At 41.6% G+C, this 72,089-nt stretch overlaps 3 protein-coding genes and 1 long non-coding RNA gene across 7 annotated transcripts in view; all 4 read right to left on the reverse strand.

The window, feature by feature from the left end:
* Positions 1–8,010: 8,010 nt before the first annotated feature.
* On the reverse strand, positions 8,011–51,274 carry LOC115594009 (complement C1q-like protein 2). 3 transcript variants are annotated; one of them, XM_030437767.1, is made up of 6 exons: positions 50,968–51,274; positions 49,999–50,082; positions 31,000–31,083; positions 9,800–9,862; positions 8,393–8,521; positions 8,011–8,312 (listed from the first exon to the last, which is right to left on the reverse strand). In XM_030437767.1, exons 1-6 carry the CDS (start codon positions 51,215–51,217, stop codon positions 8,029–8,031), a joined length of 894 nt encoding a protein of 297 aa, XP_030293627.1. In that variant the 5' UTR covers positions 51,218–51,274; the 3' UTR covers positions 8,011–8,028. The 3 variants fall into 3 exon arrangements, with proteins under 3 accessions (XP_030293627.1, XP_030293626.1, XP_030293628.1); XM_030437766.1 differs by lacking the exons at positions 49,999–50,082; positions 50,968–51,274 and adding exons at positions 35,289–35,372; positions 35,536–35,831 and having other exon boundaries at positions 8,014–8,312; XM_030437768.1 differs by lacking the exons at positions 9,800–9,862; positions 49,999–50,082; positions 50,968–51,274 and adding exons at positions 35,289–35,372; positions 35,536–35,828 and having other exon boundaries at positions 8,014–8,312.
* On the reverse strand, positions 10,472–11,409 carry LOC115594031 (uncharacterized). Its single transcript, XR_003986410.1, has 3 exons — positions 11,360–11,409; positions 11,095–11,178; positions 10,472–10,498 (listed from the first exon to the last, which is right to left on the reverse strand). It is a non-coding gene; the product is annotated as an uncharacterized LOC115594031 (long non-coding RNA).
* Positions 36,665–37,608, reverse strand: LOC115594017 (methyltransferase-like protein 27). The gene is made up of 3 exons (XM_030437780.1): positions 37,515–37,608; positions 37,099–37,191; positions 36,665–36,968 (listed from the first exon to the last, which is right to left on the reverse strand). Exons 1-3 carry the CDS (start codon positions 37,597–37,599, stop codon positions 36,766–36,768), a joined length of 381 nt encoding a protein of 126 aa, XP_030293640.1. The 5' UTR covers positions 37,600–37,608; the 3' UTR covers positions 36,665–36,765.
* A 7,668-nt stretch (positions 51,275–58,942) lies between the features above and the next one.
* The window catches only part of LOC115594007 (complement C1q-like protein 2), a 113,563-nt gene continuing 100,416 nt past the window's right edge, over positions 58,943–72,089 (reverse strand). The window contains exons 2-7 of one of the 2 annotated variants that reach the window (XM_030437757.1): positions 65,604–65,687; positions 65,221–65,283; positions 60,131–60,214; positions 59,748–59,810; positions 59,524–59,652; positions 58,943–59,443 (exon numbers count right to left, since the gene is read on the reverse strand). In XM_030437757.1, the coding sequence (XP_030293617.1) occupies positions 59,163–59,443; positions 59,524–59,652; positions 59,748–59,810; positions 60,131–60,214; positions 65,221–65,283; positions 65,604–65,687 (704 nt within the window). In that variant the 3' untranslated portion in view covers positions 58,943–59,162. The remainder of the gene's footprint in view (positions 59,444–59,523; positions 59,653–59,747; positions 59,811–60,130; positions 60,215–65,220; positions 65,284–65,603; positions 65,688–72,089) is intronic. The other variant, XM_030437758.1, reaches the window with a different exon arrangement.

Consider the following 72,089-nt stretch of genomic DNA (forward strand, 5'->3'; position numbering starts at 1 on the left):
TCCATTCACTGGTTGATAACCCCTTGATAAAGATTTCATAACGCTTCTCTCTTGCTTTGGACGGTGGCACGGTTTTATGTCCGTATTAGGACATCTTCCCACCATCTCTCCGTTCAATGACTATTAGTCCCTTGATGACGGCTGACGATTTCATAATGATCCAACATGCCTCGGTCACGGTCTGTGCCTGTGCCCAAAGCGTGATCAGATTTCGACATATCCTTTTGGCCTCACGTTGACCTGACCAGTTCTTTAACACTTTCTCATGACCTCAGCTAAACACTGTTTCTTTACTGATTTTCATTAGATCTCTAAACTTCAATACATCATGTTCACACCTTACACCTCCTTTAACTTTGCAAAGTTAATACTAAGTCAAAAATGATCATCAGAGACAGAATGATGGACAGAGCCTTGAGTGTAACACTTCCTCTTTTTCACAGACACCCCGTGTTGCCCTTCCTCTTCATTTCCTATTTCAACACACCTTTAATGTAATGGTTTAACGCTTTCCAATGAATTTATGGCACACACATTCAGTGCGTTTACATGACACTCAAGAAAACCGAATTACTGCGTTAGTCTGACTATGAACGGATTTTTAAGATGCATGTATACACCTTTGTCTGACTAAAATCGGACCGGATCGGATTTCTCATAAATGAATTACACCACATGGATAATTAGATTGAAAGTCACATTACTCCTGCATGTATATGTTTCCAGAGGATCGGATCGGATTTTGCATTCTGCGCAGGCGCGAGATTTTCCCCCTGGGCCGTGAGCCGGAAGTAGACGGATGGCGACAGCGGCGGCTTTCCTCCGAAATCACCACAAGAAAGAGCGCCAGAGTGCACCTAGTTTGTGTAATTATCATGTACACCATATACGAAGTGTACAAAGATGTAGCTTCGTCTCGCTCTTTGTACGCCATCTTTCTTGAATGCCGAGGCAGCTGGTGACGTAAAGAGGTCAGTCGGAGGTGCGCTGTTAACACTAGTTGAAATGGGTACAGCGCCACCTAGCGTACCGGGGTATGACATGCTTTCGGCCAGTAATTCGATTTTCTCACCGGCATGTACACTCGGATAATTGCAGTTGTCTGATTGAGCAGCATAGTCAAACTATGGCTGTAATCTGACTAAGCTGTGCATGTAAACGCACTGAATGCAGCAAGCAAAGTTTTTTAGCAAAGACATATTGCAGAATCATTTCAGGACTAAGTATAATGTCCCTTACTTGTATTTGTGTCTGACAGGAGTGTATGACTCTCAACTTTCTTGACATTGTCTCTGTGTGTGTGTACATACTGGTATTCATGTTAGACAGGAGTAATTGGATCTCAACTATTTTGACACCCCCTTCTTGAGATCAGGCACTGCTGCCGTCTCCAGTGCTTCCTACATGAGCACAATAAAACCATCGACCTCACCTTCTAAGGTGAACGGTGAGTCTGTTCCAGTATTGGTGGCAGACCCAGGGCATCAATGATGATGATGGGCTCACCCGCTGAAGACGGCTCTGGCCCTCAGCACTGGCAGCTTGCTCCGGGTTGGCTCCGCGGTGGATACAGCTTGCTCCATCCAGCAAGGTGTTAAAACACAAAGTCTGATTGTAGATTAATATTGTGCAAAGCGTAAGCGTGCCTGTAGAGACCTGTACTTTCCAAGTCTCTATCTAGAAATTTGTTCAGGAGTGCCTCTGCCAAAGAGGCCAGCCCGGGGGGATCTCAGCATAACTGGGGGAGTGCCCCCTGAGCCGGCTGCAGTCTCTCTGAAGGGGAAGAAGGCAGCATAAATCATAAACGAAATGACTATGTGCTGAGCTTGATTAGCCAACACCTTTTTCTTCTTTCTTGCAATGCCTTCTTCCTCTTTCTTGCGGGAAGCAGCTTGCAAGAAGTGTGGATATGTGGATGGCCACACATATCTGAATACATTCATGTTGATGTCACTTGTCACTCGACATATTCCACAGATGTAGGCATTCATGACTTTTATAGGCTTGTAGTCCATACTTTTGAACTCTCCTCTGGCCCTGTTGGGCCTTGCAGGTTTTTCACGACCTGGTCTTTTCCATCGCACCGTCAATGTAGTAGGCTTCATGCATACTACACAACAGTTCTTTACTTCTCTACACTCCAATAACTCCTTCTCTTCTGACAGGAATCTCTTTGGCATAATCCAATTTCTTCAGGGCTCTGCCTGTCCATAGCCCCGAGGTAGTTCTTTCTCATGGTGACCACCCCATATACAGTGGCCAGTCTGATGTAGGGTGGCAGGTGCTGTGTGCTGCTGGCCATTTCTGGTTCCTGGTCTTCTTCTAGCTAGGAATGGGCTCAAGCTGCTCCCTGGATCCCTTTCTTCTTCAAAGATACTGTATTACCATCCAGTACCTGCTCCACTAGCACCAGGAGGTATTTCTCACCTTTCTTCCCTGTCAATCCCCGGTGACCAGCCACATCCATGCAGACTGATCCCCAGGGGACGGAGCTCTTCATGGTTAAGCCATCCACCTGTTGTCCTCGGCGCCCTGCGTTGTACTTTCCACATACTTTTAAAACACGGCGAAAATGGCTCCCCTGAATCCAGAGCTGCTGCTTTTCCAACTCCTTCCGTGTAGGTAGGGTGCACCCATGGCCTAGCGATGCAGGCACGGCCTGCACCACTCCCTGCACGGACACATTTGGGACCACCCTTCCCTTGGGTGATTCATCCCACTCCTCGAACACAACAAAAAGATTTTTCTCTGCTGAAAAATCTCCCAGGTGCTCACCTCCCCTCAGGATTACGCTGCAGGGGAGCCTGTGGTTTATAGCATTTTCAAAGTTGATTATTTCATTTTTTGGAATTTTATCATAGAATTGGTTTGTTTTGGTAGATTTTGCATATCGTTTTTTCATTAGTTTCCTTACCAGCAATGTGATATTATGGTCAGACAGACCAGTCAGCATATTGTGCGATGTAATTACCCTCTCAGGTCTGTTTGTAAATATCAGATCAATTTGTGTCTGAGAAGAGTTGGTTATTCTTGTTGGACCTTGTATCAGTTGGAAAAGATTAAACTTGTTTGTTATCTCTTTAAGTTTATTTCTCTCCATTTTTTTCCCCAGTTTATATTAAAGTCGCCCATTAGTATTAACTCTTTTTTATCATCGCATTGCTTAAGAATACCATGGAGATGTTCATAGAATATGTTATTGGATGATAGAGGTTGATATAGGTCAATTACAATGAAGGACATTTGATGAGACAGTGACATATTCAACCCAATATACTCCATATCTATTTCTTGTGACCATTCAATCATGTTATACCCAGGTATATCTAAGGCAGCCTCGGGCGGGCGTTCATTAAGCCATGTTAACCCTAACCCTATCAGCTCATAAAGAGATTTAATCTGAAGTCAGTGGTGCGCCTGAGCTTTATACTTCCGTCATTGTCCATGTCTACAGTGCCACCTACTGCCCAGAAGGTGTAATGTGTGACTGTTTTTTTAAACAAAATAAAACAAAGCAATTTACAGTATATCAAATACCTGCTGGCTTTTTAAATTCAGCACAACATACTCAAAGGAATTTAGGGAGTGTCTGTTTTTCTGAAACTACAATTACCTTAAGTTTTCAAACCTCTACACTTTCCCCTGCTTTAAGAGATGTCTCCTGACATTGGTAACCAAATTAACAAGACCAAAAACAAAAAGTAACCCTTCAGTAAATATGTCAATTGCAAGGTCTGGATCAGTCAGATCAGTTCAGGTAAGTGAAAAGTCTAGTAAGTCCAGACAACTTGTCTTGGATGTTAACAGGCTTCTGGGATCACTTGGCATGCCATTCCGTTACCTTGTATGACATATGGTTCATACTGAAACACTGCATTCGCTCCAGGTCTCCAGGGCTGATATGAAGGCCTACCCAGATGGTTGTAGGTGAACATCTCTCTTGGTCTTGCAGCATGGGCAGACTGCCTGACAGTCAGTTCTTCTCCACCAGGTTGGTCTGCGTCAGATTCATCCTCAACTTCTAAGAGCACCCTCTGATTTGTGTTTGTCACTTCAGGTTCTTCCCTGAACTCTTCACTGGACACGCCTCAGACTGTTGTGGATCCCGTACCGATTGTGATGTCACCACTGGTGCTTGTTCTACTGCTTCCCTTCTGATTGGTTGAAACTCCCTGGCTGAGACTCTCAGCTGGCACTGTTCCTCAGATTGAGCTGTTTCAGATCTGACTTGCCTCTTCTCATAGACAGGTATTGTCTGTAGCCTGTATGAGTGTTCTTCTTCATCAGAAGCATCAGACTCATTCTCAGCCATCTCACAGCTGTCTGCTTTCCTCTCTCTTTGCAGGTTTCTTTCCACAGGTTTAGTTTCTTTGTCATGTTCCAGAGGCAAGTCATTGACTGCAAACAGTAGGCTCCTGTGCAGCACCCTAATGGTTTTATCTCCTGCCTCAGCTTGGACTTTATATACAGGTCCCTCTCCCACTCGGTCAATAACGTGATGTACTCTTGCTTCCCAGTAGCTACGGAGTTTGCCGGGGACGCCTCTCTCTGAAAGGTTCCTAACAAGTACTCTGTCGCCTGACTGGAGAACGACACCTTTAATGCCTCTGTCGTAGTATTTCTTTCCTTTTGCTGATGACTTTTGACTGTTCTCTGAAGCTATTCTGTATGCCTCCTGCATTCTGTTGGCCCAGTTCTGGACAAAGACTTGTCTTGTTTGTGTTTCCTGTTCTGGTTTCAGGTCAAACGGAAGGTCAATCGGCAAGCGTGGAGCTCTTCCATAGAGTAGGAAAAGTTGTGAGTATCCCGTGGCTTCATGCCTCGTTCAATTGTATGCATGGACAATGTGTGGTAAAACGTCGTTCCATTCTGACTTCTTCTCCTCCTGCAAAGTACGAAGCATTTGTAGCAGAGTGCGGTTCAATCTCTTAACTGGGTTGCCCTGGGGATGGTATGGGGTGGTTCGAGAGTGAGAGATTCCAGCCAGTTGTTGGAGTCGCTGGAAGAGGTTATTTTCAAACTCCCGCCCCTGATCATGGTGCAGCTTCACAGGGTAACCAAATCGCGGAATAAAGTCTTGAAATATCTTTTCAGCTGCAGTTTTGCCAGATTTATTTTTTTGTGGGGTATGCCTGAGCAAAACGGGTGAAATGATCTATAAGAACGAGTATGTATTCGTACCCGCCTTTACTTGCTTCGAGGTGGAGGTAATCCACAGAGATAAGCTCAAATGGTGCACTGGTGGTGATTGAGCCCATGGGCGCTTTATCAGGGACACAGGGTCGCTTCTGCTTGATAAATGCACACTGCTTTATCACATAATCCTCAATCTCCTGCTGCATAAAGGGCCAATAGAACCACTCTCTGGCTAAATGAACCACTTTATCCGCTCCCACATGCCCCATATCATCGTGGAGGTTTTTCAGAACTACTGGTTTGAGTTTGCTTGGAAGAACAAACTGTTTTCTTTGACCAGCCTGTCTGTACAAAATTCCTTGGTCCAATTTGAGTTTGTTCCATTCATGAACTAGTCTCCTTGTTTCTCTCCCCATTTGTCTCTTGTCTTTTGTGTTTGGGTTCCAACCGCCTTTTTTTAGGCTCATCACTTCACTGATGGCAGCATCCTCCTTTTGAGCAGTGTGGATGTCCTCAGATGTGACCAACGGCATGCCCCCTGGTGGTAAAACATCATCTGGGAAGTTGAGTTGTAGTGCAGCCACCCACGGTACATCCTCTTCTTTCGCTGCTTTATGGCCCTGCCAGATAGCAGAGATGACATCTGGACCCATGGCTTCAGTATATTCGCTAATGTTGTCATGCAGCTTGACTGGATAGCGGGACAGCATGTCAGCATCGGCATTCATTTTCCCTGGTCTGTATTTAATGTCAAATTGAAAGTCAGCTAACTGATCTGGATCCATATGTTATGACCCATAGTTTACCGCCCTGCTGCTGGTAAAGCACTGCGCCAAGGCCTTCGTTGGATGCGTCAGTGTGAAGCACAAACGGTAGGTCCGGGTAAGCGAGAATGGGTCCACAAATCTGGAGACAATTGCAGAATTTTCGGGGGTCCACTGGGCTGGTGTTTTAGAGGGCAGTTATCCATTGTTTTTACCCTTTCACTTTGTTTTGGTGGGCTTAGGTGTGCTGGGTTTTGCACTGGCTATTACTGCGTTTTTTAGAAGCTCAAACAGAGGCCTCGCTAGCCTAGCAAAGTCCTGAATGTAGGAGCGGTAGTAACCTAAAAACCCTAACATTGCTCTGACCTCCCCATTGGTCTTGGGTTGTCTCTCTTTCAGCTGCAACACCACCTCCAGGTCTTTAGGATCCACCTGAACCCCTTCACCAGACACCAACCGACCAATGTACCTTACTTGGCGTTTGAAAAGTTCACATTTCCTTGGCCTAAGTTTAATACCATGTTCTTTTATCCGGCCCAAAACTCGCCTCAAGTCTTCTACATGCTCATTAAATGCTTTGGAATAACAAAGCACATTGTCTAAGTAGGGTGAACAACACTCATCACGCAGACCCTCAAGCACTCCTTCCATGCACCTTTGAAAAGCTGCCGGAGCATTAGTAAGACCAAAGGGAAGTTGTACCCACTCATACAAACCCCACGGTGTACTGAATGCTGTGGCATGCCTGGAGCTCTCGTCCACAAAACCTTGATGATAGGCGCTGCCTTGGTCAAGTATCGAGAACCAGGTACAGTCTCCCAGGTTGTCCAGTAGATCTTGTATTCGTGGGAGTGGGTGTCGGTCTGGAATGATCTTGCAATTTAGTTCTCTGAAGTCTACACACAGATGTAGAGTGCTGTCCTTTTTTCGCACACAAACCACAGGAGATGAGTACGGTGATGTTGACTTCTTTATCCAGCCATGGTCCAACAGGTTCAATACATAATCCTTTACTTCTTTATACAAAGGTTTAGGGATTGCATTATTATACTTCCGTCATTGTCCATTTCTACAGTGCCACCTACTGTCCAGAAGGTGTAATGTGTGACTGTTTTTTTAAACAAAATAACAAAAAGCAATTTACAGTATATCAAATACCCGCTAGCTTTTTAAATTCAGCACAATGTACTCAAAGAAATTTAGGGGGTGTCAGTTTTTCTGAAAATACAATTACCTTAAGTTTTCAAACCTCTACATAAACTGCCATAATCGTCGGATTCTCAGGATCAGCACCAAGTTTGGCAAGACTACGTCATAATCCGTGCAAACCTGGTGGCTGTTATCAAGCTGCTCTGCTCCTCAAGCTAGCGTGTAGCTAGTTAGCGCAAAATGGAGAGGTTTTTGACAACAAATAGACCGAAGGAGCAGACCAAGAGCTCTGCCGTGAAGGACTCCGCGGCAAAAAACCTAAGAATTTATGGTCAACTACAATCAGAAAATATGAGGCAGCATACATTAAGTATGGCTTTACAGCCATTCAGAAAAATGGCCATGATTGCCCGAAATGTGTCCTCTATGTGGAGATCCTCTTAAACGAGTGTTCAGATGTTCGCTAATAACTGAACATATTGTGCACTTGCATCTATTACGTTCATTGATGCAGTACAAGTCTTTCACCACCAGAGGGCGGTATTACTCTGATATACAGACAGAGTCAGCTGCAGTAAATCACACAGACTTTTTAGTAACTTCATGTTGTGTTGAAGTAAAAATGGAGGGTCATCTAATTTATTTTAATAAGGAGGCCTGAGATGCAAAAGGTCAGAATGAGACTCATGTAGTGAATCTATAAAACTCATCTCAGGCTTCATAGCCAACAGTCAATGATAACGAACAGAATCCAAACACTCGAATGCAACTTTGATTTATTTAAAATTGTTTCCATGTGATGACAGAAAAGTGAAGTCAGATTGAGAATCACATTATTTGATACATGCAGTGAATGTACAGAAAGTTGTCCTGGAGGCAGCAGTGCTGAGATATATCAGCATTTTATAAAGATTCACAGTTCAGCCAATAACAACAGGGTTTGTGACAAATCAGTCACACAGCAGCCTGAACAACATCCTCACAGTGTGAAGAGAAGGGAGCCACTGAAGGTGCTGAAATTACCATAGTCATCATAGATAGAACGGCCTGATGGGAGAACCAGACGAATTACATCTCCTGCTGTCAGCTCCAACACCAGAGACTTAGTGAAATACTCGTGAACCCCATCGTTGTCGACCCTCTCCAAATTATACATAATCCTTTGGTTGTTCTTGTATACATATACAGCTGTATAACCAGCAGAGTAACCAAACACAGTGAGCTGGAGATTGTAGACACCTTTGACTGGTGCTGTGAAGAAACCTACAGAGTGAGAGCAGAAAATGAAAAACAGGAACAACTGATGTATGTAAAATGTCCACATGTGAGCTGCAGTATGTTACCTGTAGATGGATTGTAAGCATTGCCAATGTTGGTGAAGACCTTGCTGTATTTCAGTGTGGTGTCTGTGTTGTATGGTCCAAGATTTCCTGCATCAGTCAGACCTGTGTAGAAGGCCACCTTTGGTTTCTCTGATGACACAAATAAGAACACCTGTATCATTAAACTTAACCTGGACTGTGTGTGTGTGTGTGTGTGCGTGCGCGCGCATATATACAACCCTCACCTGCATTTTCTCTCTCCAGCTGGTCAATCCTGGACTCACTGCTGCTCAGTCTGGTCTGCAGGTCTGGAGTTAATGTAATGACAGTGAATCACAGAACAGAGCAGACATCAAAATATCAAACTGTTAACATGCACAACACATTATTTACAGTATCTTGACCCATATCTTCTCTGTCCATCTGAACCAGTGCTAAAACTATTGTTTCATTCATGATCAGAACATATACTGACAAAATAAGTAATTTTCCATGCTGTCCAAAACAATACATGTGACTTTTACACAAATTATTCACAAAAATCATTTCTCATCCAACACCTGTGTAGTTAAGGTGTTCTTTAGGCAACATAAACTGTTCTTAATTTGAGGTGAAGGTTGTCAGTGTGATACCTGCATTCTCTTTTTCTAGGTCACTTGTTTTGCTCTCGGAGGACATCAGTCTGCTTTCCAAAGATACCAGTCCTGTGGCTTGGACCGAAAAACAGAAGAAGTTAGATTTTTGTTTCTGAATGCATAAATTAATTTCTTATAATACAAAAACACAAAACAATGTGCTCTGTTATATTTTTCATTTAGGGACACTTTCATCCTTTCCATGTTGATTTTTGAAGCTTTATTGTTGGAGCTCACAATAACTTTTTAGTGGACTGACACACTTCAGTCAAACTCTTCAAGGAAAACATGATCAACATCCATGTAAATTGTAATCAGTCTGATCATCTCTTGATGTTTCCAACAGCGGCATCATCAGGTCGACACTTTGGCTAATTATTAATTACCTGAATACTTTTAATAAGTTTTTATCTATTTTATCAACAAGACTAAATTGCATTCAATGGAACACTTGTAATTCTTATCAAAGTTTTCAATAATATCATATAACAAACCATGAAAGTTAAAATCTCTATGTTTGTCAGTCACAGACCTGCATTCTCTTTTTCTAGGTCACTTGTTTTGCTCTCGGTTGCCGTCAGTCTAGTTCCCAAAGATGTCAGTTCTGTGGCTTGGACTGAAAAACATGAGTTTGATGTATTTTCATGAATGGGTGAATACATTTCTAACAAGTTTGAAATACACAAGCTATGCTTTATTTATTTAATGTAGCATAATTATCTCATCCATACCACGTGAATTGTTACAGCTTTATTCTGGAGCTCACAATAAATTCATCGTTTCACTTTATCACCTGCATTTTCTCTCTCCAGCTGGTCAATCCTGGACTCACTGCTGCTCAGTCTGGTCTGCAGGTCTGGAGTTAATGTAATGACAGTGAATCACAGAACAGACCAACACATTGTTTACAGTAACTTTAACTCTCCTGCCTTCTGTTGAACCAGCGCTCACAAAGATGCGCAAAACTATTGTAAATTATTGTAAATGTCCATCACAAGGTTAAATCATAATGTGACTGAAAGAGACTGGAACAAAAATTGCATTCAATGAAACACATGTAATTCTTAACACAGTTTGCAATAATATCATAGACAATAACAAACCATGAAAGTTATAAAACCTTCATGTTTGTCAGTCACAGACCTGCATTCTCTTTTTCTAGGTCACTTGTTTTGCTCTCGGTTGCCGTCAGTCTAGTTCCCAAAGATGTCAGTTCTGTGGCCTCGTCTGAAAAACATGAGTTTGATTTATTTTTGTTAATGGTTGAATACATTTCTAACCAAGTTTAAAATAAACAATATATGTTTTATCATTGATTAAATGACGCGTAGTTATCTCATCCATACCAGGTGGATTGTTACAGCTTTATTCTGGAGCTCACAATAAATTCATCGTTTCACTTCATCACCTGCATTTTCTCTCTCCAGCTGGTCAATCCTGGACTTGCTGATGAGAAGTTCCCTCTCACTGCTGCTCAGTCTGGTCTGCAGGTCTGGAGTTAATGTAATGACAGTGAATCACAGAACAGAGCAGACATCAAAATATCAAACTGTTAACATGCACAACACATTTACAGTACAGACCCTCATCTTATCTCCAGAATGAAAACTTAAAAATGTTCACACAGTCCACCACTTTGGATTGTCATGAGTTTATGAACACACTTCATGTTCTCCAAAGGATGGATCCCACCGTGACGCCCTGATGTCTCTTCTCGCTCCACCAGGAGGCTGATTTTTTTTGTTTGTTTGTTTAGAAATTACCTCAATAGCTGTTGGATTGATTACCTTAAACATTGTTACACACACTCATGTTGCCCTCAGGATGAACTGTAATCAACTGTTGATCTCTTAACTTTTCATCTGGTTCCATCATCTGGTCAAAATGTTGTCAAGTCAAAGAGAGTTTGGTTTGTGAAGAAATTCCTAAATATTCTCATCACTGTTGAACAACTTGTAACTTTTCGAACTGAAACTTAAATGATGTTCAAAGATGTGCATAGTACACTGTTAACACAGATTAAAATAATATCATAGACAATAACAAACCATGAAAGTTATAAAACCTTCATGTTTGTCAGTCACAGACCTGCATTCTCTTTTTCTAGGTAACCTGTTTTGGTCTCGGTTGTCGTCAGTCTAGTTCCCAAAGATGTCAGTTCTGTGGCTTGGACTGAAAAACATGAGTTTGATGGATTTTTGTTAATGGTTGAATACATTTCTAACCAAGTTTAAAATACACAAACTATGTTTGATCATTGATTAAATGTAGCGTAATTATCTCATCCATACCACGTGGATTGTTACAGCTTTATACTGTAACTCACAATAAATTAATTGTTTCACTTCATCACCTGCATTTTCTCTCTCCAGCTGGTCAGTCCTTAACTTGCTGATGAGAAGTTCACTCTCACTGCTCCTCAGTCTGGTCTGCAGGTCTGGAGTTAATGTAATGACAGTGAATCACAGAAGAGAGCAGACATCAAAATATAACTGCATGTACAACAATCATGTAAAGTGTCACGTCTTATCTGCTCACCTCATCATACCGGATTTTAACAATTACAGCTAGAAGCCATTATTCATACAGTTAAACAGTCAATTCAAATTGACTCAAATGGATCAAATACAATTAAAATGGAATTTAAACAAATACAATTAATTAAAAGTATTCACAAATTAATAATTAATTAAACTCAAATTATTTGAATTGAATCATCTTAAGGGAAAAACCTACATTTACTTAACTGACTCAAATAAACTCAACTACAGGAAATTATCTCTAATCTAATATGTGTCTTCTACGATATCGATTAAATGTAAATGATAACACTGAAGCATACAATTATATAATAATTTAAAAACTAACATTAAATAAAAGATTAAACTTTATAGATATGTGGGGGAAATTCTCAACTGATCAAGCAGTCTATAAAGTAATTAAAAATAACTCCACCTTTATCAGCTGCAACAGAAGACTGACGCACATATAAATGCATCAGTAATGATGATTGAATAGTATAATATATATTATATTGATATGTGACATTCTTCGTAGTGAGAATTAAAATCATTGTATCGTATCATGTTTGTCAGTCACAGACCTGCATTTTCTTTTTCTAGGTCACTTGTTTTGCTCTTGGTGGTCGTCAGTCAAAATATTTTATAAGTGTTTGAAATACAAAAGAATCAAAACATATCACTGTTGTATTTGTCATTAAATGATGTTGAATTATCCATATCATATTGATGTTCCAATCTTTTTCTTGAGCTCACAGTAAGTACATCAGTACGCTGACACACTTCAGTGGAACATGATCATCACTGAACAGGAAAAGTAATCAGTCTGTACCTGAATTCTCTCTCTGCAGCAGCTCCACGTGAACATTGAGCTCCACCACCATGTCTCTCAGTGCCCTCAGCTCCGTCCAGATGTCAGAGGTGGTTTGCTCTGTGATCTGCTCGGTCGATTTCTCAGCTGCATCTTTTGGATCTGTGTTCTTGTTGATCTGAGCCACCTCACCGAGGCCTCCAGCCTCCCCCTGAGCCCCTGATCCACACAGACCGAGCAGCAACAACAGCAAACCAACAACAACCGTCATCGTCTCCACAAAGGTACAGTGGTAGAGTGGGTCTGTCTTATATCGTCTCCAAACTTCAGCTGGCTGAACGAATGGGAAAAACAACAAGTGTTTCTTGTTTGACAGTTTGATTCAAGGCCTCAGATTATTCAATATGTTCTCTGTGCTGGTGAGAAAATACAAGCTGCTACAGGCTGGAAGAACACTTTAACTGTGACACCCTCTCATGTAGTCACAACTGTGTCAACACTGTGTTTATTAATACACACACATAGACAAACACTCACAGACACAAACTGATCCGATTGTTGTGTGCGTAGCAGATTAAACTCAGTGAGTGAATAAAAAGACAAAAGTATTTAAAAACGTATCCACATCTTTGTTCTTATACAGTGTGAATATTTCCCATGAGCCTCTACACCACAACATCTGCCATCAAAAATTCATCACAAAATGCAGACTGTCATATATTGTTCATGCAGCTGTAGCAAACAACTGTAAAGTCCTTTAAAAAGTATTTTCACTCTTAATCTCTTTTATAGAATAAACAAACATCACAGCATGTATTATGAAATGCAGTGTCCATGTATGATAGACAGTCCAGTGGTATTTTCTGTTGTTGCTCAGTGTAATGACACATTGCCATTACGTCAGTAATGAGTCAGCTGATGGGATTCTGATTAATTGGAGACATGTGGGAATGTGTAGGTATGTGTGTATATACATATAGACATAGGAGGTGAAAGGAGACGCACACACAGCACATTTTAAATTGTTTACTGATATAGTGAGTTTTGGATCAGCTGTTTATTTTTGCCATCAAGGTTCACCTGTGAGTAGACAAAGCCAGTGATCAGCGAGGCGCTGTTGCAGTATGTGTGTAAGATCTTTTAGGCAAACTGATTGTGTATAATTATGTAAAGCATAAACTAACCACTGCTGCTTCTCTTCCTCCCAGGATGTGTCCAGACAAAAGAGTTCCTGGGAGTGCGGACACCTTTTATTAGTTCCACTCGGTTGGATGGGTCTCAGCCCAGAATAGACCCCATTTACTTTTGATGCCGATCCAGATAGAAATCCACTCACAGCATATTTAAACCTTTTTATTTGATATTGGATTAGACATGATTGAATTATAGGGGACTGTTGGACCTTGATGAAGATTTTTATTGATGGTACATCTGATGAGTCAGTAAGTCAATATCGGTCGGTATCTTGGCACCATCCTGGATTATAAAATGACTTTTGAGGGCAAAACTGACTCAATCTGCAAAAAGGTCAATCAGAGAATGTTTTATTTGAGATAGCTGAGGTGTTTCACTGTCAACAAATCGCTCTGAAAAAATGTTTTATTCATCTTTTATCGAGTCACTTTTAACTTTCACAATGATCTGTTGGTTTGGTTACTTCAGTATGGTGAACAGAAACAAGCTGTGACAGAAAAACTGGCATTCATTTGAATAATTTTGTCCTTGTTTATTGAAATAGATCCTCTCATAGGACTAAGGTCATTTTCGGCAGACCGTCATCATCCATCAGGGACGAGGTATACTCTTTCTTGGAGGGCCAAATCAATTAGATATTTAAGAGAATCATTTTGCTGTTTGGTTCCTAAACAAATTGTAGGGTCACAACTTTGTCAAATGAGGTGAGGACCCAAATGCAGACGGGAGGCAGGATTTAAGAAACTAAAGGTGCGTTTTATTCTAACCAAAGCTGAAACAAAGAGTCCACGTAAAACTGAGACATGAAGACAAAAGACAAAGTAGCAACAATAAAGGGCATCAATAAACAAAAGCACAAATACAACAAACCACAAGGAACGAAAAACAGACACATACCAGGGGCGAGACTCTCGGAGACACTGGAGAAGATACTGGAAATGACACGGCTGGGAGACACAGGAGAGACAGAACGAATTGACCAACACATGAGGGAGAACAAGGATTATATACAAACACTAACAGGTGCAGGTGGTGGAGTGAGGCGGGAAAAGGGCAGGTGAGAGAACGGAATGGAAAAACACTGGAAGGATGGAAAATCATGGAGAGGGAGCGAATGAAAAAATTGACATGTGACACACAAGGATACAATTTCAAAATAAAACAAGAAACACGAGAACAACAACAACCAGCATCAGGACAGTTTTCAAGCAAAAATGCCAGAAATTGTCTGTTTCCAGCCTCTCAAATAATTTAAAATGTGGGGATTTTTGAATTTTTGGTCATTAATTGAGAAGGTCGTTATCACTCTCTCCAGGAAATACACAGGACCACGGTTCTTAAGTTGCAGATGACTTTAACCTTAACCCTTTTCCTTCGTCATAAACCATCATAAGTCACCGCCGAACTGTTAAATACACAGCGTGCAATTTTCAGACATAATTTGTACGTGACAGAAATGCAGAATGTAAACACATACGCACAATACAACATAACAGAAATAAATGTACCTCGCTGGCTGCACACAACTGAGAGGGAATGAGTCCACTATAGAAATCTTCCAAAACAAAACATAAAATGTCCGCAAAACGTATCCTCAGATGAGCAGTAAAATATCTCGGCACAAACTTTTTTGCGGAGGCTTGCAAGCTTCTCCTGCTTCACAACTTTCTTATACACCTTTGCTGTATCCAAAATCACTTACTCATTCCCTACTCCCTAGTCACTACATAGGGAGTCCAACCTAGTGGACCATATCGGGAGCTCATCAGCAGAGAGAAAAGGCTCTTTCAGATACTACTCGGGCGCTGTTAATTACGTCACTGCTGTTGCACAGTTGAAACGTCAGCGCTCCCTTTTCCAAGACCACCATGCGTTTGTCCACCATTTTTCCCTCAGCGCAATGCATGATGGTAAACTTTGCTTGGTTATTGACCATCGGTTGTACACTACTTTTTGCAATGCATTGTGAGATACTTTGAGTCCACTATATAGGGTATAATAACTCCCACTAGACACGTGGACAGCTTGGGGCGGCTGCAGCTCAGTGGGTAGAGCTAGTGGACTAGTGGTTGGAAGATCGCTGCTTCAAATCCTGGCTCCCCGGAATGGGACTGGGCTACATGTCAAAGTATTCTTGAGCAAGATACTGAACCCCAAAGTTGCTCCTGATGTGCAGTTGGCACCTTGTGTGGCAACCACTGCCATCAGCAAGGGTCCTGCAATGAGCTGGTGATTCATCCAGGGTGTACCCTGGCCTTCGCCTATCAAGTAAACTGGATTTGGCCCAAGTAAGCCCTGCAACCCCTTAGGGGGAAAAAAGCAGCAACATCCTGCGACCCTCACAGATAAGTGGAAAGAGAACGGAACATTCAGACAGCACTACAAAATGGCATACTCACTATGTAGGGGGTAAGTGAGTGATTTCGGACACAGCCTTTTTTCTTCCTGAGTAACTTAACTTCCTACTCAGTTTTTTGAAAATACCCATGACATGGCAGCTGACAAAATTAATTCTTAGCCACGGCCATAGCTTGTAACTACCTGGTTAAATGACATTAAAACCAGGATGGCATACCTCCGCCGAGGCCCGACAGAACTTTGAAAAGTATGTCTTACACCTGAAATCTTTGTTTATGGCCTCTTGGGTGTAGTTGTAAGGGAATCCCACAAATCAGCTGTTGCATCCTATTCCAAAAATCTACTCCTCTAAGGAGTATCAAAAAGAAATAGGAAACCTTACAAATCAACTATGGAGAATCCACGCCTTCAAGCCAATCCAGGTGGAGGAACTCCTTTATAATTTACAGTTACCAATTACCATTTATCCTCTAATTGAATGACCATATGCCAATCGGCCATTGAACTCCAAAACTTTGATAAATTCTATTTTCAAATATTAATAAAAAGTATATATATTGCTATGTGATAGTATAAAGAGTAAACCTAATGTAACTATTATATTATTAAGATCATGCTCATTCCTTGGTTCATTAGCACTTATCACAGGATTACAACAAAACACAGCAATTTCCACATTATAATGTATAGATACACACATATAGGAGAACATAGACATTCATCTACTTCTACATAACATAACAAACATATCATCTTGCTGTGTCAACTGCACTCTCGCTCTTCAGCAGGATTGCCATCTGGTTTGGCATGTTGTCCGTGACCCTCTGAATCAGTGCACTCTCTCCCTTAGTCTTGTCCTGTCATCGGACAGGTTAATCTCTCCATTGTCATCCTGAGAAGAGAAAACCCCACTATCTTTGCAAACAAAAACATCAGATACCATATATCATGAATACAACATCTATCACTATTACTGTGCATTTTAGATCAGGCATGTCCAAAATCCAACTCCAGGATCAGAAACAGCTCTCAAATAATCTCCTCTTTATTTCTATTTTGCTTTGTATGGCATGTCATGTATGTCTGCTCTTAATACACCCCTTGTGTCATACTAATCTCCCAATGTACACTTAATAACAGCAGTGGCACACCATTTGCTTCAATATCATACATTTTCCAAATTTCAATTTTCCATTCAATCTACAATGTTGAATCTTATTTTCAACATTTTTGTATTTTTTATTACTTTTTCCATTCCCCCCTTTGTCCATTCTGATTCCCATTCAGAGTTTGGACACCTCTGCTCCAGGCAACGCTACTGCTTTCCTCTTGTTGTTGTCAATAACCACTCGTCTGTTATTTCATTTCATCAGCAAGTTGACTGACACACATCAAACAATATATTTTATTTGATACATTTTGCTTAAACTCCGTCTCAGGGAGTTCGTTATTGTGAATTGATGTCACCAAATCTTCCTTTTTGTTCATTGCCTGAGAGGACATTCCCAGCATCTTCCCCTGGTGCTCCAGTGCTTTCAACCTTTTGTCCCTGGTGAGGCAGATGTAAGAGCAGCTGCCTTTGTAGCTGCTCTGGGTCAGCAAAACCTGTATGAACTCCATATTTGCATATCACTATACAGACTCCTCCTTGAACCGGCACCTTATCGTGGTGGAGGGGTTTGAGCACCCGAATGATCTTAGGAGCTATGTTGTCCGGGGCTTAATGCCCCTGGTAGGGTCTCCCAAGGCAAACAGGTCCTAGGTGACGGGTCAGACTAAGATCGGTTCACTCGCCCCTAATGACAGAAAGAACAACAAGGACGTGCACGTCGCCCGGATCGGCGTCTCTGGGGCCCCACCCTGGAGCCAGGCCTGGGGTTGGGGCTTGCAGGCGAGCGCCTGGTGGCCAGGTCTTTGCCCACGGGACGAGCAACGTGGGCCCGCCCTCCCGTGGGCTCACCACTCGCGGGAGGGTTCAGAAGGGGCCGGTGCAGTGGGATATGGGTGGCAGTCGTGGGCGGGGGCCCCAGCGACCCAATCCCCGGATGGTGACTCTAGCCATGGGGACATGGAATGTCACCTCGCTGGGGGGGAAAGAGCCTGAGCTGGTGCGGGAGGTTGAGCGGTACCGGCTAGAAATAGTCGGGCTCACCTCCACGCACAGTCTGGGCTCTGGAACCCAACTCCTTGAGAGAGGCTGGACTCTCTTCTACTCTGGAGTTGCCTGCGGTGAGAGGCGGTGAGCTGGTGTGGGCTTGCTTATAGCCCCCCAACTCAGCCACCACGTGTTGGAGTTCTCCCCGGTGAACGAGAGGGTCGTTTCCCTGCGCCTTCGGGTCAGGGATAGGACTCTCACCGTTGTCTCGGCTTATGGGCCGAACAGCGGTGCAGAGTACCCAGCCTTCTTGGAGTCCCTGGGAGGGGTACTGGAGAGTACTCCAACCGGGGACTCCGTCGTTCCCCTGGGGGACTTCAATGCCCACGTGGGCGACGACAGTGTTACCTGGAGCGATGTGATTGGGAGGAACGGCCTCCCTGATCTGAACCCGAGTGGTGTTTTGTTACTGGACTTCTGTGCTAGTCACAGTTTGTCCATAACGAACACCATGTTCAAGCATAAGGGTGTCCATATGTGCACGTGGCACCAGGACACCCTAGGCCGGAGATCAATGATCGACTTTGTGGTCGTGTCATCTGACCTCCGGCCGTATGTCTTGGACACTCGGGTGAAGAGAGGGGCTGAGCTGTCAACTGATCACCACCTGGTGGTGAGTTGGATCCGCTGGCAGGGGAGGAAGCCAGACAGACCTGGCAGACCCAAACGTATCTTGAGGGTCTGCTGGGAATGTCTGGCAGAACCCTCTGCCAGGGAGATCTTTAACCCCCACCACCGGGAGAGCTTTGACCAGATCCCAAGGGATGCTGGGGACATTGACTCCGAATGGACCATGTACTCCACTTCCATTGTTGACGCGGCTGTCCGGAGCTGTGGCCGTAAGGTCTCCGGTGCCTGTCGCGGCAGCAGTCCCCGAACCCGGTGGTAGTAAGGGTTGCTGTCAAGCTGAAGAAGGAGTCCTACCGAGCCTGGCTGGCCCGGGGGACTCCTGAAGCAGCTGACGGGTACCGGCAGGCCAAGCGTGGGGCAGCACGGACAGTCTCGGAAGCAAAAACGGGTCTGGGAAGAGTTCGGGGAGGCCATGGAGGAGGACTACCGGTCGGCCTCGAAGAAATTCTGGCAAACCATCCAGTGCCTCAGGAGGGGGAAGCAGTCCTCCACCAACACTGTTTACAGTGGAGGTGGGGAGCTGTTGACCTCGACTGGGGACATCGTCGGGCGGTGGAAGGAATGCTTCGAGGATCTCCTCAATCCCACTGACACGCCTTCCATAGAGGAAGCAGAGACTGGGGACTCAGAGGTTGACCCATCCATCACCCAAGCCGAAGTCACTGAGGTAGTCCGGAAGCTCCTCGGTGGCAAAGCACCGGGGGTGGATGAGATCCGCCCTGAGTATCTCAAGTCTCTGGATGTTGTGGGGCTGTCTTGTTCTGACACGTCTCTGCAGCATCGCGTGGCAGTCGGGGACAGTGCCTCTGGACTGGCAGACCGGGGTGGTGGTCCCCCTATTTAAAAAGGGGGACCGGAGGGTGCGTTCCAACTATCGGGGGATCACACTCCTCAGCCTCCCTTGGAAAGTCTATTCCAGGGTACTGGAGGGGAGAATTCGGCCGATAGTCGAACCTCGGATTCAGGAGGAACAATGCGGTTTTCGTCCTGGCCGTGGAACACTGGACCAGCTTTATACCCTCCGCAGGGTGCTCGAGGGTTCATGGGAGTTTGCCCAACCAGTCCACATGTGTTTTGTGGACTTGGAGAAGGCATTTGACCGTGTCCCTCGTGGCATTCTGTGGGAGGTGCTCCAGGAGTACGGGGTCGGAGGCCCTCTGTTAAGGGCTGTATCCTTCCTGTACGACCGGAGCAGGAGCTTGGTTCGCATTGCCGGCAGTAAGTCAGACCTGTTCCCAGTGCATGTTGAACTGGGCTGCCCTTTGTCACCGGTTCTGTTCATTATTTTTATGGACAGAATTTCTAGGAGCAGCCACGGGCCGGAGGGGATCTGGTTCGGGAGCCACTGGATCTCATCTCTGCTTTTCGCGGATGATGTGGTCTTGTTGGCTCCTTCGAGCCAGGACCTCCAGCATGTCCTGGGGCGGTTTGCAGCCGAGTGTGAAGCGGCTGGGATGAGAATCAGCACCTCCAAATCCGAGGCCATGGTTCTCGACCGGAAAAAGGTGGCTTGCTCCCTCCAGGTGGGAGGAGAGTTCCTGCCTCAAGTGGAGGAGTTTAAGTATCTTGTGGTCTTGTTCACGAGTGAGGGAAGGATGGAGCGTGAGATTGACAGGCGGATCGGTGCAGCGGCCGCAGTAATGCGGTCATTGTATCGGTCTGTCGTGGTGAAGAGAGAGCTGAGCCGAAAGGCGAAGCTCTCGATTTACCAGTCAATCTACGTTCCGACCCTCACCTATGGCCATGAACTTTGGGTCATGACCGAAAGAATAAGATCCCGGATACAAGCGGCCGAAATGAGTTTCCTCCGCAGGGTGGCAGGGCGCTCCCTTAGAGATAGGGTGAAGAGCTCTGTCACCCGGGAGGGGCTCGGAGTAGAGCCGCTGCTCCTCCACATCGAGAGGAGCCAGCTGAGGTGGCTCGGGCATCTGTTTCGGATGCCCCCAGGACGCCTCCCTCAGGAGGTGTTCCTGGCATGTCCCGCCGGGAGGAGACCCAGAGGAAGACCCAGGACACGCTGGTGTGACTATGTCACTCAGCTGGCCTGGGAACGCCTTGGGATCCTCCCGGAAGAGCTGGAGGCAGTGTCCGGGGAGAGGGAAGTCTGGGTGTCCCTGCTCAGGCAGCTGCCCCCGCGACCCGGCCCCGGATAAGCGGACGAAAATGGATGGATGGATGGATATACAGACATCAAGAGGTTAATGATGCTTGAGTTTTAGTGTTAACTGCGACGTCTGTTCCTGTTCCTAGAAAGAAAAGCCCCAAGTTACTGCCACATTTTCAGCTGCCTAAGCAGACATGTTATTACATATTGCTTATGAGACATAAGGAGATCCATCGGTCAGAGGTTTCAAAGCAGAATCATCTAAACAAGAAGGTAGCATTAGGGTTAATGAGAGGTGTGTCAAATAATGCTTTGTTATTTTGACACAGAATCCGCCACTGCCAGACATGGATGTGGTTCTCCATCCTGAGCTGTAGGAAGCAAAACCGATGTGTTAAGGACTGTACATCATTCTAAGGCGGCATGCGACATTGTTAGTATCACCTGTGTTAGTTCCATACTCATGCTTTGATTAGGTGAGTAGTTATTCCAGGGAGCAGCATGCAAAACACAAACACAACAGTTAGATGATACACGGTTATATCAGCTATGGCCATAACTTTTTTGGAAAAGCAGCTATTACAGCCCTTTGACAATTTTACTATAGCCCTGTCTGTGGTGGAAAGTTGTTTCAATTACTGATCTATTATTCAATATTTGCCACTATGGGGTTAAGGGTTTCCAAATACACCATCACATTTCAGAAAGATTGAAGTGTATATCTATGGTTTTGAGAGGCCTAAACAAAAATGCATCAAGCTTGATCTAAGTCAGTAGATTTAAGTCAGTAGAGGTTATCTCTGCCTCACAAGTCAGTCATCGTCAGTCTAGGTCAAATTTTTCCCCCATGTGTGAAGTCATACATGGGTTGGGAGAACTCCACAAAATTATTAATCCATGGACAACAATAGCCTGTTAAATCCAATAAGGCAATATTTTGTTTTCTTTCACAGTTTTTGAACATCCATTATCCGGATGTAATCGGCAGGGGCGGTTCTAGGGGGGGGCCAGCAGGGGCCAGTGCCCCCGTAACTCTGAGTCTGGACCCCCCTGTGGCCCCCCTGACAGGGAGTCTGCATCAATAATACAATGACAGATTTCTTGCAATGATTTTGTTCTGAAGGGAAAGGCAGAAATAAAGTGTCTCAGCAGTTTACTACCCAATCACAATTGCTGAAATTGTAAACATTGCTTTGTCTGAATGAGGGATTTATCCTTTTTTCCGGGTTGTATGTGCCCCCTAACAAAAAAGCCGGCCCCAACCTGGCCCCCCTATTAAAACTGGTCTAGATCCGCCACTGGTAATCGGAACCCAATTCACGACCCTTCGGAGTACAATAGTGCCTTAAAAATTGTGAAATAAGTTGCAACTTGTTCTTCAAACTTTAGGACCGTTTTCTGCCAGAAAACAAAGTAGAGACATTGTCTCAGTTTAACATGCCCCTGTATAGGAGAACTAACCACTGTCAACATCCCAAACATGTGCATTATCACCCCATTGCCACTAATGCTAAGTTCTCAGTTCCATGGCAAACACAAAATTAATTGTGGAAGAAACCCCTATGGCATCTGCATCCAAGAATAACGTTTACCATGGATAGTCAAAGCAACCCAGAACTGTGAGTCCGGATGAACAGGAATGCTTAAATATGCATTTGTTAAATCTATAACTGAGAAACCCCATCTGATAGGATATTTAACATTAGTGTTACAACATCTGCCCACCAGCTTCATTTATGAGCCCAATGGGCTTTCATGGTCTCCATCCCCCTTTGACATCTTTTCAGACAAGATGAGGGAGGTACATGGCGAGGTTGGCGATTCGATGATGGCACCTTGATTTATAATAGACTAAACGACAGGAGCAATGATATCAACTTTAGGGCTGACTGGATATTTTCTTTTCTTAATCTACAAATTGATTTTGACTGGACGATGACAGAATTCACTTCTTTTATATTTCCAAAAATAAACTATTGCTTAAAACCCATCAAGCTATCAAATATTGTTAGAAACAACGCTTAGTCTTTAGCACTCACTCAGTATTTCTGTTTACGTGTATGTGTCTCCTTGTTGTTTGTGTCCAATTGTGCTCTTGTCTATGTGCTGCTCAGTGCTCTGATCTTCTTAAACATTCTATATTTCATGACAACATCCCATGGATGCCCTGGTGCCAAAGTTGACCATCTTTAACCACATTTCTTCCCCACTTATCTACTCTTAATTCAACAGAGCCTGTAATGTTTAATTTCCCTGTTTTGTTCCTCATGGTTTGACTGACTCACTGGGACGGCTGTGCTTAAACTTCCAATGGACTTATCATTCCCACAAAATTCACAGTCACTCTGATCTTCCCATACAAGCGTATGGTTGTATCTCATCAAGCCCACACTAGCCTTTGGTAACCTATTCAGCCAGGTGGTTTGTTTGACACATTCGTCTTGAGCAACGCACCTGTGTAGCATACAGGCTGTATACTAGTCACTGAATGTCACCACAAGGTTTATTCTTTCCACTTATTTCGTATATATTTCATCACTCACACACCCATTTTATTGTAGTGGGGCCTGGGATGAGGAGCAAACACGGTGAAGATTTGCTCGAGCGACACTCTATCAATGCGGCGCTAGCCAATTTAGACCTGTATGTTGGCAGATTTTGACAATGCGGTTTTTCTGAACACCATTCAATTTTTTCTTCCCAAATACTTTGGCTTTGAGGATGATAGACCTCTCCTAAACGTTGAACTCCCAATTGTTGTTTTATCCACAAACTTTCTCCCATTATCTGAGGATGTGCGATCTAGAAGTCCCCAGGACTTTTGACCTCCTGACATAAGAACTTGGCAACAGACTGAGCATCCTTCCGCTTGGTAGGACAGGCCTCAGGCCATCACAAAAATCTGTCTATAACTACTAGCATGGATCTCTTACCTTCAATTGGTTTTATCATATTAACAAAGTCCAAAGTCCATAACTAGCTCAGGCATGAAACCTTTTGGAGTTGGGATGTAACCAGGAGAGACTGTCACACAACTCCTAAAATTATTTTCCAGGCAAAATGTAGACCTGCTTATGAATATGAATAAAACCCTACTCCTTTAGAAATGTTCTTTAAAAAATGTTCAAAAATGTTCTCTTAACTTCCCCCCTTGCAACATGGACTGGCCCATTTTGCTTCTTGACCCAATCATGTGGTTCCCCATCCTCTGGGGTTGGCAAATATTCAGCAGAATCTACTGTCTTCACCTCACTAAAGTGTCATTCTCCCAGTGGCGGTTCTAGACCAGTTTAATAAGGGGGCCAGGTTGGGGCCGGCTTTTTTGTAAGGGGGCACATACAACCTGGGAAAAAGGATAAATCCCTCATTCAGACAAAACAGTGTTTACAATTTCAGCAATTTTGATTGGGTAGTAAACTGCCGAGACACTTTATTCCTGCCTTTCCCTTCAGTACAAAATCATTGCAAGAAATCTGTCATCGTATTAGTAATGCAGACTCCCTGTCAGGGGGGCCACAGGGGGGTCCAGACTCAGAGTGACAGGGGCACTGGCCCCTGTTGGCCCCCCCCTAGAACCGCCCCTGCATCCTCCTAATCCTATAGCCTATAATAGTCTACAAATCCATCATGACCCCCTTTTGGCATGCTTTTATAGATTATTAGCCCCAGCAGCCTGATTTGGGTAATCTCTCCTTGAAAAATAAAATCTCAGTCGACCAGATAGTAAAGTCATCTAGCAGGCTGATGGGCGAGCCACAGCTCAACATGGAGACCTTGTATACAAAACAGCTACAACGCATATGTGGTTCAATCTTAAATGACAGTTCCTATCCATTGCACAGTAAGTTTCAGCTTCTCCCCTCTTGAGCACAGATTTACAATCCCTAGGTGTAGAGCAAAAAGACACAAAAACAGTTTTATCCCTACAGCCATTACACTGAGGAGTATGTCACGGCTGTATTTTGCACAGGTGATTATTTATTGTTGTAAATAATTTACTTTATCACTTTAATAATTTCCTCATAACTGTATTCATTTTATTTACTCAGTTCTTTATATTTTACCATGTATGTATATTTTTACAACCTAAACAATTTTTACTGATTCATTTTGTTTTATTTTCTTTTTACTATTAACATTGTAGTTCATTTCAATATCTCAGTATGATCTGTGCCTGTAAGAACTTTTTAATGTGTTGCATGTTAATTTTCACTTTCCTAAATTGGATGACGTGTATGACGTGCCTCTATATTTTGTCCTATTTCTGTATGGGGATTTTACTGCAAACAAATTCTACCTCTGGGTAGGAGCTGCCTCACAGTTTTGTTGTACGATGTACAATGACAATAAAGATCTATCTATCTATGGGAACTAATGAAGTAACTTAACTTAAGCCTGTTGGCTGACAAAGAACTGCACATGTGAATCTACTCCCCATGGACACGGATACATATATTACAACATTTTCAGAGTATCCTGACAGTGCAAGCGTTAAAGCCTCCTGTAATCATTATTCAATTGTTTTGAATGCCAGTGAAACTTGCTATTCCCTGAGTCCCTGAATTATTGTCTGCTCCAGATAAGTAATCTGTCCCTGTACATATTGTAGCTATTCCTGGGACACCTTGTGTCCCTCTTATGCCAAAATCTGCAGTAATTTACGTGAGTCCTCATGACACATGTCTCTGTGTCAAACATACTGTGAAGTGCATAACTTTTGAAAGAACCTGAGCCAATAAGGCAAACGGGCACACATGCTGGAAAGTCAGCAACAACTTTATTCACTGCTCTTAAACTGCGCACCAAGCGATAACAGTCATCCGGTTTCTTTACAGGCAGCAACAGTGTGTTGCTCTGAGGATTCTGAGTCATTTTCGAGACATTTGCTTGTAGTAGCCCTTTAATTTGTCATTCCATCCCCTGGGTTGCCTCCTCCTTCAGTGAATACCGGTTCTTCCATGAAAGTCAAGGTCCAGGCTCGGTTGGTTTCATGAGTCTGATGTCAGTGGCGCCATTTTGTGGCGTGACCACAAACATTCTGGAACCAGCATTTCTTCTTTCAGGTGATCCACATCTGACTTGGCACTGAACATTGTTTCATGTGTCAATTTTCTCACCTATGGTGGTCCCAGTCCTTGGACAGAGATCATCATTTTTCTGAACCTCTGATCTTTAATGGTAGGATTTTCTTTGCTCAAACAAAAGTGGCATCTTCTGATTTTGCCATCATTGCTTCTACATGTCTCTGTTCATAATCTTTGGCCATCATCAGAGTCATGTGTTGGATGCCCCCATCAATGTCATAGTCTTTGCCAAGACACACATCCTTGTTTATGTTCATAGCTACTCCTTGTGGGCCCACATATATGCAACTAGAGCTGAGCAGAGCTTGTTTTGGCTATTGACTCAACCATTCATCTGAACCCGATTGAGCCGCACACCTCAAGTACCCGATTCCTCCACAAGCTTCTCACTTTTTTCTTTAGATATCATTTGCTTTTCTGTCCCTCTTTACCCTTCTTCTGCTCCACCTTATATGTGGACACAAGCACCTGTATTGTTTTAATTTCCTCTGGATTAATGTCCAATTTTCACATTCTAGAGCAAGCTCTGTCTGACCGGTGACCTTTTATAATTATTACATTCACAAGACTGCCACTTTCTTCTCTTATAAACAGTAGTATCTCTACATTGAATGGGACTCCTATTGAAAGGGTTTCCAATTAAAATGGTATCTTTTAAAATTCATATTTCTGAACTAACTGAACTAACTCTATTGTAATAGAGCTTGTTTTACTTTTTAAAATGTAGAAAACAACTTGTTCAGGCCACTTTTATATCTGTAGGTTATTCTGATGTCTTCTACGTGCTCTCTCAACTTTGAACCCCCTTGATGCAGGGTATCTTTTTGCACTTTGTTTTATTGCAGGTGATGGGTTTAGAACTCATCACTGTGTTCTTTACGGCAAGCTTATTTTTACATATTTTCACTATAAGAGCTGTAATGGGAAAGACTGCTATTCAGGTCCATGCCCCTCAGAAGTGAAATGACTTACAACATGCTCTTAAACTGAATCATCTTATTTCCTTAGATAGTTTCAAATGTCTATTGTTCAATGTTCTGCAGTCTGAATGTAATCGTGATTCATGATCATATTGTGTATTCATGTATTTTGTACTCAGGGCGTCATTGGAAAAGAGAGCTTGTTCTCAATTGACCTTCCCTGAAAAAGTAAAGGGTTCATTCATTCATTGAGGGTTCTATCCACCAGCCAGGGTTGATCAATTTCCAGCCAGCGCTTATGCCATTAATGTGATACTTCTGCAATCCTTTTAAAAAGGGAGTTGTTTTTCTACACTACACCAACAGAGGTAGTTGCTCTTAAAATTCTCAATTCCATTTTCGTCATTGTGAAATGATATCTTCTCACTTTCATATTCATAAAACCTTAACCAATATTAAAGGAAAGATAAGACTCTATCCAAGGAAGTCACCTAACTCAGATATAATCGATTAGAAATGTGTTTTCAAAACACCGTGTCACCACATCCACTTCTCAAAGAAAAATTGAATAAATTTTGCCAACCTCAGAGAAAACCAGTAATATATCTTCCCAAAAGCTAGAAAACTGTGCTGGGACTAAGTATAATCTTGTCTACAGACACAATTAATCTAGTTAAAATTACAACTTTTTCCAACTCGGATGTCTGGGAAGATACAACGAAAATAGAAACTTAAAAGTCCACCAGTTCCCACTGAGAACAGACAAACTGTCTCTGATGTCTGCACCAATCTCTCCACCGTGTACTCCACGACATTTGTCTACTTCAACAATTATAAAACAATTCAGATATCAAACATTGAATCATCCAATGTTAAATTGAACTATATACTCTGATAATGGAATCCCTGTTAACAACCTATCATATAATATAGTTGGTCAGTCAGTTTCCAAGCTTCACTTGTAATTCTCCCCTAATTAATGCTCCATATGTATGTGCAGAAACACTTTGTGTGCATGTAATTGTCGTAGCGTTAAAAGTGTGTGCGCATATATATTTACATGAAAGAGTGTGTGTGCGTGTGTGTGTGTGTGTGTGTGTGTGTGTGTGTGCGTGTGTGTGTGTGTGTGTGTGTGTGTGTGTGTGTGTGTGCGTGCGTGTGTGTGTGTGTGTGTGTGTGGGTTTAAAGGGTTTGTGGATACAGTCACACTAGCCTGGCAGATTTGGTGTGGGTCATGCAGGCGGATGACACCAGCACACTTAGATGTTATGCCTTCTTTCTCAGACTCTCGCATCCCCAGTGTATAGAAAGAAGAAGAACACAAACGAAAGCTACTATTTTGTCCATATTAAGAGCAAGACAAAAGTGTCACTTCTTTATCATCATCCACGTGATATAAATATTACATACATTCAGATAAACATCATTATTATTTCATTAATGCAGATCGGTTTTATTTTGAATGACCCAAACGTGAAATCATTGAATCTTTAAACAACTACATTGGTCCTCTGTCTCTAAGCGTGGGAGGAGGGTTTACAACACTATCCAACACAGGTCGCAGCGACACTCACTGTGTCCACGCGTTTCTCTCCCTACTTCTCTCTACTCCGTGGACACGCCCACTCTGAACTCATCTCAGCCACAGAGAGAGACAAAGAGAGCTGGATAGAGTTGTTTTCAAACATAACGCTTTATATCTATCAACATTCAAACATTGCCAGTATTTTATGACAGAAACTTTGCCTTAAACAGAAAACATTGCAACACCCACGACAACTTTATCCTCTAATTAATGCCATTTGCTCTAAGGAGGTGTTTTAGATCAAATTCAATATGTATGATACAGTTCTAATCTTTGAAAGAAAATATCCGTGCTCTGCTGCATATATGTCTAACTACACAGCTTTCGGATACCCCAAGATTCCCCAATATATTTAAATACCAAGTTATGTCAGTGTTTTCGTTAAATGTTCGTCACACCACTCCAATCATGCATTTAATTTATCTCCTGACTTAAACCCGAAATTAGATGCGTCTAATGCTAACACACATACAGCAGAGAAAAAGGCAAGTATCCTCAGGAAAACTTGTACAGAGAGGTCTAGTTAACGTATGGAGAACACTCCATCACACACATAGACAAACACTCACAGACACACACTGATCCTGATGCTGAAGCCTCCTAGTGTGACTGAGGGTTATCTGATTAAACTTTTGCTTCAAGTTGATCACATTCTCACTCTATTTGATCAATTATTTGTTACCTGTATTATTATCTGTTCTCTGGAGCCCTCTGGTGGTTCCCTGAATACTTCAACTCAGTTTGGACGATACAAAGATCCTTCAGACTGCTGAACTGTGGTCAGGGGTCAAAGGTCAGGGGTCAGATATTCATACATTCAACTTTGAGTGACTCAGACTGTGAAGGTTTTGTTTTTCGATTGCTATTTCTATTTAGTAGTTTTATAGTTAGTTTATAGTAGTTTTATTTTGTTTTGCCTACTTTGGACATTATTATTTAGAATTCTTGTAATTGTGGTTGTTTTGACATAAACTGTCATAAGTGTTGAACACATTGTGCACTTGCATCACTCAGTCACTACAACTAACTTCCACTGTGTTTATTTTGATGCAGATCTTCAACCAAATACAGTATTTTCACAATGTATGTTGATATGTACCAACAGTTGATTGGAAGTGTTCAGGCCACACACCCTCTCAGGTCTGTTCAAACTCTTTGATGCAGTACAAATCTTTCACCACCAGAGGGCGGTATTACTCTGATATACAGAGAGAGTCAGCTGCAGTAAATCACACAGACTTTGTAGTAACTTCATGTTGTGTTGAAGTAAAAATGGAGGGTCATCTGATTTATTTTAATAAGGAGGCCTGAGATGCAAAAAGTCAGAATGAGACTCATGTAGTGAATCTATAAAACTCATCTCAGGCTTCACAGCCAACAGTCAATGATAACAAACAGAATCCAAACATTTGAATGCAACTTTGATTTATTTGAATGTTGTTTTCATGTGACGACACAAAAGTGAAGTCAGATTGAGAATCACATTATTTGATTCATGCAGTGAATTTACAGAAAGTTGTCCTGGAGGCAGCAGTGCTGAGATATATCAGCATTTTATAAAGATTCACAGTTCAGCCAATAACAACAGGGTTTGTGACAAATCAGTCACACAGCAGCCTGAACAACATCCTCACAGTGTGAAGAGAAGGGAGCCACTGAAGGTGCTGTAATTATCACTGTCATCATAGATAGATTGGCCTGATGGGAGAACCAGGTGAATTTCATCTCCTGCTGTCAGCTCCAACACAAAAGAGTTAGTCAAATACTCAGGAGCATCGTTGTTTTTATGCTCCCAATTAAACATAATCCTTTGGTTGTTCTTGTACACATATACACCTGTATAACCAGCATGGTAAACATACACAGTGAACTGGAGATTGTAGACACCTTTGACTGGTGCTGTGAAGAAACCTACAGAGTGAGAGCAGAAAATGAAAACAGGAACAACTGATGTATGTAAAATGTCCACATGTGAGCTGCAGTATGTTACCTGTAGATGGATTGTAAGCATTGCCAATGTTGGTGAAGACCTTGCTGTATTTCAGTGTGATGTCTGTGTTGTATGGTCCAAGAGTTCCTGCATCAGTCAGAGCTGTGTAGAAGGCTACCTTTGGTTTCTCTGATGACATGAAGAAGAACATTTAATGTGATAATTCAACTTAATCAGACTAAGTAGGCAAAGTGTGTGTGTGTGTGTGTGTGTGTGTGTGTGTGTGTGTGTGTGTGTGTGTGAGTAGATACAACCCTCACCTGCATTTTCTCTCTCCAGCTGGTCAATCCTGGACTCACTGCTGTTCAGTCTGGTCTGCAGGTCTGGAGTTAATGTAATGACAGTGAATCACAGAACAGAGCAGACATCAAAATATCAAACTGTTAACATGCACAACACATTATTTACAGTATCTTGACTCATATCTTCTCTGTCTGTCTGAGTGCTAAAACTATTGTTTCGTTCATGATCAGAACATATACTGACAAAATAAGTAATTTTTCATGCTGTCCAAAACAACAAATGTGATTGTTACACAAATTATTCACACAAATCATTTCTCATCCAACACCTGTGCAGTTAAGATGTTCTTTAGGCAACATAAACTGTTCTTAATTTGAGGTGAAGGTTGTCAGTGTGATACCTGCATTCTCTTTTTCTAGGTCACTTGTTTTGCTCTCGGAGGACGTCAGTCTGCTTTCCAAAGATACCAGTTCTGTGGCTTGGACTGAAAAACAGAAGAAGATTTTTGTTTGTGAACGTGTAAATTAATTTCTTATGATACAAAAACACAAAACAATGAGCTCTGTTATATTTTTCATTTAATGATGATTTTATCCATGTGGATTTTTGAAGCTTTATTGTTGGAGCTCACAATAAGTTTTTAGTGCACTGACACACTTCAGTCAAACTCTTCAAGGAAAACATGATCAACATCCATATAAACTGTAATCAGTCTGATCATCTGTTGATGTTTCCAACAGCGCCATCATCAGGTCGACACTTTGGCGAATGACTAATTAACTAAATACTTTCAAAATGTTTTTAGCTTTTTTATCAAAGAGACTGGAACTAAATTGCATTAGATGAAACACATGTAATCCTTAACAAAGTTTGCAATAATATCCAGAGATGGACAGAGTACTCGACCCCAGTACTTGAGTAAGAGTACAAATACTACTGGTCAAAATGTACTCCGTTACAAGTAAAAGTAGCTCAGTCGACATGTTACTCGAGTAAGAGTAAAAAAGTACTTGCTTTTAAAGGTACTTAAGTATCCAAAAGTACATGCTTTTAAATTTACTTTAAGTAAAAGTAAGAGTAAGAGTACATTTCTTATTTTTCACATCAATGAATTACTATAAGTTTTTCTAAATGAATTTAAGGACCTTTTAACTCTTGTTTCTGAGAATGAACTCTTTGAAACCACCTGCACTGATGTGCTTGCTTTTAGAACCACAATGTTATATAAAGCCTGCAGAAACACCTAAATACAAATCAAATGAATGGGATCACAGGAGGACAGCAGATGTTGCAGATGCAGATGTTTATTAACAATCATTATAACTGTAACCAAATGAACCTGCACCGTCCAACTAACTCTCTATCATTTAGCTAAGTTGGGAACTGGAACCCCCTCAAAGACCAATGTTGTCCCCAGACCACTGGTTGAGAATTACTGCTTTACAAAAAACTACATCTGATGCAGCCATTGTCGCAGTTTTGTGTTGACAAACGCAGTCGAAAGTGTGGCTACTTTGGTGGTATCCTTATTATGGGGAGGAATGACGTATTTCCGCTTTTACATAGATCCCAGTGGAGAGCGTGCACTGTGATAGGTTTCCTTCTTTGACAAACACAGCTTGTGTCCAATAGTGTTTAAAAAAAAAAAAAAAAAGAGCAGACCTGAAAGTAACGAGTACTTTTCAGCCTTCCTAAAAATTAACTCAAGTAAAAGTAAAAATATTTGTCTTGGCATTGTATTCAAGTAAGAGTAATAAGTATCAAAGAAATCTAATACTCAAGTAAAGTACAAATCCTCTGGATATGTACTTAAGTACAGTACTCAAGTAAATTTACTCCGTTACTGTCCACCACTGATAATATCATAGACAATAACAAACCATGAAAGTTATAAACCCTTCATGTTTGTCAGTCACAGACCTGCATTCTCTTTTTCTAGGTCACTTGTTTTGCTCTCGGTTGTCGTCAGTCTAGTTCCCAAAGATGTCAGTTCTGTGGCTTGGACTGAAAAACATGAGTTTGATTTATTTTTGTGGATGGTTGAATACATTTCTGATCAACTTTAAATCACACAAACTATGTTTTATTATTGATCAAATGAAGCGCAATTATTTCATCCACACCACGTGGATTGTTACAGCTTTATTCTGGATTAATAATAAATTCATTGTTTCACTTCATCACCTGCATTTTCTGTCTCCAGCTGGTCAATCCTGAACCTGCTGATGAGAAGTTCACTCTCACTGCTGCTCAGTCTGGTCTGCAGGTCTGGAGTTAATGTAATGACAGTGAATCACAGAACAGAGCAGACATCAAAATTTAACTGCATGTAAAACAATCATGTAAAGTGACTTAACTCCCATCTTATCTGCTCACCTCATCATACTGAATTTTATGTTACAGCCAGAAGCCATTATTCATACAGTTAAAAATCGTCTAAATACAATTAAAATGTAATGTAAACAAATACAATTAATTACAAGTATTCACTAATCAATGAATTAATTAAACAAAAATGAATTAAATTGAATCGACTTCATGAAAAAAATGTACATAAGATTTAATCATTCAATTTTATGATAATTAACATCAGGTAAAAGATAAAACTTCATGCCTTGACAGCTTTGGACTACAGCAATATATTGATTTTCCAACACACTCCACAGAACACATTTTTGACCTAATCTGCTGCTCTGGTGTAACCCTTCTAAACTGTTTTGCCTCAGATTTGCCCTTCTCAGACCTCAAGCTAATATCCTTTACTGTCATGCTAAGATTATCCAGGACTAACATGCCTGCAGAGGCAACTTATCTACCACAGATGAAGTGGTATCTGACTACAACCTTGGACTTCATCGACTGCTAAATACTCTTACACCTCTGAAAACAAGGTTTGTGTCCTTTGCCCGCTCTGCTCTTTGGTTTACACCAGCACTACGCCAGCTCAAAACTAAAGGCTGTCGCCTGGAAAGCCTTTATGTCAAAACCGGCCTAGCAGTGCACAAAGAAATGTATCATAATCACATACTCCAATACAAGGATGCTATTTCTTTAGCCAAAACCACATACTACTCAACCTTTAAAGGACAGCAGATGGGAACTCCAACTGTCTCTGAAATAACCGGACTCATCCTTAAGTCCAACTCATCCACCTGCCTGTTAGACCCCCTGCCTACCTACCTGGTAAAAAGCTGCCTGCCTGCCTTGTCCTCTCTCATAACTGACATCATTCATTCCTCACTGACTTCTGGTGTTGTTCCATCATCACTAAAGACTGCTGCAATTACTCCAACTATCAAGAACTGTGGTGCAGATCTGAATGATTTGAAGAACTTTCCACCATCTCAAACTTGCCATTTGTGTCCAAATTACTTGAAAGAACTGTTGCAGCTCAGTGAAACACCCGTCTGTCTCACTACAACCTCTTTGAACAATTTCAGTCCGGCTTTCGTCCCCTTCATAGCACTGAGACAGCCCTCGTGAAAATCACAAATGACCTCTTGATGGCATCTGACCCTGGTTTACTCTCCATCCTGGTTCTCCTCGACCACATCGCAGCCTTCGACACCGTCTCTCATGACATCCTCCTGGACAGGCTGGCCTCCATTGGAATCACTGACATCCCTCTGGCTTGGCTGAAATCCTATCTCACTGGTCGCACACAATTTGTTCAACTCAAGAACCTAAGATCTTCCTCCTCTCCAGTCTCCAGCGGTGTTCCCCAGGGCTCTGTCCTTGGCCCCCTCCTGTTCACTATTTACCTTCTGCCCCTTGGAAACATTCTCAGGAAATTTCATGCTCAGTTCCACTGCTCTGCTGACGATACCCAGCTCTATATCTCCACCAAGCCTACTTCCAATCTACCACCCACAGCTCTATCCAACTGCCTACTGGAAATTAAATTATGGTTCTCACTCAACTTCCTTAAACTGTGAAGCCCACATCAATAATGTTACCCGGTCTGCGTACTTCCATCTATGCAAGATCAATCGTCTCCGTCCCTCACTCACACCAACCTTCACTGCTATTCTCATGAACACTCTGGTTACATCCCGTCTAGATTACTGTAATTCTCTTCTCCATGGTCTTCCTCTGAAATCAGTCCATGAACTCCAACTGATCCAGAACACAGCTGCTTGTATCATCAGCAGAACTCCCTCTGCTGAACACATCACTCCAGCCTGCAGCAACTCCTTTGGCTCCCTGTCAAATCCTGCATTGATTCTACTTCTCACTTTCAAGATCCTTCACAAACTGACACCATCTTATCTCGCTGAACTGATCCATATCCACACACCCTCCTGCACTCTCCGATCCTCTTCCAACATCCAGCTCGTTGCCTCGTCTGCCAACCTAACCACCTTGGGGTCCAGAGCTTTCAGCAGATCTGCCCCCAGCCTCTGGAACTCTCTTCCACCTGACATTCGCACTTCTGACACTGTCTCCACCTTTAAATCCAGCCTAAGAATAAACATGTGGGGGGAAATTCTCAACCGACCAAGCAGGGGCGGTTTTGGGGGGGGGGGGGCAACAGGGGCCAGTGCCCCCGTAACTCTAAATCTGGACCCCCCTGTGGCCCCCCTGACAGGGAGTCTGCATCATTAATACAATGACAGATTTCTGGCAAGGATTTTGTTTTTAAGGGAAAGGCTGAAATCATGATCATGATCATGTTTGTCAGTCACAGACCTGCATTCTCTTTTTCTAGGTCACTTGTTTTGTTCTCGGTTGCCGTCAGTCTAGTTCCCAAAGATGTCAGTTCTGTGGCTTGGACTGAAAAAAAGGAAAATGTGAGTTTTATATGTAAATGATCAAATGAACTGATTTATATCATGTGAAAAAAGTTTTATTGTTGAGCTTCCAATCTTTACATCAACACTGACACACTTCAGTGGAACATGATCATCACTGAACAGGAAAAGTAATCAGTCTGTACCTGAATTCTCTCTCTGCAGCAGCTCCACGTGAACATTGAGCTCCACCACCATGTCTCTCAGTGCCCTCAGCTCCGTCCAGATGTCAGGGTAGGTTTGCTTTGTGGTCTGCTTGGTCGATTCCTCAGCTGCATGTTTTGGATCTGTGTTCTGGTTGGTCTCAGCCACCTCACCGAGGCCTCCAGCCTCCCCCTGAGCCCCTGATCCACACAGACCGAGCAGCAACAACAGCAAACCAACAACAGCCCTCATCGTCTCCACAAAGGTACAGTGGTAGAGTGGGTCTGTCTTATATCGTCTCCAAACTTCAGCTGGCTGAACGAATGGGAAAAACAACAAGTGTTTCTTGTTTGACAGTTTGATTCAAGGCCTCAGATTATTCAATATGTTCTCTGTGCTGGTGAGAAAATACAAGCTGCTACAGGCTGGAGGAACACTTTAACTGTGACACCCTCTCATGTTGTCACAACTGTGTCAACACTGTGTTTATTAATACACACACATGGACATGTCTTCACTCCGACTCTTCTGAGTTCATTCTCTTACAAATGTTCTAAATTAATATGAAAACCTTGCTTGGATTGAGCACTGTGATCGTCCTGAGAGTGGGTCAGGGGTCAAAAAGTCAAGGGTCAGATCTTCATATTTATTTTTATGCTGAATCGCACAAAATGCCAATTTTCTACATAATGTTGCATCAGTTCCTCCACTTCTTCTTACTTTTTATCATCGGTTTTGTTTCCTTCAATGTTGTTTGTTGGTTTTATTGTCTTTACCTAGAAAATCTGAATCTTAAATGTTCGTGGTGAGTTATGAAATGCACAATGTTTTATTAATGCAGATATTAATGCACAGTAAACACAGTTTCTCATATTAAAAAAAAACATTCATATTTTCATCAGGAAGACTTTAATGCATATTGACAAGATATTGTGTATTTGAGGTGGTTTATGAGCAGGACAACAACAGATGTAAGTTTCACAGCAACATATTGATGCATGTAACATGAAAACTGTTAAAACTTAAACTGAACCATTTAATCATGAACAATTCAAGCCTCACATCAACACCTCTGATTGCAGGTTTACATCTTCAGTTTTGGTTCTAGAACAGATTGACAATATCACCAAACCCTGACACTTTCTTTATAAAGTATACAGTAAGTTGTTTGAATATTTTCTGTCCTCTTGAGCACCTTGTTTTGTGTTTGATGTGTATCCTCTTGCACTGTGCTATAGTTTCTTATAGATGTACACAGCACCAGATATGTAGCCGTGCTCCTGCTCCGACACCGCTCTCTCCCAGTCCTCCACCTGAGAGTACTCTACACAAGTCCACAGCTCCTCTTCCTCCATCTGCTTCAGCTCACGCTCCAGTGAGGCTTTGTACTGCAGGTTGTCATGGTTACTTCTGGTTGTCATGCAAATGTAGCCACCTAGTGTAAAACAGGCAACGGTGCAGTGTCGTCGTAAAACTCACCTTTGACTAAGAGATACTGATGTTAAATAAAAGATCAGAACTGCAGGTGAGACAGCGTCAAACCAAGAATATTTAAATCTTCTCACCTGGTTTGGTGGATTTGCACAATTCTCTGACCACATCAACGGGAACCTGACCAACACTGAGCGCTCCGACGATCACAACCACGTCAAACAGACCTGCAGGAAGTGAAGAGAGACCATCAGTGAGAAGACTGGCAATTTCAATATAGTTATTATATATTATTTATGTCTATCACTGGGTGAGATTCTGACTTATTCTGGTTGGATAATTTACCTCATGGTGGGCCAACATTAACCCCTGGACCCCACTGACTAACAATAATAACAATACTATAGATTAATAATATTTAATGGCCATAATTCTAGAGATCTTTTCATAATAAAGTCGATCACAAACAATCATATCGGATTGACGATATGTAAACATGTCTGTCATGTCTGTGACAGAGTAAACACATAAAAATAATTAATAATATTACCCCACTGCACAGGTAGCTGCCCTTCTCCCAGCATGCACTGCTTCAGGTCCTGGTACAACCCGCTCTCTCTGGCCACCTCCAGCATAGCCTGGCTTCCATCATTCATTTTGTATAAAGACGTCACACCATGGAATATATACTGTAGAACTGCTGTGAGTGCAGTGACACTATATTTGGGCACTATATACACTATACAGGGGGGCCAGACTCAGAGTTATGGGGGCACTGGCCCCTGTTGGCCCCCCCTAGAACCGCCACTGTTATACAATACAAAGATACAGAGCCTCATAATGTTATATAGTGAACTGTGTTATTTAGATTAAGGGGGCACTTTGTAGTTTTGGAGAATAAATTAAAAGTCAGAATCTTAACAGTTATCATATTAATGATTTAATAACACAAACTCAGAAATATCAATTTTTTTCTACAACTGAATACACACTGTTAGAAGCTAGAAAGGTGGCAGGGTCCGCCACATATAAACAAAGTAAAACAGAATGAAACTATGTTGTCTTTTAAGGTCAGTTAGTTTATTTCATTTGTTTAGACAGTACGGAGGTGCTAATGCATGCTTTTATTTCCTGTCTCTTAGATTATTGTAATGCCCTGCTCTCTGGTCTTCCCAAAGAGAGTTCTCTAAATCTCCAGTTATTACAAAACTCAGCCGCACGCGTGCTGACGAGGACCAGAGGGCGGGAGCACATTACACATTTTAGAGTCACTGCATTGGCTCCACGTCCGCTTCATGATCGATTTTAAGGTTCTTTTACTGGTTTTTAAATGTCTTAACGGCCTTGTGCCCTCCTACTTATCTGAGCTGCTTTTACCATATCAACCCTCGCGGACCCTGAGGTCCTCCGGCTCTGGCCTTTTATCCATACCAAAACCAAGAACTAGAACCCACGGTGAGGCGGCATTTAGCCACTATGGCCCCCACCTGTGGAACAGCCTGCTGGAGAACCTCAGGTCTGCAGAGACTGTTGATATTTTTAGGGGAAGGTTAAAGACACACCTTTTTAATCAGGCTTTTAACTAATATTTTAAATTCTTAGTATGTTCTTATGTGGTTCTATCGTATTTTATGTTGTTGCTTCTATCTTGTTTTTTAAAACATTTTTAATCTTAAATAATTGTATTTGTATTTATCTTTGGTACTATTTTATTTTATTTATTATCTTACGTATTTCTATCCTTTTAACTGTTTACTCCATTTACTTATCTTTTGTCAGGTTTTTTATCCTATCTTATGTTTTTAGTTTTTAAGGTTTAACTCCAGAGTTTCCTCAGGGGGGTCCTCCACACTGGGAGCTGTGTCTGGGCTGCTGCTGGGGTGCTGTCCCTGGGTCCCTTCGGCCCGGCCAGCTGTTGTCTGTCAGGGTCGGGGGGCCTGGGCACTGGTGCCCACGTGGCACAGCCTGTGACTCCTCCCAGTGTGGACGGCCCCAAAGGCGGCACCTCCTCAATCCTCACAGGTGTGTGTGTGTGTGTGTGTGTGTGTGTGTGTGTGTGTGTGTATGTAGTATGGAGGGTGGGAGGGAGAGCCTTTCTTAATTATTGTGATATCTTTCTTGTGTAAAGCACTTTGTGCTGCACGGCCGTGTATGAAAAGTGCTCTATAAATAAAGTTGTTGTTAATAATGATAAAAGTAAGAAATGAAGGGTAATCAAGTGTGAAAGAGTTGCTGAAACATACTACTGGACACCAGCTGATTGAAATGTGCATCTACTGATTAAAGCTGCTGTAGTGTGATGATGTGAAGTGTGGAAATGTAAACACAGATATAAGAACAAAATCATATAACCAGATATACAACACTGCTATTGTTCTTTAAAATGCAGATATGATGGGATATATCAAGAAGGGGACTGAGTTATCAAAGAGTTTCTAAGAGTCAGAGATACAGATAGAGGAAAAGCACCTGATTAAAAAAACTAAGTGAGGCGAAGAGCAACTGGTCTATGTGCAGTTCTGCACGTGGGCCAAAGCTTCGCACAGGTGCAGAAGGGAGAACGAGAGTTTTCCATAGAAAAATAGCAGAGTCAGCAGAAATAAAGAAGAGTAGGGATTGGTTGTGGCATGAAGCCTGTGACACCCTCTCATGTAGTCACAACTGTGTCAACACTGTGTTTATTAATACACACACAGACTAACACTCACAGACACACACTGATCCTGATGCTGCATGTGTGGCTGACTCAACTCAGTGAGTAAAAAGACAAAAGTATTTAAAAAACGTATCCACATCTTTGTTCTTATACAGTGTGAATATTTCCCATGAGCCTCTACACCACAACATCTGCCATCAAAAACTTCATCACAAAATTCAGAGTGTCATATATTTTTCATGCAGTTGTAGCAAACAACTAATCTATAAAAAAGTGTTTTTCACTCTAGATCTCCATTATAGATTAAATAAACATAACAGCATTATTATTCAGTGCAGTGTCCAACTGTTGTTGCTCAGTCTGTTACATGTAATGATATTTGTGGGTTTTTGTACGTGCACCTGTGCACAGAGTCGAAGATACTGGAGTCACTTACGCCGAGCTTCGCGCAGGTGCAGAAGGAAGAACGGGGATTTTCCAGAGAAAAATAGCAGTGTCAGCAGAAATAAAGAAGAGTAGGGATTGGTTGAGGCCATGAAACCTGATAAGACACTCCCAGTTTTTTGGTTTAAAAGAGGACGCTCAAAGCTTTGAACCTCGGGTCAGTTTGTTTTTTCACAGATTTTGTCTGTGTCTGATCTCGTGCTTTGTTTGCCGGCAAATAAAGTTCTGCTGCACTCAGCCTTGAAGACTCCTGCTGACTTTTTTGATCTTTGAAATCTTTCGGACAGACTAAGAAAAGTGAAGTCGATTTACAACACTAACCAGCTAGCCTCGGCCTGTCTGGCATTAAAACTTCTTTGTGTTAACACCAACACTTCCCCGGTGCTCTCAGCTCCACTCACCACTAGCTCCATGGCTAGCTAACAGGTAGCAGCAGCAACAGTTGGCAGCAGTTAGCGGTGACTCTGGTGATATACTGCCCCCTATATGCTGCCAGTAGGAAATCATCAGTTGGCCAATTCTTACTTATTCTGTAATCTCCTTACTTCTGAGGTTGCTTTCACCTGCATCTGCTCATTTGTCAGCAGGATTACATAAAAACTATGGAGGTGATCTCCATTAAAACTCAGAAGGACGATGGGTCTCAGCCCAGAATAGACCCCACTAACTCTTCCAGCTGAAGGGATGGACCCCACGCTATGAAATAGGGCGCTTTTCATATTTTTTCCTTAATTTCTCAGAGAATAATTCCTTGGTCTTGATGAAAAGAAATCAGGTGTATTTATGTGGCTGCAATCTGTGAGTAACTGTTGGGCCTTGACGGGGTCAGCGCTCCACAGAGTGCAATTCTACTTGTGTATGATATACTGTAACTCCAAATGTCTGCACAATCATCAGAAAACACAGAAACACTGTTGTATGATCACTGTTGTATTGAAATGATATACGCCAAAAATAATCTGGGGTTCCAAATCACTGACAAAACTTTTGTTGTGCAGGAGAATCTTCTGTCACTTCAAAATAAACCTAATTGTTATTAACACAGGACTTGAATTTGGCAGGAAAATCCCATTATAGAATCATCAAAACAGACATTACATTACAATACAGTCCTCCTCAATGACAGACCTCAAGAAAATGTGTGCGGTGATGTTATTCAAGGCATTACAGCACAAATAAATAAGGTTAAAGATGCAAACTGAAGCACTTAAGCAATGATGAAAAAAAAGGACATTTCTAGTTGGACATTTGACAATAACATTTACATAAAAACAAGGTCAGCCTAACTTATTTGTAACCTAATCATGAGGGCAATCACAAGCTAATATTTATCACTTTTAGGTCCATAATGGAGTCTAATAGGCCGTTCCAAATAAACAAACATGAAGAATCTCTGGCTGTACATTTGGCATCCAGCCTCTCCCTTTTTTAAGGTTGTAATGAGCACCCACTGCCAGCAAAACCTATTGGATTTACCTACGTTTAATGAAAATAGCCTGTTCAAAACAAAAGTCACCATTACTGGATTCCATACTGTGTATCTCAGGGGGAAAACAATGAGATTCTTCCTGCAGTGATTGTCTCCGACACTAACCCTGAGAAGAAGATGAGAGGAACAAAAAGAAAATGGAAAAGCCGTAAATCTGCCGTTCTGCGAATCAGAATCAAATTTTAAAGTTCCCCTAACGCTGACACACACGAGGACATGATACCAAATAAAACCTCAGTAACTCAAATCATAAAAAGTACAAAATAAAGTTCAAGGCACATCGACAGTCTAGAGTGCAAAATATAAAAACTTGAAATGACAGAGCTGAAGCCTGTAGCTGTATACTACACTTCTATTAACCATCACTTTGAGGCACTAGAAACTATAAAAAGGCACCTGTGTGATGTTTTCAGAAAAGGCAGTTCATGAAGTGAGTTACAAAAACTGCAGACAAACACAAATGAAAGACCAAAACAAAGATGGAACACTGATGGAGTGTCACAAGGAGACGCTGCTCCTGCACACGTCCACTCGTCAAACGGTATTGAATTTAAAATTAATCCCTGGCCAAAAATGTTGTTAAGGGCATTATTGTGTAACTTCTGTGTTTATGTTGATGCAGTTCTTCAACCAAATACAGTATTTTCACAATGTATGTTGATATGTACCAACAGTTCATTGGAAGTGTTCAGGCCACACACCCTCTCAGGTCTGTTCAAACTCTTTGATGCAGTACAAATCTTTCACCACCAGAGGGCGGTATTACTCTGATATACAGAGAGAGTCAGCTGCAGTAAATCACACAGACTTTGTAGTAACTTTATGTTGTGTTGAAGTAAAAATGGAAGGTCATCTAATTTATTTTAATAAGGAGGCCTGAGATGCAAAAGGTCAGAATGAGACTCATGTAGTGAATCTATAAAACTCATCTCAGGCTTCACAGCCAACAGTCAATGATAACAAACAGAATCCAAACACTTGAATGCAACTTTGATTTATTTTAATGTTGTTTTCATGTGACGACACAAAAGTGAAGTCAGATTGAGAATCACATTATTTGATACATGCAGTGAATGTACAGAAAGTTGTCCTGGAGGCAGCAGTGCTGAGATATATCAGCATTTTATAAAGATTCACAGTTCAGCCAATAACAACAGGGTTTGTGACAAATCAGTCACACAGCAGCCTGAACAACATCCTCACAGTGTGAAGAGAAGGGAGCCACTGAAGGTGCTCTGGTTATTACTGTTGTCAAAGATAGAAAAGCCTGATGGGAGAACCAGGTGAATTACATCTCCTGCTGTCAGCTCCAACACCAGAGACTTAGTGAAATACTCATGATCCATATCCTCAGTGATCTTTTCAGAATTAAACACAATCCTTTGGTTGTTCTTGTACACTTGTACAGCTGTATCACCAGCATTGTAACCAAACACAGTGAACTGGAGATTGTAGACACCTTTGACTGGTGCTGTGAAGAAACCTACAGAGTGAGAGCAGAAAATGAAAAACAGGAACAACTGATGTATGTAAAATGTCCACATGTGAGCTGCAGTATGTTACCTGTAGATGGATTGTAAGCATTGCCAATGTTGGTGAAGACCTTGCTGTATTTCAGTGTGATGTCTGTGTTGTATGGTCCAAGAGTTTCTGCATCAGTCAGAGCTGTGTAGAAGGCCACCTTTGGTTTCTCTGATGACACAAAGAAGAACATCTGTATCATTGAACTTAACCTGGACTAAATGTGTGTGTGTGTGTGTGTGTGTGTGTGTGTGTGTGTGTGTGTGTGTGTGTGTGTGTGTGTGAGTAGATACAACCCTCACCTGCATTTTCTGTCTCCAGCTGGTCAATCCTGGACTCACTGCTGCTCAGTCTGGTCTGCAGGTCTGGAGTTAATGTAATGACAGTGAATCACAGAACAGACCAACACATTGTTTACAGTAACTTTAACTCTCATCACTTCTGTTGAACCAGCGCTGACAAAAATGTGCAAAACTGTAAATGTCCATCACAAGGTTAAATCATAATGTGACTCTTACTGTCCAAACAAATGCAGACAAGTGTGTTACATTGGTATATTTATTTGCCTTTCTTACTCTCCAGATGAACGTGTCTCTGAACATGAAAGGGAAAGCATGGGGGAGGAGGGGACAGGAACCAGTAAAGATCCAGTTACAGGTGCACTATTGGATCATGTTGTGGGGCTGTGAAGTAAAGTACCAGTGTTGAGTGATTTGCAACATTTCTAAAAATAGGCAATTAAGATCAATTATGTGCCATGTGAATATTACATTAATTCAACAATGAATTATTTCTTTCTATCCACACAGAGACGTGCATGAAAACACTAGAAAATGAGTCTAAAAGTTTGAAATATGAGTCCGACACGTTGTAGTATCCTGATCATAGTTTCGATCATCCATATAAACTGTAATCAGTCTGATCATCTCTTGATGTTTCCAACAGCGCCATCATCAGGTCGACACTTTGACTAATGACTAATTACCTAAATACTTTCAATATGTTTTTACCTGTTTGTTATCAAAGAGACTTGAACTAAAATTGCATTCAATGAAACACATATAATTCTTAACAAAGTTTTCAATAATATCACAGACAATAACAAACCATGAAAGTTATAAAACCTTCATGTTTGTCAGTCACAGACCTGCATTCTCTTTTTCTAGGTCACTTGTTTTGCTCTCGGTTGTCGTCAGTCTAGTTCCCAAAGATGTCAGTTCTGTGGCTTGGACTGAAAAACATGAGTTTGATTTATTTTTGTGAATGGTTGAATACATTTCTAACCAACTTTAAAATACACAAACTATGTTTCATTATTGATTAAATGAAGCGTAATTATCTCATCCATACCACGTGGATTGTTACAGCTTTATTCTGGATTGATAATAAATTCATTGTTTCACTTCATCACCTGCATTTTCTGTCTCCAGCTGGTCAATCCTGAACCTGCTGATGAGAAGTTTCTCATCAGCAGTTACGCTGATGACACACAACTGTACATTGCCGTGTCTCCTGATGAAACAGATCAAATTGATGCCCTTCTTAACTGCATTGTAGACATCAAGTCATGGATGGCAGTGAATTTCCTACAGCTCAACCAGGACAAAACTGAGGTTTTAGTTATAGGTCCTGAAGGCCAGAGAGAGAAACTTTTTCCAAAACTACAACATTTTAAACCAACACAATCAGTAAAAAATCTGGGCGTGATTTTTGATTCTGAGCTGAATTTTATTTCACATATCAGAAATATGACAAAAATAGGTTTTTATCATCTTAAGAACATAGCCAGAGTCCGCCCGTTTCTCTCCCAGGCCAGTACGGAGGTGCTAATGCATGCTTTTATTTCCTGTCTCTTAGATTATTGTAATGCCCTGCTCTCTGGTCTTCCCAAAAAGAGTTCTCTAAATCTCCAATTATTACAAAACTCAGCCGCACGCGTGCTGACGAGGACCAGAGGGCGGGAGCACATTACACCAGTTTTAGAGTCACTGCATTGGCTCCCCGTCCGCTTCAGGATCGATTTTAAGGTTCTTTTACTGGTTTTTAAATGTCTTAACGGCATTGCGCCCTCCTACTTATCTGACCTGCTTTTACCATATCAACCCTCGCGGACCCTGAGGTCCTCCGGCTCTGGCCTTTTATCCATACCAAAACCAAGAACTAAAACCCACGGTGAGGCGGCATTTAGCCACTATGGCCCCCACCTGTGGAACAGCCTGCTGGAGAACCTCAGGTCTGCAGAGACTGTTGATATTTTTAAGGGAAGGTTAAAGACACACCTTTTTAATCAGGCTTTTAACTAATATTTTAAATTCTTATTCCATTCTTATGTGGTTCTATCGTTTTTTATGTTGTTGTTCCTATCTTGTTTTGTTTTTGTTTTTTTTTTGTTTTTTTTAAACAATTTTCATCTTAAATAATTTTTTTTTAATTATTTATCTTCAATACTATTTTATTTTATTTATTATTATCTTATGCATTTTATCCTTTTAACTGTTCACTTCTTTAAATTATCTTTTGTCAGGGTTTTTATCCTATCTTATGTTTTTAGGTTTTAAGGGTTAACTCCAGAGCTTCCTCAGGGGGGTCCTCCACACTGGGAGCTGTGTCTGGGATGCTGCTGGGGTGCTGTCCATGGGTCCCTTTGGCCCAGCCAGTCGTTGTCTGTCAGGGTCGGGGGGCCTGGGCACTGGTGCCCCCCGTGGCACAGCCTGTGACTCCTCCCAGTGTGGACGGCCCCAAAGGTGGCGTTTCCTCAATCCTCAGTGCCTTGCCATGTCTCCTTATTTCCTGTAGTAAGTGTGTGTGTGTGTGTGTGTGTGTGTGTGTGTGTATGTGTGTGTACGTATGTGTGCATGTATATAGTACGGAGGGTGGGAGGGAGGGGCTTTCTTTATTATTGTTTTATGTTTCCTGTGTAAAGCACTTTGTGCTACATACTCATGTATGAAAAGTGCTCTATAAATAAAGTTGATGATAAGTTCACTCTCACTGCTGCTCAGTCTGGTCTGCAGGTCTGGAGTTAATGTAATGACAGTGAATCACAGAACAGAGCAGACATCAAAATATAACTGCATGAACAACAATCATGTAAAGTGACTTGACTCTTGTCTTATCTGCTCACCTCATCATACTGAATTTAAGATAACAGGTAGAAGCCATTATTCATACAGTTAAACAGTGAGATTTTTTAAAATTCAGATGGACTCAAATGGATTAAATACAATTAAAATGAAATTTAAACAAATACAATTAATTACAAGCATTCACAAATCAATGAATTGATTAAACACAAATTAATTAAACTGAATCAACTTAATGAAAAACATCTACATTTACTTAATTGACTCAAATAAACTCAATTAAATCAAACTTCAAATCTATGTGTCTTTTATGATATTGGTAAAATGTACATAAGATTTAATCATTTAAATTTATAATAATTAACATCAGGTAAAAGATAAAACTTCATGTCTTGACAGCTTTGGACTACAGCAATATATTGATTTTCCGACAAACTCCAAAGGACACATTTTTGACCTAATCTGCTGCTCTGGTGTTACTCCTCTAAACTGTTGTGCCTCAGATTTGCCCTTCTCAGACCTCAAGCTAATATCCTTTAGTGTCATGCTAAGATTATCCAGGACTAACATGCCTCGCTCTAGCACATTTCGAAACATCAATGATATTGACTTGTCGGCCCTCTCTAATGCAATAATGATGACTTTACCAGCAGAGGCAACTTATCTACCACAGATGAACTACAATCTTGGACTTCATCGACTGCTAAATACTCTTGCACCTCTGAAACAAGGTCCATTCCCTTTGCCCACTCTGCTCCTTGGTTTACACCAGCACTACGTTAGCTCAAAAGTAAAGGCCGTCGCCTGGAATGCCGTTATGTCAAAACTGGCCTAGCAGTGCACAAAGAAATGTATCATAATCACATACTCCAATACAAGGATGTTATTTCTTTAGCCAAAACCACATACTACTCAACCTTTAATGGACAGCGGATGGGAACACTAGAGCCGTATTCTCAACCATCAACAATATCCTGTAACCACCTGATGCTCTCCCACCTCACCTACTCACAGGTACACAGTGCGATAACTTCATGACCTTCAATGCCAAAATTGAAAAGATCCACCAGACATCGACTGCTTCAAATAACTCTACATCCTCTCTGCAGTCTGCCCACATTTTCCATCAGCTCTCCACTCGCCAGCTTCAAACTACCAACTGTCTCTGAAATAACTCATTCTTCAATCCAAATCATCCACCTGCCAGTTAGACTCCCTGCCTACCTACCTGGTAAAAAGCTGCCTGCCTGCCTTGTCCTCTCTCATACCTGACATCATTCATTCCTCACTGAATTCTGGTGTTGTTCCATCATCACTAAAGACTGCTGCAATTACTCCAACTATCAAGAAACCTGGTGCAGATCCAAATGATTTGAACAACTTTCCACCATCTCAAACTTGCCATTTATCTCCAAAATACTTGAAAGAACTGTTGCATCTCAGAGAAACACCCGTCTCTCTCACTACAACCTCTCTGAGCAATTTCAGTCCGGCTTTCGTCCCCTTCATAGCACTGAGACAGCCCTCATGAAAATCACAAATGACCTCTTGATGGCATCTGACTCTGGTTTATTCTCCGTCCTGGTTCTCCTCGACCTCAGCGCAGCCTTCGACTCCGTCTCTCATGACATCCTCCTGGACAGGCTGTCCTCCATTGGAATCACTGACATCCCTATGGCTTGGCTGAAATCATACCTCACTGGTCTCACACAATTTGTCCAACTCAAGAACCTCCAGCGGTGTTCCCCAGGGCTCTGTCTTTGGCCCCCTCCTGTTCACTATTTACCTTCTGCCCCTTGGAAACATTCTCAGGAAATTTCATATTCAGTTCCACTGCTCTGCTGATGATACCCAGCTCTATATCTCCACCAAGCCTACTTCCACTCTACCACCCACAGCTCTATCCAACTGCCTAATGGAAGTTAATACATGGTTCTCACTCAACTTCCTTCAACTGAACAGAGACAAAACCAGTGTCCTCCTCGTTGGCACCAGATCCACCCTGGCAAAACACAACTCCTTCTCCATGTCCATCGACAATTCCACAGTCCCGCCATCACCTCAGGTAAAGAGCCTGGGTGTCATCCTGGACGGCACCTTACACATCGAAGCCCACATCAATAATGTTACCTGGTCTGCATACTTCCATCTATGCAACATCAACCGTCTCCGTCTCTCACTCACACCAACCTGCAGTGCTATTCTCGTAAACACTCTGGTTACATCCCGACTACTGTATTTCTCTCCTCCATGGTCTTCCTTGTAAATCACTTCATAAACTCCAACTGGTCCAGAACGCAGCTGCTTGTATCATCAGCAGAACTCCCTCTGCTGAACACATCACTCCAGCCTGCAGCAACTCCATTGGCTCCCTATCAAATCCTGCATTGATTCTACTCCTCACTTTCAAGATCCTTCACAAACTGGCACCATCTTATCTCTCTGAACTGATCCATATCCACACACCCTCCTGCACTCTCCGATCCTCTTCCACCATCCAGCTCTTTGCCTCGTCTGCCAACCTAACCACCTTGGGGTCAAGAGCTTTCAGCTGATCTGCCCTCAGCCTCTGGAACTCTCTCCCACCTGACATAAACACTTCTGACACTGTCTCCACCTTTAAATCCTGCCTGAAAACACACTTATACTGAGTGGCTTCCTCTGTATCAGACTAATCATACAATCACACTCTTTCCTATTCTCTGTTATTGCACTGTGTAATTGCATCTTCATATTCATTTATGTATCTTTTCATAATTGCACTAAAATGTTTCCTGATTTTTCATGTACTGTTGTTATTGTGCGCGGTGTCCTTGAGTGCTTTGAAAGGTGCCTTTAAATTAAATGCATTATTATTATTATTATTATTATTATTATAATTATTATTATTATTATTATTAGTAGTAGTAGTATTAATATTATCATATGTTGGGGAAATTCTCAACTGACCAGTCTATAAAGTAATTAAAAATGATTCCAGAGTCATATAATATATATGATATTGGTCGTCAGTCAAAATTTTTGAAAGTTTTTTGATACAAAAAAATCAAAAGACAAGCTATGTTTTATCATTGATTAAATGTAGCATAATTATCTCATCCATACCACGTGAATTGTTACAGCTTTATTCTGGAGTTCATGATAAATTAATTGTTTCACTTCATCACCTGCATTTTCTGTCTCCAGCTGGTCAATCCTGAACCTGCTGATGAGAAGTTCACTCTCACTGCTGCTCAGTCTGGTCTGCAGGTCTGGAGTTAATGTAATGACAGTGAATCACAGAACAGATCAGACATCAAAATATCAAACTGTTAACATGCACAACACATTTACAGTACAGACCCTCATCTTGTCTACAGAATGAACACTTAAAAATGTTCACACAGTCCACCACTTTGGATTGTCATGAGTTTATGAACACACTTCATGTTCTCCAAAGGATGGATCCCACCGTGACGCCCTGATGTCTCTTCTCGCGCCACCAGGAGGCTGAAATGTATGTTGTTGTTTTGTTATCTCAATAGCTGTTGGATTGATTTCCCTAAACTTTGTTACACACACTCATGTTCCCCTCAGGATGAATTGTAATCAATTGTTGATCTCTAAACTTTTCATCTAGTTCCATCATCTGGTCAAAATGTTGTCAAGTCAAAGAGAGTTTGGTTTGTGAAGAAATTCCTAAATATTCTCAACACTTTTGAACAACTTTTAACTTTTTGAACTGAGACTTAAATAATATTCAAAGATGTGCATAGTACACTGTTAACACAGATTGAAATAATATCATAGACAATAACAAACCATGAACGTTATAAAACCTTCATGTTTGTCAGTCACAGACCTGCATTCTCTTTTTCTAGGTCACTTGTTTTGCTCTCGGTTGCCGTCAGTCTAGTTCCCAAAGATGTCAGTTCTGTGGCTTGGACTGAAAAACATGAGTTTGATTTTATTTTGTGAATTGTTGAATACATTTCTGAACAAGCTTGAAATACACAATATATATATCAGTGATGAAATGGATTGTTACAGCTTTATTCTGGAGCTCACAATAAATTAATCGTTTCACTTCATCACCTGCATTTTCTCTCTCCAGCTGGTCAATCCTGGACTCACTGCTGCTCAGTCTGGTCTGCAGGTCTGGAGTTAATGTAATGACAGTGAATCACAGAACAGAGCAGACATCAAAATATAACTGCATGAACAACAATCATGTAAAGTGACCTGACTCTCATCTTATCTGCTCAACTCATCATACTGAATTTTAAAAACACAGCTAGAAATCATTATTCATACAGTTTAACAGTGAGATTTTGTTGATTAAAATTGACTCATATTGTTAAAACTTTATAGATATGTGGTTGGAAATGCTCAACTGATCAAGCAGTCTATAAAGTGATTAAAAATAACTCCACCTTTATCAGCTGCAACAGAAGAGTGACGCACATATAAATGCATCAATAATGATTGAATAGTATGATATATATTATATTAGCATTTGACATGTGACATTCTTCATGGTGAGAATTAAAATCTTTGTATCATATCATGTTTGTCAGTCACAGACCTGCATTCTCTTTTTCTAGGTCACTTGTTTTACTCTCAATTGTCGTCAGTCAACATTTTAAAAAGCTTTTAAGATACAAAAAAATCAAAACATATAACTGTTGTATTTGTCATAAAATTACATTGAATTATCCAAATCTTACTGATGTTTAAAGTTTTTTCTTGAGCTCACAGTAAGTACATCAATACACTGACACACTTCAGTGAACATGATCATCACTGAACAGGAAAAGTAATCAGTCTGTACCTGAATTCTCTCTCTGCAGCAGCTCCACGTGAACATTGAGCTCCACCACCATGTCTCTCAGTGCCCTCAGCTCCGTCCAGATGTCACAGGTGGTTTGCTCTGTGGTCTGTTCGGTCGATTCCTCAGCTGGATCTTTTGGATCTGTGTTCTTGTTGATCTCAGCCACCTCACCGAGGCCTCCAGCCTCCCCCTGAGCCCCTGATCCACACAGACCGAGCAGCAACAACAGCAAACCAACAACAACCCTCATCGTCTCCACAAAGGTACAGTGGTAGAGTGGGTCTGTCTTATATCGTCTCCAAACTTCAGCTGGCTGAACGAATGGGAAAAACAACAAGTGTTTCTTGTTTGACAGTTTGATTCAAGGCCTCAGATTATTCAATATGTTCTCTGTGCTGGTGAGAAAATACAAGCTGCTACAGGCTGGAGGAACACTTTAACTGTGACACCCTCTCATGTAGTCACAACTGTGTCAACACTGTGTTTATTAATACACACACACTGACATGTCTTCACTCCGACTCTAATGAGCTCATTCTCTCACAAATGTTCAAATTAATATGAAAACCATGCTTGGATTGAGCACTGTGATCGTCCTAATGTGGGTCAGGGGTCAAAAGTCAAGGGTCAGATCTTCATATTTATTTTTAAGCTGAATCGCACAAAATTCCAATTTTCTATATGATGTTGCATCAATTCCTCCACATTTTCTTACTTTTATCATCAGTTTGTTTCTCATCTAGCCAACCAAATCTTTTTCAGTTATAAAGATTGTGCTTTATTGTCTTTAACTAGAAAATATGAATCTTAAATCTTCACAGTGTGTCATGAAATGCTAATGCTTTCTTAATGCAGATATTAATAATGCACAGTAAACAGAAAAATACCTCCATTCATTACATGTTTCTCATATTTATTTATTTAAAAAAAACATTCATTCATATTTTCATCAGGAAGACTTTAATGCATATTGACAAGATTGCATTTCTAGAAAACAGAGGTGGATTACGAGCAGGACAACAACAGATGTCAGTTTCACTGCAACATGTCGATGCATGTAACATGAAAACTGTTACAAATTAAACTGAACCATTTAATCATGACCAATTCAAGCCTCACATCAACCTTCCTGATTGCAGGTTCACATCTCCAGTTTTGGTTCTAGAACAGATTGACAATATCACCAAACCCTGACACTTTCTTTATAAAGTATACAGTAAGTTGTTTGAATATTTTCTGTCCTCTTGAGCACCTTGTGTTGTGTTTGATGTGTATCCTCTTGCACTGTGCTATAGTTTCTTATAGATGTACACAGCACCAGATATGTAGCCGTGCTCCTGCTCCGACACCGCTCTCTCCCAGTCCTCCACCTGAGAGTACTCTACACAAGTCCACAGCTCCTCTTCCTCCATCTGCTTCAGCTCACGCTCCAGTGAGGCTTTGTACTGCAGGTTGTCATGGTTACTTCTGGTTGTCATGCAAATGTAGCCACCTAGTGTAAAACAGGCAACGGTGCAGTGTCGTCATAAAACTCACCTGTCGCTAAGAGACACTGATGTCAAATCAAAGATCAGAACTGCAGGTGAGACAGCGTCAAACCAAAAAAAAAATCTTCTCACCTGGTTTGGTGGATTTGAACAATTCTCTGACCACATCAACAGGAACCTGACCAACACTGAGCGCTCCGACGATCACAACCACGTCAAACAGACCTGCAGGAAGTGAAGAGAGACCATCAGTGAGAAGACTGGCAATTTCAATATAGTTATTATATATTATTTATGTCTATCACTGGGTCAGATTCTGACTTATCCGGGTTGGATAATTTATCTTATGGTGGGCCAACATTAACCCCTGGACCCCACTGACTAATAATAATAATACTTAGTAAAATTTAATGGCTATAATTTTAGAGATCTTTTTACAATAAAGTCGATCACAAACAATCATATAGGATTGATGATATGTAAACATGTCTGTCATGTCTGTAGCCAGATATACAACACTGCTATTGATCTTTAAAAATGCAGATATGATGGGATATATCAAGAAGGGGACTGAGTTATCAAAAAACTGAAGGCCAGAGTTTCTAAGAGCCAGAGATACAGATAGAGGAAAAACACCTGATTAAATATCCAAAGTGAGGCGAAGAGCAACTGGTCTATGTGCAGTTCTGCACGTGGGCCAAAGCTTCACACAGGTGCAGAAGGAAGAACGAGAATTTCCGATAGAAAAATAGCAGTGTCAGCAGAAATAAAGAAGAGTAGTGATTGGTTGAGGCATGAAGCCTGTGACACCCTCTCCTGTAGTCACAACTGTGTCAACACTGTGTTTATTAATACACACACACAGACTAACACTCACAGACACACACTGATGCTGATGCTGCATGTGTATGGAGGACCAAACCTGACATAAGTATAAATAAATAAATAAATAAATAAATAAATAAATGCATAAATGCATAAATAAATACATAAATAAATAAATAAATAAATAAATAAATGCATAAATGCATAAATAAATACATGCATAAATAAATGAATAAATAAATAAATGCTGAAATAAATGCATAAATAAATAAATAAATAAAAGTATAAATAAAAGAATAAATGCTTTTTATTTATTTATACATTTCTGTTCACCTACATTTATTTATTTCTGTATTTCTGTTCACCTACATTTATTTATTTCTGTATTTCTGTATTTCTGTTCACCTACATATATTTATTTCTGTATTTCTGTGTCCATATGTAAATGAGGAGGTGCAGCTCCAGTTAGCTTAATGGCCTCGACCAGTGTGACAGGTTAACTGGCGTTCATTTTAACTTGCGAGGGTCCCTAGATGTGCTGGTGGTGTGGTTTGAGAATCCTGTCTGGAGAGCCATGTCCGCTAACCAGGAAAAACATTCTGCTCATCGCTCAAAGTCATGTATATGTGTATTCGTTTTGACGTGGCTTGAACACTTCTATCCACACGGAGAAGCCGGGGCTGCGACTTGCAAACCACTGCTAGACGAGCGCTACAGAGCACAAATCATCCAAAAGTGCATGTTGTCGGTCTCATATCTTTGTCTTGAATCTCTGTACTCTTAAACAACTCATGTATGGAACAGTATTAAGCATTTGTTCACGCCGAGCGGCTCGAGAGCGGCGTGGACACCGCTGTTAGCAGTTAGCTGCTAGTTAGCTTTTAGCTGCTCGCTGTAGCGCTAAGAGCGTAGCGTCCAGGTTAACTGTTGACACATGTTACCACCGAGAGTGAGATACATGTCTGGGCTTTCCTATGAACCATTGTCGCTACTGGTGTTTGTATCACAGGTTGATCTGGACGTCTCACGATTTGCCACAGCTGATTGACCTGACGCTGAGCTCGGGCTGGATGTCAAAGTACTCTGCAGACTGTTTGACCAGCAGGCTGTATGACAGTGTACAGTTTTCACACTGACTTAGCTTCAGCTTAATAACGATGTATGCGGCTCGGAACGATGGCTTTAAGCGACCATTTGAACAGTGCGGAATGAAAAATACCCGATGGTAACCTGTGTCACAAGGTAGCCTGGACGCTGCGCTACAGCTAACAGCTAACATAAGAGCTAAAAGGGGTCTCCACTCCGCTCTCGAGCCGCTCGGCGTGCCTCAGCCTGTTCCACCCATGAGTTATTTGAGAGTACAGACATTCACGACAAAGATATGAGACCGACAACATGCACTTTTGGACGATTTGTGCTCTGTAGCGCTCGTCTAGATACACATATACATGACTTGGAGCGATGAGCAGAATGTTTTTCCTGGTTAGCGGACATGGCTGAGGATCCCTCTCTCTCCAGACGGTATTCTCAAACCACACCACCAGCACACCTGGGACCCTCGCAAGTTAAAATGAACGCCAGTCAAATTCATAACTATACCATAGCTACATGAACAAATGTCAACAACTGCAGCTAACAGTTAGCTGAGCGGGCTTGCTGGTAGCCAGCAACATTCCTGTACAGTGTACAGGAATCAGCGCTGCTAGTAAGGCAGAAGTAGTAGACCCTCATCGAGCACACTCCTGTAACCAATCATGCTCTTGACTGAGGTTAGGACCTCCTACCTCCTCATTTACATATGGACACAGAAATACAGAAATAAATATATGTAGGTGAACAGAAATACAGAAATACAGAAATAAATAAATGTAGGTGAACAGAAATACAGAAATAAATAAATGTAGGTGAACAGAAATAAATAAAAAGCATTTATTCTTTCATTTATACTTTTATTTATTTATTTATACATTTATTTCAGCATTTATTTATTTATTCATTTATTTATGCATGTATTTATTTATGCATTTATTTATTTATACATTTATTTCAGCATTTATTTATTTATTCATGTATTTATTTATGCATTTATGCATTTATTTATGTATTTATGTATTTATTTATGCATTTATGCATTTATTTATTTATTTATACTTATGTCAGGTTTGGTCCTCCATACATGTGTGGCTGACTCAACTCAGTGAGTAAAAAGACAAAAGTATTTAAAAAACGTATCCACATCTTCGTTCTTATACAGCATGAATATTTCCCATGAGCCTCTACACCACAACATCTGCCATCAAAAACTTCATCACAAAATGCAGACTGTCATATATTTTTCATGCAGTTGTAGCAAACAACTATCAAGTCTATAATAAAGTGTTTTTTCACTCTTAATCTCCATAACAGATTAAATAAACATCACAGCATTATTATTCAGTGCAGTGTCCAACTGGTGTTGCTCAGTTTGTTGCATGCAGTGATATTTGTGGGTTTTTTGTACGTGCAGCTATGCACGGAGTTGAAGATACTGGAGTCACTAACGCCAAGTTTCGTGCAGGTGCAGAAGGAAGAACGGGGATTTTCGAGAGAAAAATAGCAGTGTCAGCAGAAATCAAGAAGAGTAGGGATTTTTGGTTTTAAAAGAGGACGCTCAATGCTTTGAACCTCGGGTCAGTTTGTTTTTTCATGGATTTTGTCTGTGTTATCTCGTGGTTTGTTTGTCGGCAAATAAAGTTCTACTGCACTCAGCCTTGAAGACTCCTGCTGACTGTTTTTGATCTTTTAAATCTTTTGGACCAACCGAGAAAAGTGAGGTCGATTTACGACACTAACCAGCTAGCCCCGACCTGTCTGGCATCAAAACTTCTTTGTGTTAACACCAACACTTCCCCGGTGCTCTCAGCTCCACTCACCACTAGCTCCATTGCTAGCTAACAGGTAGCAGCAGCAACAGTTGGCAGCAGTTAGCGTTGACTCTGGTGTTATACTGCCCCCTATATGTTACGAGTACGAAATCATCAGTTGGTGATCTCCATTAAATCTCAGAAGGACGATGGGTCTCAGCCCAGAATAGACCCCACTAACTCTTCCAGTTGAAGGGATGGACCCCACGTTCTGAAATAGGGCGCTTTTCAGATTTTTTCCTTAATTTCTCAGGGAATAATTCATTGGTCTTGATGAAAAGAAATCAGGTGCAGTGGCGTGCACGGCCTTTTGGGGGGCAGGTGCTCAGTGAAAAATAAGGGCACTTTATGCGGCATGTAGAACTGACGGCTGCCTTATTATAGCATTGTGAGATTAAAAAAATAAGCCTACTGCTTTCCTGCTGTAGCTGCCTAGAATAGAATAATAATAGTTTTAGTAAAAGCCTATTTTCTAAGGTTGAATATAGCCTATTAAGGTAAATACAAGATTACTGCAAGTCTTGTAACATAGAAATAACTTGTTGGTACAAAATAATATAATTAGCTGAAATAGCTTAATGCCTAATTTAGTACAGCCAAACCACTTTGTGTAGTTAAAATAAAATGTGGACAGCTTTTAAGATATTTCAGTAAAATTAGAGGAACAGTTCAACTTTAAAATCTGAGCTTTAAAATGCCCTAAACAGTGAACATGACTCTTGACTCTGACCTTTCATCTTCATCTTCCTCTTCCTCCTTGCTGCTGGTGCGTGCTTTTATCCAGGAGAGCAGAGAGCTGCTCCCCTGGGCTGCCTGCTGTAGCTCCCTTTCTTTTTCCTTTCTTATCCTCTCCTTTCTAGGCATTATGCTGCAATTGGTTAATAAAAAGACCAACAACATGAATAAGACTGGTTATATTTCAAAGAGGCACAGGGCTTCTTTTTCTGCAGGCAATTGGTTATTGCCTGTTTGTCATTTAGCAAATAAATGACTGCAAGTGTTAATTATGTAGCCTAATGTAAACCTACACAATAGCCTACTAAATATTCATCTTATCTTCATCTATCATCTTAAATAAGTATACTGATTAGGGCCGGGACTTTAACGTGTTAATTACCATTAACTAATTACACAAAAATTAGCGCGTTAAAAAAATTAATGCATTTTAATCGCACTTATTTTTGCACCGCAGAACGTTTCTCACTGGAAGAGTTTTAGGGGTACCGATTATACTGGAGCACCAACTAACGTTCATGACTTCAGACAACAACAATGAACGAAGAAGCAGATGAGACTGCTTTGGTTGGCCCCGTGGATGGGAAATTTTGTTTTCAAAAGCGGACGGATGGCAGCGTAGATAAGAGCATGCTATTGCTGCACTTTATGGCAAAAATTGCACTGGTCGGGGCAGCGTTTAGCTCAGTGGGTAACGTTAGAGTGCGCGTCCCATGTGCCGAGGGTCTGCAGCGGACCCAGGTTCGACTCCCGGCCTGGGTCCGTGTGCTGCGTGTCACTCCCCCTCTTTCTCTCCCTGTTTCCTGTCTTATCTTCAGCTGTTCTGTCAATAAAACCATGAAAGGCCAAAAAAATATTTAAAAATTGCACTGGTCTGTTGGTCTTGAAAAAACAATGTTTTGTTGCTTAAGCTTCTGTTTTCAGTCATTATTCAATGGTATACTAAAATCCATGTAAAAAAAATTGCTTCTCACTGTTCTCAGGTCAAATATTTATATGCGATTAAAATGCAATTAATTTCGATTAATTAATTACAAAGCCTCTGATTAATTCGATTAATTTTTTTAATCGAGTCCCGGCCCGACGAGCACTTATAGACGATCATGTCAGCATGGGCCACCAAAAAAAATGTAAAAAACGAACTTTCAAAAGGGCACTTGCTTGGTCCAGAGGGCAAAGGGCAGGTGCTTTAGCACCACCTAGTGTCTACCTGTGCACGCCACTGATCAGGTGTATTTAGATGGCTGCAATCTGTGAGTAACTGTTGGGCCTTGACGGGGGTCAGCGCTCCACAGAGTGCAATTCTAGTTGTGTATGATATACTGTGACTCCAAATGTCTGCACAATCATCAGAAAACAAAATAAACCTAATTGTTATTAACACAGGACTTGAATTTGGCAGGAAAATCCCATTATAGAATCATCAAAACAGACATTACATTACAATACAGTCCTCCTCAATGACAGACCTCAAGAAAATGTGTGCGGTGATGTTATTCAAGACATTACAGCACAAATAAATAAGGTTAAAGATGCAAACTGAAGCACTTAAGCAATGATGATGTCAGCCTCACTGTTTTGACATAAACTCTCATAAGTGTTGAACACATTGTGCACTTGCATCACTCAGTCACTAGAACTAACTTCCACTGTGTTTGTTTTCATGCAGATCTTCAACCAAATACAGTATTTTCACAATGTATGTTGATATGTACCAACAGTTCATTGGAAGTGTTCAGGCCACACACCCTCTCAGGTCTGTTCAAACTCTTTGATGCAGTACAAATCTTTCACCACCAGAGGGCGGTATTACTCTGATATACAGAGAGAGTCAGCTGCAGTAAATCACACAGACTTTGTAGTAACTTCATGTTGTGTTGAAGTAAAAATGGAGGGTCATCTCATTTATTTTAATAAGGAGGCCTGAGATGCAAATGGAGAGAATGCGACTCATGTAGTGAATCTATAAAACTCATCTCAGGCTTCACAGCCAACAGTCAATGATAACAAACAGAATCCAAACACTTGAATGCAACTTTGATTTATTTAAAATTGTTTTCATGTGACGACACAAAAGTGAAGTCAGATTGAGAATCACATTATTTGATACATGCAGTGAATGTACAGAAAGTTGTCCTGGAGGCAGCAGTGCTGAGATATATCAGCATTTTATAAAGATTCACAGTTCAGCCAATAACAACAGGGTTTGTGACAAATCAGTCACACAGCAGCCTGAACAACATCCTCACAGTGTGAAGAGAAGGGAGCCACTGAAGGTGCTGTAATTATTACTGTTGTCAAAGATATAATGGCCTGATCTGAGAACCAGGTGAATTTCATCTCCTGCTGTCAACTCCAACACCAGAGAGTTGGTGAAATACTCAGGAACCCCATTGTTGTTCTGCTCCCAATTAGCCATAATCTTCTGGGTGTTCTTGTACACATATACAGCTGTATTACCAGCATTGTAACCCATCACAGTGAACTGGAGATTGTAGACACCTTTGACTGGTGCTGTGAAGAAACCTACAGAGTGAGAGCAGAAAATGAAAAACAGGAACAACTGATGTATGTAAAATGTCCACATGTGAGCTGCAGTATGTTACCTGTAGATGGATTGTAAGCATTGCCAATGTTGGTGAAGACCTTGCTGTATTTCAGTGTGATGTCTGTGTTGTATGGTCCAAGAGTTCCTGCATCAGTCAGAGCTGTGTAGAAGGCCACCTTTGGTTTCTCTGATGACATGAAAACAATATCTGTAAATAAGTAATGTGTGTGTGTGTGTGTGTGTGTGTGTGTGTGTGTGTGTGTGAGTAGAAACAACCATCACCTGCATTTTCTCTCTCCAGCTGGTCAATCCTGGACTCACTGCTGCTCAGTCTGGTCTGCAGGTCTGGAGTTAATGTAATGACAGTGAATCACAGAACAGAGCAGACATCAAAATATCAAACTGTCAACATGCACAACACATTATTTACAGTATCTTGACTCATATCTTCTCTGTCTGTCTGAGTGCTAAAACTATTGTTTCGTTCATGATCAGAACATATACTGACAAAATAAGTAAGTTTTCATGCTGTCCAAAACAACAAATGTGATTGTTACACAAATTATTCACAAAAATCATTTATCATCCAACACCTGTGTAGTTAAGGTGTTCTTTAGGCAACATAAACTGTTCTTAATTTGAGGTGAAGGTTGTCAGTGTGATACCTGCATTCTCTTTTTCTAGGTCACTTGTTTTGCTCTCGGAGGACGTCAGTCTGCTTTCCAAAGATACCAGTTCTGTTGCTTGGACTTAAAAACAAAGGAAGGTTTTAAAAATACGAAAAGAAATTAAAAACATATCGCTGTTGTATTTGTCATTATTAGATTAAGTAAGTAAGTTTGATTTTTGTTTGTGAATGCGTGAATTAATTTCTTGAGTTCTGTTATATTTTTCATTCAGTGAAAGTTAGATCCATGTTGATTTCTGAAGGTTTATTGTTGGAGCTCACAAGAAGTTTATTAGTGTACTGACACACTTCAGTCAAACTCTTCAAGGAAAACATGATCATCACTGAACAGGAAAAGTAATCAGTCTGTACCTGAATTCTCTCTCTGCAGCAGCTCCATGTGAACATTGAGCTCCACCACCATGTCTCTCAGTGCCCTCAGCTCCGTCCAGATGTCAGGGTAGGTATGCTTTGTGATCTGCTCGGTCGATTCCTCAGCTGCATCTTTTGGATCTGTGTTCTGGTTGATCTCAGCCACCTCACCGAGGCCTCCAGCCTCCCCCTGAGCCCCTGATCCACACAGACCGAGCAGCAACAACAGCAAACCAACAACAACCCTCATCGTCTCCACAAAGGTACAGTGGTAGAGTGGGTCTGTCTTATATCGTCTCTAAACTTCAGCTGGCTGAACGAAGGGGAAAAACAAGAACAGTCCAATTTAAACAATCGATGGCACAACGTCTAAAGTCCATGGCACAAGTGTTTTTAGGGCGTGTAGATAATTACAGTATGGGTACAGAATGCTGATAACATCAACTATTCAATAAACAATTATTGTTTTACTGCACATGTTGTAGGCTGTTTCGTAGCCTCACTGCAGGCTGCTCTACATGTTGGGTTAAATGTTTGTCAGAATTTCAAACCAGAATCAGAAGCAACTGCAGGTGATGAAGAGCAAAGTGTTCATCCTCATTTGTAAGAGCCAGCATGCATCATGCATGAAGTGCAACTGTGTTTATTTTACAGTTCGGAAAAGTAGGTGAAAACAGAACATTGATTAATGATCAATGGCTTAACTCCATTGATCATTAATCAATGTTCTGTTTTCACCTACCTTTCCGGAAAAGTAGGTGAAAACAGAACATTGATTAATGATCAATGGCTTAACTCCATTGATCATTAATCAATGTTCTGTTTTCACCTACTTTTCCGAACTGTAAAATACACACAGTTTAGATTCATATAGTCCAGTTGTTTGGAATAAGGCAGCAACCCTCCAGATGAATCCTGAGCTCCATCAGAGCTGTCTCAAAGTTTTATTTAAGAAGCTGAACGTTTGATTCTGTTTCCTCTGGAGAGTTTCCTCCGTCCTGTCAAGTTTATAACTACAGTTTTTCCTTTTGCTGTTTAAATGTGCCATGATATTTGCTACCGTAACATTACTGCGTGCGTGGAAAAGTCTAAAATAAAAAAGCAGCAGCTGAAAGCAGCCTCTCTGATCATTTATATCTGAATGATGCACCTTTAAAAAGCAGGGAAAAATACTGCGCCATTGACTTATAGACAGATTTTTCACTTTCTGCTGCCTGACCACACCTCATAGTACATTTGCTACTTGCACAATGTGGACGCTTGTTGTAAAAATGACAACTACATCAGTCAGAGTCCAGTTTGTCCAGTTTGTGCTGGTGTTAGATCGGCAAAAAGTGTTTTTGTTCATGACAATTTTGACTCAATACTGTAAACACAAAAATGTAATTCGATCTATGGATCTTTTCCTAATAACTTAACATACTGTAAATATACAAGTTGATTAAACTCAGTGAGTTCAACTTTTTCTTCACTCTGTCTCACTTGTATCTCATTATCTCTGATGTATTAGGCTTATAAATTAATATAGATACTGTCCTCTGTTTGAACATTGTGATTGTCTTTAACATCCCAGTAATGATTTTGTTTTTGTCTGGTACATTATTTAAAGCCCAGAGAAAGTTAATATCTGTTCTCTTGAGCCCTCTGGTGGTTCCCTGAAACTTCAACTCAGTTTGGATGATACAAAGATCCTTCAGACTGCTGAACTGTTGTCAGGGGTCAAAGGTCAGGGGTCAGATATTCATACATTCAACTTTGAGTGACTCAGATTTGATGATGTTTTTTCTATATTTCATGCACATTTTTGCATTTTTATTTTTACATTAAGCATTCAAATATGAAAGTGAAGGGTCATCTAAATCGTTTTGAATGAACAACGGCTGAAATGAGACTCATGTAGTAAATCAATGAAACCTCTCTCAGGCTTTACAGCCTACAGTCAGTGAGAACAGACAGAAACACTTGAATGCAACTTTAATTTATTTGAATGTTGACAAATCACTGACAGCAGCCTGAATAACATCCTCACAGTGTGAAGAGAAGGGAGCCACTGAAGGTGCTGTAATTATTACTGTCGTCAAAGATAGATTGGCCTGATGGGAGAACCAGGTGAATTTCATCTCCTGCTGTCAGCTCCAACACCAGGGACTTAGTGAAATACTCAGGAATTACATCATTGTTCCTCTCCCAATTAGCCATAATCCTTTGGTTGTTCTTGTACACTTCTACACCTATAGTACCAGCATCGTAACCCATCACAGTGAACTGGAGACTGTAGACACCTTTGACTGGTGCTGTGAAGAAACCTACAGAGTGAGAGCAGAAAATGAAAAACAGGAACAACTGATGTATGTAAAATGTCCGCATGTGAGCTGCAGTATGTTACCTGTAGATGGGTTGTAAGCATTGCCAATGTTGGTGAAGACCTTGCTGTATTTCAGTGTGATGTCTGTGTTGTATGGTCCAAGAGTTCCTGCATCAGTCAGAGCTGTGTAGAAGGCCACCTTTGGTTTCTCTGATGACACAAAAACAATGTCTGTAAATAAGTAATATGTGTGTGTGTGTGTGTGTGTGTGTCCAGTGGTGGACAAAGAAGGCTCTGGAGATCCAGCAGCTTGCTGACTCTGGAGACACCAGAGGTTTCTTTGATGCCACAAGAGCGGTATATGGCCCCAGCTACCGTTGCCTAACCCCACTTTGCTCTAAAGATGGGCTCATGCTGCTGAAAGATAAGGAAGCAATAGCAAACAGGTGGAAAGAGCATTACGAGGATCTTCTGAACAGTGACACCACTCCTGACATGGAGGCCCTCGAAAACTCCCTCAACAGCCTATAAATGAGAGCTTTGGGGGAACCACCCAGCCTGGAAGACGTGCAGGATGCTATTAGGAAGATGAAGAACAACAAGGCTGCTGGTCCGGACGGCATTCCAGCAGAAGTCCTAAAGGAAGGCGGCCCTGAACTCCTTAAACACATCCAACCCTGCTTTACAAAATATGGGAACAAGAGAAAATCCCTGCACAACTTAAGGATGCCCTGGTTGCCTCCATCTTTAAGGAAGGAGACAAGGTAGACTGCGGGAACTACCGTGGCATTTCTCTCCTGTCCACCACAGGGAAAGCCCTGGCTCGGGTTTTGGCCAACAGACTCACCCCTCTGTCAGAAAGCATCCTTCCTGAGTCTCAGAGTGGTTTTTGCCCAAACAGAGGCACTACAGATATGATATTCATTGCTCGCCAACTTCAAGAAAAATGCTGGGAACAAAATCTACCACTATACATGGCCTTCATAGACCTCAGCAAAGCCTTTGACTCAGTGAACCGTCAGGCCCTCTGGCTGGTTCTGGCAAAGATTGGCTGCCCAGAAAAATACATACGGGTACTGAGACTGCTGCATGACAACATGTCAGCTACAGTCCTCAGTGGCAGTGGAGATGAAACAGAACCCTTCAGGGTTGACACAGGAGTCAAACAAGGATGTGTCATTGCTCCAACACTGTTCTCCATCTTCATTGCTGCTATCCTCCATCTCACAGGTAAACATCTGCCCCAGGGAGTCAAGATTATGTGCAGAACAGACGGGCAACTCTTTAACATCAATCGATTCAGGGCAAAAGGTCGAACCACTACCATATCCATCATGGAGCTGCAGTATGTGGACGACAACGCCCTCGTAGCCCTCTCAGAAGGGGACCTACAGTGCATTTTGGTTGCCTTCACAAAAGCATGCAAACAGCTTGGTTTAACCATCAACATAAAAAAGACTCAAATCCTCTATCAGTCACCACCAAACAGTACTCCTGTCCCACCCCCAAACATCTCAGTTGTCAACATCAAATTAGAAAATGTGGATCACTTTCAATATCTGGGCAGCCTCCTATCATCAAAAGCCAACACTGACGATGAAATACACCACCGCCTCAACTGTTCCAGTGGGGCTTTTTCAAGGTTAAGGAAAAGGATTTTCGAGAACCGCGACCTTCTGGCAAAGACCAAAATCCTGGTCTACAAAGCCATAATGCTACCCACTCTACTGTGTGGATCAGAGGCCTGGACCACATACAGTAGGCACTTAAAGGCGCTAGAGGCACATTGCCAGAGATGCCTCTGGAAAATCCTCAGGATCAGCTGGAGGATAGGCACACCAACACCAGCGTCCTGGAGAAGGCTGGCATCCCCACCATCACTGCTACTATCGCTCAACACCAGCTCAGATGGACTGGTCATGTTGTCCGTATGCCTGACTTTCGCCTTCCAAAAGAAGTCCTCTACTCCCAGCTTGCTGAAGGAAAACGTGCCCCAGCAGGCCAAAACAAGAGGTATAAGGTCAACATTAAAACAAACATCAAAAAGTTCCACATAGACCTTAAGACATGGGAGGACATGACAAAAATAGGGTGACATGGAGAAACCTTGTCCATGAGGGTGCTGCACTATATAATGAAGATTTCCACCACGCTGCAGAACACAAACGCAGACTCAGAAAGGAGAGGGCATCCACCAAACAGGCCCGGCCCAAACCCACCACCACTTTCACCTGCCCACACTGCACAAGAATAATCGGGTCCAGGATCGCTCTCTATGCTCATCTGGAGACCCAGAAGGACCAAGAAGGAGGACAGTCATACTCGACTACGAGTGACCGCCGATGATGATGATGGTGTGTGTGTGTGTGTGTGTGTGTGTGTGTGTGTGGATGAGTAGAAACAACCCTCACCTGCATTTTCTCTCTCCAGCTGGTCAATCCTGGACTCACTGCTGTTCAGTCTGGTCTGCAGGTCTGGAGTTAATGTAATGACAGTGAATCACAGAACAGAGCAGACATCAAAATATCAAACTGTTAACATGAACAACACATTATTTACAGTATCTTGACCCATATCTTCTCTGTCCGTCTGAGTGCTAAAACTATTGTTTCGTTCATGATCAGAACATATACTGACAATATACGTAATTCTCCATGCTGTCTAAAACAACAAATGTGACTGTTACAGAAATTATTCACAAAAATCATTTCTCATCCAACACCTGTGTAGTTAAGGTGTTCTTTAGGCAACATAAACTGTTCTAAATTTGAAGTGAAGGTTGTCAGTGTGATACCTGCATTCTCTTTTTCTAGGTCACTTGTTTTGCTCTCGGAGGACGTCAGTCTGCTTTCCAAAGATAACAGTTCTGTGGCTTGGACTGAAAAACAGAAGAAGTTAGATTTTTGTTTGTGAATGCATGAATTCATCAATTACTAACAATACAAAAGCGAACCTCAATGAGCTCTGTTATATTTTTCATTCAGTGACACTTTCATTCAGGTTGATTTTTGAAGCTTTATTGTTGGAGCTCACAATACGTTTTTAGTACACTGACACACTTCAGTGGAACATGATCATCACTGAACAGGAAAAGTAATCAGTCTGTACCTGAATTCTCTCTCTGCAGCAGCTCCATGTGAACCCTTTGCTCCACCACCATGTCTCTCAGTGCCCTCAGCTCCGTCCAGATGTCAGGGTAGGTTTGCTTTGTGGTCTGCTTGGTCGATTTCTCAGCAGCATGTTTTGGTGTTCTCGTTGATTTCAGCCACCTCACCGAGGCCTCCAGACTCCCCCTGAGCCCCTGATCCACACAGACCGAGCAGCAACAACAGCAAACCAACAACAACCCTCATCGTCTGCACAAAGGTACAGTGGTAGAGTGGGTCTGTCTTATATCGTCTCCAAACTTCAGCTGGCTGGATTAATGGGAAAAACAACAACAGTCCTATTCAAACAATCGATGGCACAAGGTCTAAAGTCCATGGCACAAGTGTTTTTAGGGTGTGCAGATAATTACAGTACGGGTACAGAATGCTGATAAAGTCAACAATCCAATAAATAATTGTTGTTTTACTGCACATGTTGTAGGCTGTTTCGTAGCCTCACTGCAGGCTGCTCTACATGTTGGGTTAAATGTTTGTCAGAATTTCCAAACAGGATCAGAAGCAACTGCAGGTGATGAAGAGCAAAGTGTTCATTCTCATTGTAAGAGCCAGCATGTATCATGCATGAGGTGTAACAGCTTAACTCCATTGATCATTAATCAATGTTCTGTTTTCATCTACTTGTCCAAACTGTAAATACACACAGTTCACATTCATATAGTCCAGTTGTTTGGAATAAGGCAGCAACCCTCCAGATAAATCCTGAGCTCCATCAGAGCTGTCTCAAAGTTTTATTTAAGGAGTTGAAAGTTTGATTATGTTTCCTCTGGAGAGTTTCCTCTGTCCTGTCAAGTTTATAACTACAGTTTTTCCTTTTGGTATTAAATGTGCCATGACATTTGCTGCTGTGATATTACTGCGTGCGTGGAAAATTAAAGCAGGGTGTACATGTGTTGCCAACCCTGCGCCATTCAATATTCAAGATGTTTTATCGTCATATACACATAGTTTACACCAGGCAATGAAAATGAAAATTTGCGAGTTTCCCAACACACAAAATATAAAACACAAAAATATAAAACATACTTAAAAGAAAATATATAAATGACAAGCATGTTAGCGTGTGCAAAGTTCACATGCAGCAGAGGGCACTGAAAGACACTGAGATATATTAAATGTATTCATCGGATATTGAAGATATGTACATAGTGCAAATATAGTTCACAGTATTGAATATAGTCCAAATGTGGTTCCCAGTGCTGAATGGTAGTGTATACAGAGTTGTCATAAGACAGAGCCATTTAACAGCCTGATGGCCTGTGGATCAAAACGTTTTAAGTCTGGTTGTTCTGGCTTTCATGCTCCTGTAGCATCTGCCATATGGTAGCAGTGTAAACAGTCTGTGCTGCGGGTGTGTAATGTCCTTGGTGATGTTGTGTGCTTTCCTTGTGACCCGGGTGTTGTAAATGTCCTGAAGTGATGGGAAGGCTGCTCCCCAGATGTGTTGTGCAGTTTGAATTACACGTTGGAGAGCCTTCCTTTCCTGTAATGTGCAGTTTCCAAACCACACTGTGATGGAGTTGGTCAGGATGCTCTCAACTGTACATCTGTAGAAGTTGCTGAGGAGTTTGGTGGACAGTCCAAATTGCCTCAGCTTTCTTAAGAAGTACAGCCGCTGCTGAGACTTCCTGGCAATGTGCTGGGTGTTGTGAGACCAGGAGAGGTCCTCGCTGATGTGGGTGCTGAGGAATTTAAAGGTTTTCACCCTCTCTACCTGTGTCTCACCGATGTGAAGTGGGCTGTGCGGGTCTTTCCTCCTCATCGGGTTGATAATCATCTCCTTAGTCTTCTCTGCATTTAAGGAGAGATTATTTGTGCTGCACCAGGACACCAGCTGAGCCACCGCCTCCTTATAGTCTGTCTCTGCCCAACTAGCAGTGATCAGTCCGATGACTGTTGTGTTGTCTGCAAACTTGATGATGGTGGTGTTGCGCTGGGTGGGGGCACAGCCATAGGTGAAGAGGGTGTACAGAAGAGGACTCAGCACACAGCCCTGGGTGGTCCCTGTGCTCACCGTCCTTGTGCCTGATGTCTGGGTACCAACTCTTGACTGTCTGGGGTCTGTCTGTGAAGAAATCCAGAACCCAGCTGCAGAGGGAAGGTGTCAGTACAATGATGAGGAGCTTCTCAGCCAGTCTGATTGGGAGGACCGCGTTGAATGCTGAGCTGTAGTCGATAAACATCATTCGAACATACGTGTCCTTGTTCTCCAGATGTGTGACAGCTGCATGGATGGCGGTGTTCACTGCATCGTCAGTGGACCGGTTCCGATGATGCGCAAACTGTAGGGGGTCCAGTGTGTCTGGGATGGTCTTTTTAATGTGGGTCATGATTTTCCTCTCAAAACACTTCATCACAATTGAAGTGAGCGCGATGGGACGGTAGTCATTTAAGCAGGTTATGGTGTTTTCCTTAGGGAGGGGCACAATGGTGATGGTCTTGAAGAAGGTGTGCACAGAAGATTGTGAGAGGGACAGATTGTAAATATCTGTTAGCACCTCAGCCAGCTCCACTGAGCAGACCCTCAGTGCACGGCCCGGGATGTTATCAGGGCCTGCTGCATTCCGGGGGTTCGTTCTCCTCAGCGCCCTGCACACCTCAGCTGATGTCACCTTGAGTGAAGAGCTCTGTGCTGCATCTGTTGGTAGAGTCCCTCTGCTGGTGTTGAGGGCATCGAAGTGAGTGTAAAACTAATTCAGCTCATCTGGTAGTGTGCTTTGGCTGGTTGTTACCTCCCTACTCCGCTGCTGGTAGTCTGTGATGTGTTGCAGGCCCTGCCACCAGGTATCAATGGTGGTGTAGTATCCCTCAAGCTTTACTCTGTATTGTCTCTTGGCTTCTCTGATGGATCTACGTAGGTCATATCTGGCCTTTTTGTAGCCTTCAGCGTCACAATGAAACACTGTATGTCACAGTTAATCCAGGGTTTTTGGTTTGGGAATGTTTTGTAGCACTTGGTGGGGACAATGTTGGCTATGCATGTGCTGATGTAACCAGTAACCACTGAAGCATATTCCTCTAAGTCCACAGTACAGTCATCTCTCACAGCAGCAATCTTAAACACATCCCAGTCAGTACTGTTAAAGCAGTCCTGCAGTCTCTTTATTCCATACTTTAACAGTTTTACTTACTAGGGGGGCCTGTTTGAGGCGCTGCCTGTAAGATGGGTAGAGGAACACCGAGATGTGGTTGGACTGTCCAGAGTGGGGGCAGGGGGGGCAGCCTTGTAGGCCCACAACAAACACAGCGTCTGGGTGTGTAGTCTCGTGTTTGCTGAGAGTGTCGTGCAGCAGTCCGAGCGCTGTGGTCCGGTTCGCCCGTGTCAGGATGTAACCAGCCAGCATAAACACAGCACTGAACTCCCTCGGTAAATAAAAAGGTCTGCACTTAACCATCAGCACCTCTATTTCCACTGAAAAATGTTTCACCACCACCTGAACGTCCGAACACCATCTGTTGTTGATGTAGACACAAACGTTGCTGCCTTTGTTCTTATGCCGCTGACTTATGAGCATGTTTCTCACTTTCTGTTGCCTGACCACACCTTGTAATACATTTTCTACTTACACAACGTGGGCGCCGGTTGTTAAAACTGCATCAATCAGAGTCCACTTTGTGCCCGTGTTAAATCGGCCACAAGTGTTTTTGTTCATGACAATTTTGACTCAGCGCTGTAAACACAAAAATGTAATTGGATCATCAGCAGGATCTTTCCCTAATAACTTAACATACTGCAAATACACAAGTTGTAAACACAAAGTTCACTACACTTACAATTTGCTGAAGTTCTTCTGACTTCAAGTCTTATTGACTTGAAATGATGAAATGATGAATATACTGCTCAGAGCTCAGTTTATTAAAGAAACATGATCAGCATGTTATCATACTTCCCAGCATGCATTGTTTAAGAGTTCTCCCTAGACCCTCTGTTCATAGTTTGAAGAAAGCAAATGCGATGACAACTTACACTACACTACATTTCATTTAGCAGACGCTTTTGTCCAAAGCAACTTATAGTAACTCATACATACATTTATACACTGATGGCGGTGGCTGTCATGCAAGGTGTCGACCAGCACATCAGGAGCATGGCTAGCTAATAGGTAGCAGCAGCAACAGTCTGCAGCAGTTAGCGGTGACTCTGGTGATATACTGCCCCCTATATGTTGCAAGTAGGAATTCAGCAGTTGGCCAATTCTTACTTGCTCTGTAATCTCCTTACTTCAGAGGTTGTTTTCACTTGCATCTGCTCATTCAGCCCAGAATAGACCCCACTAACTCTTGCAGCTGAAGGGATGGACCCCACGTTGTGAAATAGGGCACTTTTGATATTTTTTCCTTAATTTCTCAGAAAATTATTCATTGGTCTTGATGAAAAGAAATCAGGTGTATTTATGTCGCTGCAATCTGTGAGTAACTGTTGGGCCTTGACGGGGGTCAGCGCTCCACAGAGTGCAATTCTAGTTGTGTATGATATACTGTAAATGTCTGCACAATCATCAGAAAACACAGAAACACTGTTGTATGATCACTGTTGTATTGAAATGATATACACAAAAAATAATCTGGGGTTCCAAATCACTGACAAAACTTTTGTTGTGCAGGAGAATCTTCTGTCACTTCAAAATAAACCTAATTGTTATTAACACAGGACTTGAATTTGGCAGGAAAATCCCATTATAGAATCATCAAAACAGACATTACATTACAATACAGTCCTCCTCAATGACAGACCTCAAGAAAATGTGTGTGGTAATGTTATTCAAGGCATTACAGTGTAAGGCCATATTGCCCAGCCCCAATAGTGAGTGTATTTATTAGTCACATTTAATAAGAGCTTGTTTTAATAACAAAAAGTTGGGAATTTGTTGTGATATATTATTTTTTTAAAAGCTAAGTTTGAGAAACACTTTGCTCGTTTGAAAGAAAATGACCAAAAGCTTCCATATTTATAATCTCTTAAGGATATTATTGTTTTTCATAATTTGCCAATAATCTGATGCAAGAACTTTTTCTAAAGCCGGAATTGAATTTAAATTAATCACTGACCAAAAACGTTGTTAAGGGCATTATTGTGTAACTTGTTATCAGGGTGAGATTCTACATCTGACCATCTTACAGATAAATGTCCCTTAAAGCCACAAAAACAAAAACAGCACGTCAAAAACTCGTTCATGCATCTTCAGCACCATTTCCTGAATCAGTGTCACACATATTAATGTGTTCTTTACATATAAAAGATTAGAATTCTTGTATTTGTGGTTGTTTTGACATAAACTCTCGTAAGTGTTGAACGCATTGTGCACTTGCATCACTCAGTCACTAGAACTAACTTCCACTGTGTTTATTTTCATGCAGATCTTCAACCAAATACAGTATTTTCACAATGTATGTTGATATGTACCAACAGTTGATTGGAAGTGTTCAGGCCACACACCCTCTCAGGTCTGTTCAAACTCTTTGATGCAGTACACATCTTTCACCACCAGAGGGCGGTATTACTCTGATATACAGAGAGAGTCAGCTGCAGTAAATCACACAGACTTTGTAGTAACTTCATGTTGTGTTGAAGTAAAAATGGAGGGTCATCTAATTTATTTTAATAAGGAGGCCTGAGATGCAAAAGGTCAGAATGAGACTCATGTAGTGAATCTATAAAACTCATCTCAGGCTTCACAGCCAACAGTCAATGATAACAAACACTTGAATGCAACTTTGATTTATTTGAATGTTGTTTTCATGTGACGACACAAAAGTGAAGTCAGATTGAGAATCACATTATTTGATTCATGCAGTGAATGTACAGAAAGTTGTCCTGGAGGCAGCAGTGCTGAGATATATCAGCATTTTATAAAGATTCACAGTTCAGCCAATAACAACAGGGTTTGTGACAAATCAGTCACACAGCAGCCTGAACAACATCCTCACAGTGTGAAGAGAAGGGAGCCACTGAAGGTGCTCTGGTTATTACTGCTGCAATAGACAGATTGGCCTGATGGGAGAACCAGATGAATTACATCTCCTGCTGTCAGCTCCAACACCAGAGAGTTAGTCAGATACTTTTGAATCATATTGTTGTTCTGCTCCCAATTAGCCATAATCCTTTGGTTGTTCTT

The sequence above is a fragment of the Sparus aurata genome, chromosome 13 (assembly GCF_900880675.1).
Source record: "Sparus aurata chromosome 13, fSpaAur1.1, whole genome shotgun sequence".
Lineage (NCBI taxonomy): Eukaryota > Metazoa > Chordata > Actinopteri > Spariformes > Sparidae > Sparus > Sparus aurata.

Excerpts from the sequence above, each read along its gene's own strand:
- LOC115594017 (XM_030437780.1), bottom strand. The coding sequence starts at position 37,599 with ATGCTGGAGGTGGCCAGAGAGAGCGGGTTGTACCAGGACCTGAAGCAG. Across the intron at positions 37,192-37,514 it reads GCAGCTACCTGTGCAGTGGG|GTCTGTTTGACGTGGTTGTG; the intron begins GTAATATTATTA and ends CACTTCCTGCAG. Across the intron at positions 36,969-37,098 it reads GTGCAAATCCACCAAACCAG|GTGGCTACATTTGCATGACA; the intron begins GTGAGAAGATTT and ends GTTTTACACTAG.
- LOC115594009 (XM_030437767.1), bottom strand. The coding sequence starts at position 51,217 with ATGAGGGTTGTTGTTGGTTTGCTGTTGTTGCTGCTCGGTCTGTGTGGA. Across the intron at positions 9,863-30,999 it reads CCTAGAAAAAGAGAATGCAG|ACCTGCAGACCAGACTGAGC; the intron begins GTATCACACTGA and ends CATTAACTCCAG. Across the intron at positions 8,313-8,392 it reads TGCTTACAATCCATCTACAG|GTTTCTTCACAGCACCAGTC; the intron begins GTAACATACTGC and ends CTCACTCTGTAG.